Raw genomic sequence first — 72,089 nt, 5'->3', positions numbered from 1 at the left:
ATGCTAACACTAACGCTAACCCTAACACTATCCTTGAACTAATGCTAACCCTAACCCTAACCCTAACACTATCCTAGGCCTGACGCTAACCCTAACCCTAACACTATCCTAGGGATGATGCTAACCCTAACCCTAACCCTAACACTATCCTAGGCCTGATGCTAACCCTATCCCTAACACTAACACTCTCCTAGGGCTGAGGCTAACCCTAACCCTAACACTATCCTAGGGCTGATGCTAACCCTAACCCTAACCCTAACACTATCCTAGGGCTGATGCTAACCCTAACCCTAACACTATCCTAGGGCTGATGCTAACCCTAACCCTAACCCTAACACTATCCTAGGGCTGATGCTAACCCTAACCCTAACCCTAACACTATCCTAGGGCTGATGCTAACCCTAACCCTAACCCTAACACTATCCTAGAGCTGATGCTAACGCTAACCCTAACCCTAACCCTAACCCTAATACTATCCTAGGGCTGATGCTAACCCTAACCCTAACCCTAACACTATCCTAGGGCTCAGGCTAACCCTAACCCTAACTCTAACACTATCTTAAGGCTGAGGCTAACCCTAACCCAAACACTATCCTACGGCTGATGCTAACCCTAACACTAACCCTAACACTATCCAAGGTCTGATGCTAACCCTAAACCTAACACTATCCTAGGGCTGATGCTAACCCTAACCGTGACCCTAACACTATCTTAGGGCTGATATTAACCCTAACCCTAACACTATCCTAGGGCTGATGCTAACCCTAACCCTAACCCTAACACTCTCCTTGGGCTGATGCTAACCGTAACCCTAACACTATCCTAGGCCTGATGCTAACCCTAACCCTAACACTATCCTAGGGCTGATGCTAACCCTAAACCTAACCCTAACACTATCCTAGGCCTGATGCTAACCCTAACCCTAACCCTAACACTATCCTAGGGCTGATGCTAACCCTAACCCTAACCCTAACACTTTTCTAGGGCTGATGCTAACCCTAACCCTAACACTATCCTAGGGCTGATGCTAACACTAACGCTAACCCTAACACTATCCTAAGTCTGATGCTAACCCTAGCCCTCACACTATCCTAGGCCTGATGATAACCCTAACCCTAACCCTAACACTATCCTAGGGCTGATGCTAACCCTAACACTAACCCTAACACTATCCTAGGGCTGATGCTAACCCTAACCCTAACACTATCCTAGGGCTGATGCTAACCCTAACCCTAACCCTAACACTATCCTAGGGCTGATGCTAACCCTAACCCTAACACTATCCTAGGGCTGATGCTAACCCTAACCCTAACCCTAACACTATCCAAGGGATGATGCTATCCCTAACCCTAACACTATCCTAGGGCTGATGCTAACCCTAACCCTAACCCTAACACTATCCTAGGGCTGATGCTAACCCTAACCCTAACACTATCCTTGGCCTGATGCTAACCCTAACCCTAACCCTAACACTATCCTAGGCCTGATGCTAACCCTAACCCTAACCCTAACACTATCCTAGAGCTGATGCTAACGCTAAACCTAACCCTAACCCTAACCCTAATACTATCCTAGGGCTGATGCTAACCCTAACCCTAACGCTAACACTATCCTAGGGCTGATGCTAACCCTAACCCTAAGACTATCCTAGGGCTGATGCTAACACTAACCCTAACTCTAACACTATCCTAGGGCTGAGGCTAACCCTAACCCTAACACTATCCTACGGCTGATGCTAACCCAAACCCTAACCCTAACACTATCCTAACGCTGATGCTAACCCTAACACTAACCCTAACACTATCCTAGGGCTGATGCTAACCCTAACCCTAACACTATCCTAGGGCTGATGCTAACGCTAACCCTAACCCTAACCCTAACCCTAATACTATCCTAGGGCTGATGCTAACCCTAACCCTAACCCTAACACTATCCTAGGGCTGAGGCTAACCCTAACTCTAACACTATCCTAGGGCTGATGCTAACCCTAACCCTAACCCTAACACTATCCTAGGGCTGATGCTAACCCTAACCCTAACCCTAACACTATCCTAGGGCTGATGCTAACCCTAACCCTAACACTATCCTAGGGCTGATGCTAACCCTAACCCTAACCCTAACACTATCCTAGGGCTGATGCTAACCCTAACCCTAACCCTAACACTATCCTAGAGCTGATGCTAACGCTAACGCTAACACTATCCTAGGGCTGATGCTAACCCTAACCCTAACCCTAACACTATCATAGGGCTGATGTTAACCCTAACCCTAACACTATCCTAGGGCTGATGCTAACCCTAACACTAACACTATCCTAGGGCTGATGCTAACACTAACCCTAACCCTAACACTATCCTAGGGCTGATGCTAACCCTAACCCTAACCCTAACACTATCCTAGGCCTGATGCTAACCCTAACCCTAACTCTAACACTATCCTAGGGTTTATGTTAACCCAAACCCTAACACTATCCTAGGGCTGATGCTAACCCTAACCCTAACCCTAACACTATCCTAGGGCTGATGCTAACCCTAACCCTAACCCTAACACTATCCTAGAGCTGATGCTAACGCTAACCCTAACCCTAACCCTAACCCTAATACTATCCTAGGGCTGATGCTAACCCTAACCCTAACCCTAACACTATCCTAGGGCTGATGCTAACCCTAACCCTAACTCTAACACTATCTTAGGGCTGAGGCTAACCCTAACCCAAACACTATCCTACGGCTGATGCTAACCCTAACCCTAACCCTAACACTTTCCTAGGGCTGATGCTAACCCTAACCCTAACACTATCCTAGGGCTGATGCTAACCCTAACCCTAATACTATCCTAGGGCTGATGCTAACCCTAACCCTAACCCAAACACTATCCTGGGGCTGATCCTAACCCTAACCCTAACCCTAACACTACCCTAGGGCTGATGCTAACCCTAACCCTAACACTATCCTAGGCCTGATGCTAACCATAACCCTAACACTTACACTATCCTAGGGCTGATGCTAACCCTAACCCTAACCCTAACACTATCCTAGGTCTGATGCTAACCCTAAACCTAACACTATCCTAGGGCTGATGCTAACCCTAACCCTAACCCTAACACTATCATAGGGCTGATGTTAACCCTAACCCTAACACTATCCTAGGGCTGATGCTAACCCTAACCCTAACCCTAACACTATCCTAGGCCTGATGCTAACCCTAACCCTAACTCTAACACTATCCTAGGGTTTATGTTAACCCTAACCCTAACACTATCCTAGGGCTGATGCTAACCCTAAACCTAACCCTAACACTATCCTAGGGCTGATGCTAACCCTAACCCTAACCCTAACACTCTCCTAGGGCTGATGCTAACCCGAACCCTAACACTATCCTAGGCCTGATGCTAACCCTAACCCTAACACTATCCTAGGGCTCATGCTAACCCTAACCCTAACCCTAACACTATCCTAGGCCTGATGCTAACCCTATCCCTAACACTAACACTCTCCTAGGGCTGAGGCTAACCCAAACCCTAACACTATCCTAGGGCTGATGCTAACCCTAACCCTAACCCTAACACTATCCTAGGGTAGATGCTAACCCTAACCCTAACACTATCCTAGGGCTGATGCTAACCCTAACCCTAACCCTAACACTATCCTAGGGCTGATGCTAACCCTAACCCTAACACTATCCTAGGGCTGATGCTAACCATAACCCTAACCCTAACACTATCCTAGGGCTGATGCTAACCCTAACCCTAACCCTAACACTATCCTAGGGCTGATGCTAACCCTAACCCTAACACTATCCTAGGGCTGATGCTAACCCTAACCCTAACCCTAACACTATCCTAGGGCTGATGCTAACCCTAACCCTAACCCTAACACTATCCTAGAGCTGATGCTAACGCTAACGCTAACCCTAACCCTAACCCTAATACTATCCTAGGGCTGATGCTCACCCTAACCCTAACCCTAAAGCTATCCTAGGGCTGATGCTAACCCTAACACTAACCCTAACACTATCCTAGGGCTGATGCTAACCCTAACACTAACACTATCCTAGGCTTGGTTATAACCCTAACCCTAACCCTAACACTATCCTAGGTCTGATGCTAACCCTAAACCTAACACCATCCTAGGGCTGACGCTAACCCTAACCCTAACCCTAACACTATCCTAGGGCTGATGTTAACCCTAACCCTAACACTATCCTAGGCCTCATGCTAACCCTAACCCTAACACTTACTCTATCCTAGGGCTGATGCTAACCCTAACCCTAACCCTAACACTATCCTAGGTCTGATGCTAACCCTAAACCTAACACTATCCTAGGGCTGATGCTAACCCTAACACTAACACTATTCTAGGGCTGATGCTAACCCTAACCCTAACCCTAACACTATCCTAGGGCTGATGCTAACCCTAACTCTAATAATATCCTAGGGCTGATGCTAACCCTAACTCTAATAATATCCTAGGGCTGATGCTAACCCTAACCCTAACCCTAACACTATCCTAGGGCTGATGCTAACCCTAACCCTAACCCTAACCCTATCCTAGGGCTGATGCTAACCCTAACCCTAACTCTAACACTATCCTAGGGCTGATGCTAGCCCTAACCCTAACAATATCCTAGGCCTGATGATATCCCTAACCCTAAACCTAACACTATCCTAGGGCTGATGCTAACCCTAACCCTAACCCTAACACTATCCTAGGGCTGATTCTAACCTTAACCCTGACACTATCCTAGGCCTGATGCTAACCCTAACCCTAACACTAACACTATCCTAGGCCTGATGCTAACCCTATCCCTAACCCTAACACTCTCCTAGGGCTGAGTCTAACCCTAACCCTAACACTATCCTAGGGCTGATGCTAACCCTAACCCTAACCCAAACACTATCCTAGGGTTGATGCTAACCGTAACCCTGACACTATCCTAGGGCTGATGCTAACCCTAACCCTAACCCTAACACTATCCTAGGGCTGATGCTAACCCTAACCCTAACACTATCCTAGGCCTGTTGCTAACCCTAACCCTAACCCTAACACTATCGTAGGGCTGATGCTAACCCTAACCCTAACCCTAACACTATCCTAGAGCTGATGCTAACCCTAACCCTAACCGTAACCCTAACCCTAAACCTAACACTATCCTAGGGCTGATGCTAACCCTAACCCTAACGCTAACACTATCCTAGGGCTGATGCTAACCCTAACGCTAAGACTATCCTAGGGCTGATGCTAACACTAACCCTAACTCTAACACTATCCTAGGGCTGAGGCTAACCCTAACCCTAACACTATCCTACGGCTGATGCTAACCCAAACCCTAACCCTAACACTATCCTAACGCTGATGCTAACCCTAACACTAACCCTAACACTATCCTAGGGCTGATGCTAACCCTAACCCTAACACTATCCTAGGCCTGATGCTAACCCTAACCATAACCCTAACGCTATCCTAGGGCTGATGCTAACCCTAACCCTAACACTATCCTAGGGCTGATGCTAACCCTAACCCTAACCCTAACACTATCCTAGGGCTGATGCTAACCCGAACCCTAACACTATCCTAGGCCTGATGATAACCCTAACCCTAACCCTTACATTATCCTAGGGCTGATGCTAACCCTAACCCTAACACTATCCTAGGGCTGATGCTAACCTTAACCCTAACCCTAACACTATCCTAGGCCTGATGATAACCCTAACCCTAACATTAACACTATCCTAGTGTTTATGTTAACCCTATCCCTAACACTATCCTAGGGCTGATGCTAACCCTAACCCTAACACTATCCTAGGGCTGATGCTAACCCTAACCCTAACACTATCCTAGGGCTGATGCTAACCTTAACCCTAACCCTAACACTATTCTAGGGCTGATGCTAACACTAACGCTAACCCTAACACTATCCTTGAACTAATGCTAACCCTAACCCTAACCCTAACACTATCCTAGGCCTGACGCTAACCCTAACCCTAACACTATCCTAGGGATGATGCTAACCCTAACCCTAACCCTAACACTATCCTAGGCCTGATGCTAACCCTATCCGTAACACTAACACTCTCCTAGGGCTGAGGCTAACCCTAACCCTAACACTATCCTAGGGCTGATGCTAACCCTAACCCTAACCCTAACACTATCCTAGGGCTGATGCTAACCCTAACCCTAACACTATCCTAGGGCTGATGCTAACCCTAACCCTAACCCTAACACTATCCTAGGGCTGATGCTAACCCTAACCCTAACCCTAACACTATCCTAGGGCTGATGCTAACCCTAACCCTAACCCTAACACTATCCTAGAGCTGATGCTAACGCTAACCCTAACCCTAACCCTAACCCTAATACTATCCTAGGGCTGATGCTAACCCTAACCCTAACCCTAACACTATCCTAGGGCTCAGGCTAACCCTAACCCTAACTCTAACACTATCTTAAGGCTGAGGCTAACCCTAACCCAAACACTATCCTACGGCTGATGCTAACCCTAACACTAACCCTAACACTATCCTAGGTCTGATGCTAACCCTAAACCTAACACTATCCTAGGGCTGATGCTAACCCTAACCGTGACCCTAACACTATCTTAGGGCTGATATTAACCCTAACCCTAACACTATCCTAGGGCTGATGCTAACCCTAACCCTAACCCTAACACTCTCCTTGGGCTGATGCTAACCGTAACCCTAACACTATCCTAGGCCTGATGCTAACCCTAACCCTAACACTATCCTAGGGCTGATGCTAACCCTAAACCTAACCCTAACACTATCCTAGGCCTGATGCTAACCCTAACCCTAACCCTAACACTCTCCTAGGGCTGATGCTAACCCTAACCCTAACCCTAACACTTTCCTAGGGCTGATGCTAACCCTAACCCTAACACTATCCTAGGGCTGATGCTAACACTAACGCTAACCCTAACACTATCCTAAGTCTGATGCTAACCCTAGCCCTCACACTATCCTAGGCCTGATGATAACCCTAACCCTAACCCTAACACTATCCTAGGGCTGATGCTAACCCTAACCCTAACCCTAACACTATCCTAGGGCTGATGCTAACCCTAACCCTAACACTATCCTAGGGCTGATGCTAACCCTAACCCTAACCCTAACACTATCCAAGGGATGATGCTATCCCTAACCCTAACACTATCCTAGGGCTGATGCTAACCCTAACCCTAACCCTAACACTATCCTAGGGCTGATGCTAACCCTAACCCTAACACTATCCTTGGCCTGATGCTAACCCTAACCCTAACCCTAACACTATCCTAGGCCTGATGCTAACCCTAACCCTAACCCTAACACTATCCTAGAGCTGATGCTAACGCTAACCCTAACCCTAACCCTAACCCTAATACTATCCTAGGGCTGATGCTAACCCTAACCCTAACGCTAACACTATCCTAGGGCTGATGCTAACCCTAACCCTAAGACTATCCTAGGGCTGATGCTAACACTAACCCTAACTCTAACACTATCCTAGGGCTGAGGCTAACCCTAACCCTAACACTATCCTACGGCTGATGCTAACCCAAACCCTAACCCTAACAATATCCTAACGCTGATGCTAACCCTAACACTAACCCTAACACTATCCTAGGGCTGATGCTAACCCTAACCCTAACACTATCCTAGGGCTGATGCTGACCCTAACCCTAACCCTAACACTATCCTAGGGCTGATGCTAACGCTAACCCTAACCCTAACCCTAACCCTAATACTATCCTAGGGCTGATGCTAACCCTAACCCTAACCCTAACACTATCCTAGGGCTGAGGCTAACCCTAACCCTAACACTATCCTAGGGCTGATGCTAACCCTAACCCTAACCCTAACACTATCCTAGGGCTGATGCTAACCCTAACCCTAACCCTAACACTATCCTAGGGCTGATGCTAACCCTAACCCTAACACTATCCTAGGGCTGATGCTAACCCTAACCCTAACCCTAACACTATCCTAGGGCTGATGCTAACCCTAACCCTAACCCTAACACTATCCTAGAGCTGATGCTAACGCTAACGCTAACACTATCCTAGGGCTGATGCTAACCCTAACCCTAACCCTAACACTATCATAGGGCTGATGTTAACCCTAACCCTAACACTTTCCTAGGGCTGATGCTAACCCTAACACTAACACTATCCTAGGGCTGATGCTAACCCTAACCCTAACCCTAACACTATCCTAGGGCTGATGCTAACCCTAACCCTAACCCTAACACTATCCTAGGCCTGATGCTAACCCTAACCCTAACTCTAACACTATCCTAGGGTTTATGTTAACCCTAACCCTAACACTATCCTAGGGCTGATGCTAACCCTAAACCTAACCCTAACACTATCCTAGGGCTGATGCTAACCCTAACCCTAACCCTAACACTCTCCTAGGGCTGATGCTAACCCGAACCCTAACACTATCCTAGGCCTGATGCTAACCCTAACCCTAACACTATCCTAGGGCTCATGCTAACCCTAACCCTAACCCTAACACTATCCTAGGCCTGATGCTAACCCTATACCTAACACTAACACTCTCCTAGGGCTGAGGCTAACCCAAACCCTAACACTATCCTAGGGCTGATGCTAACCCTAACCCTAACCCTAACACTATCCTAGGGTAGATGCTAACCCTAACCCTAACACTATCCTAGGGCTGATGCTAACCCTAACCCTAACCCTAACACTATCCTAGGGCTGATGCTAACCCTAACCCTAACACTATCGTAGGGCTGATGCTAACCCTAACCCTAACCCTAACACTATCCTAGGGCTGATGCTAACCCTAACCCTAACCCTAACACTATCCTAGGGCTGATGCTAACCCTAACCCTAACACTATCCTAGGGCTGATGCTAACCCTAACCCTAACCCTAACACTATCCTAGGGCTGATGCTAACCCTAACCCTAACCCTAACACTATCCTAGAGCTGATGCTAACGCTAACGCTAACCCTAACCCTAACCCTAATACTATCCTAGGGCTGATGCTCACCCTAACCCTAACCCTAAAGATATCCTAGGGCTGATGCTAACCCTAACCCTAACCCTAACACTATCCTAGGGCTGATGCTAACCCTAACACTAACACTATCCTAGGCTTGGTTATAACCCTAACCCTAACCCTAACACTATCCTAGGTCTGATGCTAACCCTAAACCTAACACCATCCTAGGGCTGACGCTAACCCTAACCCTAACCCTAACACTATCCTAGGGCTGATGTTAACCCTAACCCTAACACTATCCTAGGCCTCATGCTAACCCTAACCCTAACACTTACTCTATCCTAGGGCTGATGCTAACCCTAACCCTAACCCTAACACTATCCTAGGTCTGATGCTAACCCTAAACCTAACACTATCCTAGGGCTGATGCTAACCCTAACCCTAACCCTAACACTATCATAGGGCTGATGTTAACCCTAACCCTAACACTATCCTAGGGCTGATGCTAACCCTAACACTAACACTATCCTAGGGCTGATGCTAACCCTAACCCTAACCCTAACACTATCCTAGGGCTGATGCTAACCCTAACCCTAACCCTAACACTATCCTAGGCCTGAGGATAACCCTAACCCTAACACTATCCTACGGCTGATGCTAACACTAACCCTAACCTAACACTATCCTAAGGCTGATGCTAACCCTAACACTAACACTATCCTAGGCCTGGTGCTAACCCTAACCCTAACCCTAACACTATCCTAGGGCTGATGCTAACCCTAACTCTAATAATATCCTAGTGCTGATGCTAACCCTAACCCTAACCCTAACACTATCCTAGGGCTGATGCTAACCCTAACCCTAACCCTAACACTATCCTAGGGCTGATGCTAACCCTAACCCTAACTCTAACACTATCCTAGGGCTGATGCTAGCCCTAACCCTAACAATATCCTAGGCCTGATGATATCCCTAACCCTAAACCTAACACTATCCTAGGGCTGATGCTAACCCTAACCCTAACCCTAACACTATCCAAGGGCTGATTCTAACCGTAACCCTGACACTATCCTAGGCCTGATGCTAACCCTAACCCTAACACTAACACTATCCTAGGCCTGATGCTAACCCTATCCCTAACCCTAACACTCTCCTAGGGCTGAGGCTAACCCTAACCCTAACACTATCCTAGGGCTGATGCTAACCCTAACCCTAACCCAAACACTATCCTAGGGTTGATGATAACCGTAACCCTGACACTATCCTAGGCCTGTTGCTAACCCTAACCCTAACCCTAACACTATCGTAGGGCTGATGCTAACCCTAACCCTAACCCTAACACTATCCTAGAGCTGATGCTAACCCTAACCCTAACCGTAACCCTAACCCTAAACCTAACACTATCCTAGGGCTGATGCTAACCCTAACCCTAACGCTAACACTATCCTAGGGCTGATGCTAACCCTAACCCTAAGACTATCCTAGGGCTGATGCTAACACTAACCCTAACTCTAACACTATCCTAGGGCTGAGGCTAACCCTAACCCTAACACTATCCTACGGCTGATGCTAACCCAAACATTAACCCTAACACTATCCTAACGCTGATGCTAACCCTAACACTAACCCTAACACTATCCTAGGGCTGATGCTAACCCTAACCCTAACACTATCCTAGGCCTGATGCTAACCCTAACCCTAACCCTAACACTATCCTAGGGCTGATGCTAACCCTAACCCTAACACTATCCTAGGGCTGATGCTAACCCTAACCCTAACCCTAACACTATCCTAGGGCTGATGCTAACCCGAACCCTAACACTATCCTAGGCCTGATGATAACCCTAACCCTAACCCTTACATTATCCTAGGGCTGATGCTAACCCTAACCCTAACACTATCCTAGGGCTGATGCTAACCCTAACCCTAACCCTAACACTCTCCTAGGGCTGATGCTAACCCTAACCCTAACACTATCCTAGGCCTGATGCTAACCCTAACCCTAACACTATCCTAGGGATGATGCTAACCCTAACCCTAACCCTAACACTATCCTAGGCCTGATGCTAACCCTATCCCTAACACTAACACTCTCCTAGGGCTGAGGCTAACCCTAACCCTTACACTATCCTAGGGCTGATGCTAACCCTAACCCTAACCCTAACACTATCCTAGGGCTGATGCTAACCCTAACCCTAACACTATCCTAGGGCTGATGCTAACCCTAACCCTAACCCTAACACTATCCTAGGGCTGATGCTAACCCTAACCCTAACCCTAACACTATCCTAGGGCTGATGCTAACCCTAACCCTAACCCTAACACTATCCTAGAGCTGATGCTAACGCTAACCCTAACCCTAACCCTAACCCTAATACTATCCTAGGGCTGATGCTAACCCTAACCCTAACCCTAACACTATCCTAGGGCTCAGGCTAACCCTAACCCTAACTCTAACACTATCTTAGGGCTGAGGCTAACCCTAACCCAAACACTATCCTACGGCTGATGCTAACCCTAACACTAACCCTAACACTATCCTAGGTCTGATGCTAACCCTAAACCTAACACTATCCTAGGGCTGATGCTAACCCTAACCGTGACCCTAACACTATCTTAGGGCTGATATTAACCCTAACCCTAACACTATCCTAGGGCTGATGCTAACCCTAACCCTAACCCTAACACTCTCCTTGGGCTGATGCTAACCGTAACCCTAACACTATCCTAGGCCTGATGCTAACCCTAACCCTAACACTATCCTAGGGCTGATGCTAACCCTAACCCTAACCCTAACACTATCCTAGGCCTGATGCTAACCCTAACCCTAACCCTAACACTATCCTAGGGCTGATGCTAACCCTAACCCTAACCCTAACACATTCCTAGGGCTGATGCTAACCCTAACCCTAACACTATCCTAGGGCTGATGCTAACACTAACCCTAACCGTAACACTGTCCTAAGTCTGATGCTAACCCTAGCCCTCACACTATCCTAGGCCTGATTATAACCCTAACCCTAACCCTAACACTATCCTAGGGCTGATGCTAACCCTAACCCTAACCCTAACACTATCCTAGGGCTGATGCTAACCCTAACCCTAACACTATCCTAGGGCTGATGCTAACCCTAACCCTAACCCTAACACTATCCTAGGGCTGATGCTAACCCTAACCCTAACACTATCCTAGGGCTGATGCTAACCCTAACCCTAACCATAACACTATCCAAGGGATGATGCTATCCCTAACACTAACACTATCCTAGGGCTGATGCTAACCCTAACCCTAACCCTAACACTATCCTAGGGCTGATGCTAACCCTAACCCTAACCCTAACACTATCCTAGGGCTGATGATAACCCTAACCCTAACACTATCCTAGGGCTGATGCTAACCCTAACCCTAACCCTAACACTATCCTAGGGCTGATGCTAACCCTAACCCTAACCCTAACACTATCCCAGAGCTGATGCTAACGCTAACGCTAACACTATCCTAGGGCTGATGCTAACCCTAACCCTAACCCTAATACTATCCTAGGGCTGATGCTAACCCTAACCCTAACCCTAACACTATCCTAGGGCTGATGCTAACCCTAACCCTAACTCTAACACTATCTTAGGGCTGAGGCTAACCCTAACCCAAACACTATCCTACGGCTGATGCTAACCCTAACCCTTACCCTAACACTATCCTAGGTCTGATGCTAACCCTAAACCTAACACCATCCTAGGGCTGACGCTAACCCTAACCCTAACCCTAACACTATCCTAGGGATGATGTTAACCCTAACCCTAACACTATCCTAGGCCTCATGCTAACCCTAACCCTAACACTTACTCTATCCTAGGGCTGATGCTAACCCTAACCCTAACCCTAACACTATCCTAGGTCTGATGCTAACCCTAAACCTAACACTATCCTAGGGCTGATGCTAACCCTAACCCTAACCCTAACACTATCATAGGGCTGATGTTAACCCGAACCCTAACACTATCCTAGGGTTGATGCTAACCCTAACACTAACACTATCCTAGGGCTGATGCTAACCCTAACCCTAACCCTAACACTATCCTAGGGCTGATGCTAACCCTAACCCTAACCCTAACACTATCCTAGGCCTGAGGATAACCCTAACCCTAACACTATCCTACGGCTGATGCTAACCCTAACCCTAACCCTAACACTATCCTAAGGCTGATGCTAACACTAACACTAACACTATCCTAGGCCTGGTGCTAACCCTAACCCTAACCCTAACACTATCCTAGGGCTGATGCTAACCCTAACTCTAATAATATCCTAGGGCTGATGCTAACCCTAACACTAACACTATCCTAGGCCTGGTGCTAACCCTAACCCTAACCCTAACACTATCCTAGGGCTGATGCTAACCCTAACTCTAATAATATCCTAGGGCTGATGCTAACCCTAACCCTAACCCTAACACTATCCTAGGGCTGATGCTAACCCTAACCCTAACCCTAACACTATCCTAGGGCTGATGCTAACCCTAACCCTAACTCTAACACTATCCTAGGGCTGATGCTAACCCTAACCCTAACAATATCCTAGGCCTGATGATATCCCTAACCCTAAACCTAACACTATCCTAGGGCTGATGCTAACCCTAACCCTAACCCTAACACTATCCTAGGGCTGATTCTAACCGTAACCCTGACACTATCCTAGGCCTGATGCTAACCCTAACCCTAACACTAACACTATCCTAGGCCTGATGCTAACCCTATCCCTAATCCTAACACTCTCCTAGGGCTGAGGCTAACCCTAACCCTAACACTATCCTAGGGCTGATGCTAACACTAACACTAACCCTAACACTATCCTAAGTCTGATGCTAACCCTAGCCCTCACACTATCCTAGGCCTGATGATAACCCTAACCCTAACCCTAACACTATCCTAGGGCTGATGCTAATGCTAACCCTAACCCTAACCCAAACACTATCCTAGGGTTGATGCTAACCGTAACCCTGACACTATCCTAGGGCTGATGCTAACCCTAACCCTAACCCTAACACTATCCTAGGGCTGATGCTAACCCTAACCCTAATACTATCCTAGGCCTGTTGCTAACCCTAACCCTAACCCTAACACTATCGTAGGGCTGATGCTAACCCTAACCCTAACCCTAACACTATCCTAGGGCTGATGCTAACCCTAACCCTAACCCTAACACATTCCTAGGGCTGATGCTAACCCTAACCCTAACACTATCCTAGGGCTGATGCTAACACTAACCCTAACCCTAACACTATCCTAAGTCTGATGCTAACCCTAGCCCTCACACTATCCTAGGCCTGATTATAACCCTAACCCTAACCCTAACACTATCCTAGGGCTGATGCTAACCCTAACCCTAACCCTAACACTATCCTATGGCTGATGCTAACCCTAACCCTAACACTATCCTAGGGCTGATGCTAACCCTAACCCTAACCCTAACACTATCCTAGGGCTGATGCTAACCCTAACCCTAACACTATCCTAGGGCTGATGCTAACCCTAACCCTAACCATAACACTATCCAAGGGATGATGCTATCCCTAACACTAACACTATCCTAGGGCTGATGCTAACCCTAACCCTAACCCTAACACTATCCTAGGGCTGATGCTAACCCTAACCCTAACCCTAACACTATCCTAGGGCTGATGCTAACCCTAACCCTAACACTATCCTAGGGCTGATGCTAACCCTAACCCTAACCCTAACACTATCCTAGGGCTGATGCTAACCCTAACCCTAACCCTAACACTATCCTAGAGCTGATGCTAACGCTAACGCTAACACTATCCTAGGGCTGATGCTAACCCTAACCCTAACCCTAATACTATCCTAGGGCTGATGCTAACCCTAACCCTAACCCTAACACTATCCTAGGGCTGATGCTAACCCTAACCCTAACTCTAACACTATCTTAGGGCTGAGGCTAACCCTAACCCAAACACTATCCTACGGCTGATGCTAACCCTAACCCTTACCCTAACACTATCCTAGGTCTGATGCTAACCCTAAACCTAACACCATCCTAGGGCTGACGCTAACCCTAACCCTAACCCTAACACTATCCTAGGGCTGATGTTAACCCTAACCCTAACACTATCCTAGGCCTCATGCTAACCCTAACCCTAACACTTACTCTATCCTAGGGCTGATGCTAACCCTAACCCTAACCCTAACACTATCCTAGGTCTGATGCTAACCCTAAACCTAACACTATCCTAGGGCTGATGCTAACCCTAACCCTAACCCTAACACTATCATAGGGCTGATGTTAACCCGAACCCTAACACTATCCTAGGGTTGATGCTAACCCTAACACTAACACTATCCTAGGGCTGATGCTAACCCTAACCCTAACCCTAACACTATCCTAGGGCTGATGCTAACCCTAACCCTAACCCTAACACTATCCTAGGCCTGAGGATAACCCTAACCCTAACACTATCCTACGGCTGATGCTAACCCTAACCCTAACCCTAACACTATCGTAAGGCTGATGCTAACACTAACACTAACACTATCCTAGGCCTGGTGCTAACCCTAACCCTAACCCTAACACTATCCTAGGGCTGATGCTAACCCTAACTCTAATAATATCCTAGGGCTGATGCTAACCCTAACACTAACACTATCCTAGGCCTGGTGCTAACCCTAACCCTAACCCTAACACTATCCTAGGGCTGATGCTAACCCTAACTCTAATAATATCCTAGGGCTGATGCTAACCCTAACCCTAACCCTAACACTATCCTAGGGCTGATGCTAACCCTAACCCTAACCCTAACACTATCCTAGGGCTGATGCTAACCCTAACCCTAACTCTAACACTATCCTAGGGCTGATGCTAACCCTAACCCTAACAATATCCTAGGCCTGATGATATCCCTAACCCTAAACCTAACACTATCCTAGGGCTGATGCTAACCCTAACCCTAACCCTAACACTATCCTAGGGCTGATTCTAACCGTAACCCTGACACTATCCTAGGCCTGATGCTAACCCTAACCCTAACACTAACACTATCCTAGGCCTGATGCTAACCCTATCCCTAATCCTAACACTCTCCTAGGGCTGAGGCTAACCCTAACCCTAACACTATCCTAGGGCTGATGCTAACACTAACACTAACCCTAACACTATCCTAAGTCTGATGCTAACCCTAGCCCTCACACTATCCTAGGCCTGATGATAACCCTAACCCTAACCCTAACACTATCCTAGGGCTGATGCTAATGCTAACCCTAACCCTAACCCAAACACTATCCTAGGGTTGATGCTAACCGTAACCCTGACACTATCCTAGGGCTGATGCTAACCCTAACCCTAACCCTAACACTATCCTAGGGCTGATGCTAACCCTAACCCTAATACTATCCTAGGCCTGTTGCTAACCCTAACCCTAACCCTAACACTATCGTAGGGCTGATGCTAACCCTAACCCTAACCCTAACACTATCCTAGGGCTGATGCTAACCCTAACCCTAACCCTAACACATTCCTAGGGCTGATGCTAACCCTAACCCTAACACTATCCTAGCGCTGATGCTAACACTAACCCTAACCCTAACACTATCCTAAGTCTGATGCTAACCCTAGCCCTCACACTATCCTAGGCCTGATTATAACCCTAACCCTAACCCTAACACTATCCTAGGGCTGATGCTAACCCTAACCCTAACCCTAACACTATCCTATGGCTGATGCTAACCCTAACCCTAACACTATCCTAGGGCTGATGCTAACCCTAACCCTAACCCTAACACTATCCTAGGGCTGATGCTAACCCTAACCCTAACACTATCCTAGGGCTGATGCTAACCCTAACCCTAACCATAACACTATCCAAGGGATGATGCTATCCCTAACACTAACACTATCCTAGGGCTGATGCTAACCCTAACCCTAACCCTAACACTATCCTAGGGCTGATGCTAACCCTAACCCTAACCCTAACACTATCCTAGGGCTGATGCTAACCCTAACCCTAACACTATCCTAGGGCTGATGCTAACCCTAACCCTAACCCTAACACTATCCTAGGGCTGATGCTAACCCTAACCCTAACCCTAACACTATCCTAGAGCTGATGCTAACGCTAACGCTAACACTATCCTAGGGCTGATGCTAACCCTAACCCTAACCCTAATACTATCCTAGGGCTGATGCTAACCCTAACCCTAACCCTAACACTATCCTAGGGCTGATGCTAACCCTAACCCTAACTCTAACACTATCTTAGGGCTGAGGCTAACCCTAACCCAAACACTATCCTACGGCTGATGCTAACCCTAACCCTTACCCTAACACTATCCTAGGTCTGATGCTAACCCTAAACCTAACACCATCCTAGGGCTGACGCTAACCCTAACCCTAACCCTAACACTATCCTAGGGCTGATGTTAACCCTAACCCTAACACTATCCTAGGCCTCATGCTAACCCTAACCCTAACACTTACTCTATCCTAGGGCTGATGCTAACCCTAACCCTAACCCTAACACTATCCTAGGTCTGATGCTAACCCTAAACCTAACACTATCCTAGGGCTGATGCTAACCCTAACCCTAACCCTAACACTATCATAGGGCTGATGTTAACCCGAACCCTAACACTATCCTAGGGTTGATGCTAACCCTAACACTAACACTATCCTAGGGCTGATGCTAACCCTAACCCTAACCCTAACACTATCCTAGGGCTGATGCTAACCCTAACCCTAACCCTAACACTATCCTAGGCCTGAGGATAACCCTAACCCTAACACTATCCTACGGCTGATGCTAACCCTAACCCTAACCCTAACACTATCGTAAGGCTGATGCTAACACTAACACTAACACTATCCTAGGCCTGGTGCTAACCCTAACCCTAACCCTAACACTATCCTAGGGCTGATGCTAACCCTAACTCTAATAATATCCTAGGGCTGATGCTAACCCTAACACTAACACTATCCTAGGCCTGGTGCTAACCCTAACCCTAACCCTAACACTATCCTAGGGCTGATGCTAACCCTAACTCTAATAATATCCTAGGGCTGATGCTAACCCTAACCCTAACCCTAACACTATCCTAGGGCTGATGCTAACCCTAACCCTAACCCTAACACTATCCTAGGGCTGATGCTAACCCTAACCCTAACTCTAACACTATCCTAGGGCTGATGCTAACCCTAACCCTAACAATATCCTAGGCCTGATGATATCCCTAACCCTAAACCTAACACTATCCTAGGGCTGATGCTAACCCTAACCCTAACCCTAACACTATCCTAGGGCTGATTCTAACCGTAACCCTGACACTATCCTAGGCCTGATGCTAACCCTAACCCTAACACTAACACTATCCTAGGCCTGATGCTAACCCTATCCCTAATCCTAACACTCTCCTAGGGCTGAGGCTAACCCCAACCCTAACACTATCCTAGGGCTGATGCTAACACTAACACTAACCCTAACACTATCCTAAGTCTGATGCTAACCCTAGCCCTCACACTATCCTAGGCCTGATGATAACCCTAACCCTAACCCTAACACTATCCTAGGGCTGATGCTAATGCTAACCCTAACCCTAACCCAAACACTATCCTAGGGTTGATGCTAACCGTAACCCTGACACTATCCTAGGGCTGATGCTAACCCTAACCCTAACCCTAACACTATCCTAGGGCTGATGCTAACCCTAACCCTAATACTATCCTAGGCCTGTTGCTAACCCTAACCCTAACCCTAACACTATCGTAGGGCTGATGCTAACCCTAACCCTAACCCTAACACTATCCTAGAGCTGATGCTAACCCTAACCCTAACCGTAACCCTAACCCTAAACCTAACACTATCCTAGGGCTGATGCTAACCCTAACCCTAACGCTAACACTATCCTAGGGCTGATGCTAACCCTAACCCTAAGACTATCCTAGGGCTGATGCTAACACTAACCCTAACTCTAACACTATCCTAGGGCTGAGGCTAACCCTAACCCTAACACTATCCTACGGCTGATGCTAACCCAAACCCTAACCCTAACACTATCCTAACGCTGATGCTAACCCTAACACTAAACCTAACACTATCCTAGGGCTGATGCTAACCCTAACCCTAACACTATCCTAGGCCTGATGCTAACCCTAACCCTAACACTATCACTATCCTAGGGCTGATGCTAACCCTAACCCTAACACTATCCTAGGGCTGATGCTAACCCGAACCCTAACACTATCCTAGGCCTGATGATAACCCTAACCCTAACCCTAACATTATCCTAGGGCTGATGCTAACCCTAACCCTAACACTATCCTAGGGCTGATGCTAACCCTAACCCTAACCCTAACACTATCCTAGGGCTGATGCTAACCCTAACGCTAACCCTAACACTATCCATGAACTGATGCTAACCTTAACCCTAACCCTAACACTATCCTAGGCCTGATGATAACCCTAACCCTAACATTAACACTATCCTAGTGTTTATGTTAACCCTAACCCTAACACTATCCTAGGGCTGATGCTAACCCTAACCCTAACACTATCCTAGGGCTGATGCTAACCCTAACCCTAACACTATCCAAGGGCTGATGCTAACCTTAACCCTAACCCTAACACTATTCTAGGGCTGATGCTAACACTAACGCTAACCCTAACACTATCCTTGAACTAATGCTAACCGTAACCCTAACCCTAACACTATCCTAGGCATGATGCTAACCCTAACCCTAACCCTAACACTATCCTAGGGTTTATGTTAACCCTAACCCTAACACTATCCTTGGGCTGATGCTAACCCTAACCCTAACCCTAACACTCTCCTAGGGCTGATGCTAACCCTAACCCTAACACTATCCTAGGCCTGATGCTAACCCTAACCCTAACACTATCCTAGGGATGATGCTAACCCTAACCCTAACCCTAACACTATCCTAGGCCTGATGCTAACCCTATCCCTAACAGTAACACTCTCCTAGGGCTGAGGCTAACCCTAACCCTAACACTATCCTAGGGCTGATGCTAAACCTAACCCTAACCCTAACACTATCCTAAGGTTGATGCTAACCCTAACCCTAACACTATCCTAGGGCTGATGCTAACCCTAACCCTAACTCTAACACTATCCTAGGGCTGATGCTAACCCTAACCCTAACAATATCCTAGGCCTGATGATATCCCTAACCCTAAACCTAACACTATCCTAGGGCTGATGCTAACCCTAACCCTAACCCTAACACTATCCTAGGGCTGATTCTAACCGTAACCCTGACACTATCCTAGGCCTGATGCTAACCCTAACCCTAACACTAACACTATCCTAGGCCTGATGCTAACCCTATCCCTAATCCTAACACTCTCCTAGGGCTGAGGCTAACCCTAACCCTAACACTATCCTAGGGCTGATGCTAACACTAACACTAACCCTAACACTATCCTAAGTCTGATGCTAACCCTAGCCCTCACACTATCCTAGGCCTGATGATAACCCTAACCCTAACCCTAACACTATCCTAGGGCTGATGCTAATGCTAACCCTAACCCTAACCCAAACACTATCCTAGGGTTGATGCTAACCGTAACCCTGACACTATCCTAGGGCTGATGCTAACCCTAACCCTAACCCTAACACTATCCTAGAGCTGATGCTAACCCTAACCCTAACACTATCCTAGGCCTGTTGCTAACCCTAACCCTAACCCTAACACTATCGTAGGGCTGATGCTAACCCTAACCCTAACCCTAACACTATCCTAGAGCTGATGCTAACCCTAACCCTAACCGTAACCCTAACCCTAAACCTAACACTATCCTAGGGCTGATGCTAACCCTAACCCTAACGCTAACACTATCCTAGGGCTGATGCTAACCCTAACCCTAAGACTATCCTAGGGCTGATGCTAACACTAACCCTAACTCTAACACTATCCTAGGGCTGAGGCTAACCCTAACCCTAACACTATCCTACGGCTGATGCTAACCCAAACCCTAACCCTAACACTATCCTAACGCTGATGCTAACCCTAACACTAAACCTAACACTATCCTAGGGCTGATGCTAACCCTAACCCTAACACTATCCTAGGCCTGATGCTAACCCTAACCCTAACACTAACACTATCCTAGGGCTGATGCTAACCCTAACCCTAACACTATCCTAGGGCTGATGCTAACCCGAACCCTAACACTATCCTAGGCCTGATGATAACCCTAACCCTAACCCTAACATTATCCTAGGGCTGATGCTAACCCTAACCCTAACACTATCCTAGGGCTGATGCTAACCCTAACCCTAACCCTAACACTATCCTAGGGCTGATGCTAACCCTAACGCTAACCCTAACACTATCCATGAACTGATGCTAACCTTAACCCTAACCCTAACACTATCCTAGGCCTGATGATAACCCTAACCCTAACATTAACACTATCCTAGTGTTTATGTTAACCCTAACCCTAACACTATCCTAGGGCTGATGCTAACCCTAACCCTAACACTATCCTAGGGCTGATGCTAACCCTAACCCTAACACTATCCAAGGGCTGATGCTAACCTTAACCCTAACCCTAACACTATTCTAGGGCTGATGCTAACACTAACGCTAACCCTAACACTATCCTTGAACTAATGCTAACCGTAACCCTAACCCTAACACTATCCTAGGCATGATGCTAACCCTAACCCTAACCCTAACACTATCCTAGGGTTTATGTTAACCCTAACCCTAACACTATCCTAGGGCTGATGCTAACCCTAACCCTAACCCTAACACTCTCCTAGGGCTGATGCTAACCCTAACCCTAACACTATCCTAGGCCTGATGCTAACCCTAACCCTAACACTATCCTAGGGATGATGCTAACCCTAACCCTAACCCTAACACTATCCTAGGCCTGATGCTAACCCTATCCCTAACAGTAACACTCTCCTAGGGCTGAGGCTAACCCTAACCCTAACACTATCCTAGGGCTGATGCTAAACCTAACCCTAACCCTAACACTATCCTAAGGTTGATGCTAACCCTAACCCTAACACTATCCTAGGGCTGATGCTAACCCTAACCCTAACCCTAACACTATCCTAGGGCTGATGCTAACCCTAACCCTAACACTATCCTAGGGCTGATGCTAACCCTAACCCTAACCCTAACACTATCCTAGGGCTGATGCTAACCCTAAATCTAACACTATCCTAGGGCTGATGCTAACCCTAACCCTAACCCTAACACTATCCTAGGGCTGATGCTAACCCTAACCCTAACCCTAACACTATCCTAGGGCTGATGCTAACCCTAACCCTAACCCTAACACTATCCTAGAGCTGATGCTAACGCTAACCCTAACCCTAACCCTAACCCTAACACTATCGTAGGGCTGAGGCTAACCCTAACCCTAACTCTAACACTATCTTAGGGCTGAGGCTAACCCTAACCCAAACACTATCCTACGGCTGATGCTAACCCTAACACTAACCCTAACACTATCCTAGGTCTGATGCTAACCCTAAACCTAACACTATCCTAGGGCTGATGCTAACCCTAACCGTGACCCTAACACTATCTTAGGGCTGATATTAACCCTAACCCTAACACTATCCTAGGGCTGATGCTAACCCTAACCCTAACCCTAACACTCCCCTTTTGCTGATGCTAACCGTAACCCTAACACTATCCTAGGCCTGATGCTAACCCTAACCCTAACACTACCCTAGGGCTGATGCTAAGCCTAACCCTAACCCTAACACTATCCTAGGCCTGATGCTAACCCTAACCCTAACCCTAACACTATCCTAGGGCTGATGCTAACCCTAACCCTAACCCTAACACTTTCCTAGGGCTGATGCTAACCCTAACCCTAACACTATCCTAGGGCTGATGCTAACACTAACCCTAACCCTAACACTATCCTAAGTCTGATGCTAACCCTAGCCCTCACACTATCCTAGGCCTGATGATAACCCTAACCCTAACCCTAACACTATCCTAGGGCTGATGCTAACCCTAACCCTAACCCTAACACTATCCTAGGGCTGATGCTAACCCTAACCCTAACACTATCCTAGGGCTGATGCTAACCCTAACCCTAACCCTAACACTATCCTAGGGCTGATGCTAACCCTAACCCTAACACTATCCTAGGGCTGATGCTAACCCTAACCCTAACCCTAACACTATCCAAGGGATGATGCTATCCCTAACCCTAACACTATCCTAGGCCTGATGCTAACCCTAAACCTAACCCTAACACTATCCTAGGGCTGATGCTAACCCTAACCCTAACACTATCCTAGGGCTGATGCTAACCCTAACCCTAACCCTAACACTATCCTAGGGCTGATGCTAACCCTAACCCTAACCCTAACACTATCCTAGAGCTGATGCTAACGCTAACGCTACCGCGAACCCTAACCCTAATACTATCCTAGGGCTGATGCTAACCCTAACCCTAACCCTAACACTATCCTAGGGCTGATGCTAACCCTAATCCTAACTCTAACACTATCTTAGGGCTGAGGCTAACCCTAACCCAAACACTATCCTACGGCTGATGCTAACCCTAACCCTAACCCTAACACTATCCTAGGTCTGATGCTAACCCTAAACCTAACACCATCCTACGGCTGACGCTAACCCTAACCCTAACCCTAACACTATCCTAGGGCTGATGTTAACCCTAACCCTAACACTATCCTAGGGCTGATGCTAACCCTAACCCTAACCCTAACACTCTCCTTGGGCTGATGCTAACCGTAACCCTAACACTATCCTAGGCCTGATGCTAACCCTAACCCTAACACTATCCTAGGGCTGATGCTAACCCTAACCCTAACCCTAACACTATCCTAGGCCTGATGCTAACCCTAACCCTAACCCTAACACTATCCTAGAGCTGATGCTAACGCTAACCCTAACCCTAACCCTAACCCTAATACTATCCTAGGGCTCATGCTAACCCTAACCCTAACGCTAACACTATCCTAGGGCTGATGCTAACCCTAACCCTAAGACTATCCTAGGGCTGATGCTAACACTAACCCTAACTCTAACACTATCCTAGGGCTGAGGCTAACCCTAACCCTAACACTATCCTACGGCTGATGCTAACCCAAACCCTAACCCTAACACTATCCTAACGCTGATGCTAACCCTAACACTAAACCTAACACTATCCTAGGGCTGATGCTAACCCTAACCCTAACACTATCCTAGGGCTGATTCTGACCCTAACCCTAACCCTAACACTATCCTAGGGCTGATGCTAACGCTAACCCTAACCCTAACCCTAACCCTAATACTATCCTAGGGCTGATGCTAACCCTAACCCTAACCCTAACACTATCCTAGGGCTGAGGCTAACCCTAACCCTAACTCTAACACTATCTTAGGGCTGAGGCTAACCCTAACCCAAACACTATCCTACGGCTGATGCTAACCCTACCACTATCCTAGGTCTGATGCTAACCCTAACCCTAACACTATCCTAGGGCTGATGCTAAACCTAACCCTAACCCTAACACTATCCTAGGCCTGATGCTAACCCTAACCCTAACCCTAACACTATCCTAGGGCTGATGCTAACCCTAACCCTAACCCTAACACTTTCCTAGGGCTGATGCTAACCCTAACCCTAACACTATCCTAGGGCTGATGCTAACACTAACCCTAACCCTAACACTATCCTAAGTCTGATGCAAACCCTAGCCCTCACACTATCCTAGGCCTGATGATAACCCTAACCCTAACCCTAACACTATCCTAGGGCTGATGCTAACCCTAACCCTAACCCTAACACTATCCTAGGGCTGATGCTAACCCTAACCCTAACACTATCCTAGGGCTGATGCTAACCCTAACCCTAACCCTAACACTATCCTAGGGCTGATGCTAACCCTAACCCTAACACTATCCTAGGGCTGATGCTAACCCTAACCCTAACCCTAACACTATCCAAGGGATGATGCTATCCCTAACCCTAACACTATCCTAGGGCTGATGCTAACCCTAACCCTAACCCTAACACTATCCTAGGGCTGATGCTAACCCTAACCCTAACACTATCCTAGGGCTGATGCTAACCCTAACCCTAACCCTAACACTATCCTAGGGCTGATGCTAACCCTAACCCTAACCATAACACTATCCTACAGCTGATGCTAACGCTAACGCTAACGCTAACCCTAACCCAATACTATCCTAGGGCTTATGCTAACCCTAACCCTAACCCCAACACTATCCTAGGGCTGATGCTAACCCTAACCCTAACTCTAACACTATCTTAGGGCTGAGGCTAACCCGAACCCAAACACTATCCTACGGCTGATGCTAACCATAACCCTAACCCTAACACTATCCTAGGTCTGATGCTAACCCTAAACCTAACACCATCCCAGGGCTGACGCTAACCCTAACCCTAACCCTAACACTATCCTAGGGCTGATGTTAACCCTAACCCTAACACTATCCTAGGGCTGATGCTAACCCTAACCCTAACCATAACACTCTTCTTGGGCTGATGCTAACCGTAACCCTAACACTATCCTAGGCCTGATGCTAACCCTAACCCTAACACTATCCTAGGGCTGATGCTAACCCTAACCCTAACCCTAACACTATCCTAGGCCTGATGCTAACCCTAACCCTAACCCTAACACTATCCTAGAGCTGATGCTAACGCTAACCCTAACCCTAACCCTAACCCTAATACTATCCTAGGGCTGATGCTAACCCTAACCCTAACGCTAACACTATCCTAGGGCTGATGCTAACCCTAACCCTAAGACTATCCTAGGGCTGATGCTAACACTAACCCTAACTCTAACACTATCCTAGGGCTGAGGCTAACCCTAACCCTAACACTATCCTACGGCTGATGCTAACCCAAACCCTAACCCTAACACTATCCTAGGGCTGATGCTAACCCTAACCCTAACACTATCCTAGGGCTGATGCTAACCCTAACCCTAACCCTAACACTATCCTAGGGCTGATGCTAACCCGAACCCTAACACTATCCTAGGCCTGATGATAACCCTAACCCTAACCCTAACATTATCCTAGGGCTGATGCTAACCCTAACCCTAACACTATCCTAGGGCTGATGCTAACCCTAACCCTAACCCTAACACTATCCTAGGGCTGATGCTAACCCTAACGCTAACCCTAACACTATACATGAACTGATGCTAACCTTAACCCTAACCCTAACACTATCCTAGGCCTGATGATAACCCTAACCCTAACATTAACACTATCCTAGTGTTTATGTTAACCCTATCCCTAACACTATCCTAGGGCTGATGCTAACCCTAACCCTAACACTATCCTAGGGCTGATGCTAACCCTAACCCTAACACTATCCTAGGGCTGATGCTAACCTTAACCCTAACCCTAACACTATTCTAGGGCTGATGCTAACACTAACGCTAACCCTAACACTATCCTTGAACTAATGCTAACCCTAACCCTAACCCTAACACTATCCTAGGCCTGATGCTAACCCTAACCCTAACCCTAACACTCTCCTAGGGTTTATGTTAACCCTAACCCTAACACTATCCTAGGGCTGATGCTAACCCTAACCCTAACCCTAACACTCTCCTAGGGCTGATGCTAACCCTAACCCTAACACTATCCTAGGCCTGATGCTAACCCTAACCCGAACACTATCCTAGGGATGATGCTAACCCTAACCCTAACCCTAACACTATCCTAGGCCTGATGCTAACCCAATCCCTAACACTAACACTCTCCTAGGGCTGAGGCTAACCCTAACCCTAACACTATCCTAGGGCTGATGCTAACCCTAACCCTAACCCTAACACTATCCTAGGGCTGATGCTAACCCTAACCCTAACACTATCCTAGGGCTGATGCTAACCCTAACCCTAACCCTAACACTATCCTAGGGCTGATGCTAACCCTAACCCTAACCCTAACACTATGCTAGGGCTGATGCTAACCCTAACCCTAACCCTAACACTATCCTAGAGCTGATGCTAACGCTAACCCTAACCCTAACCCTAACCCTAATACTATCCTAGGGCTGATGCTAACCCTAACCCTAACCCTAACACTATCCTAGGGCTCAGGCTAACCCTAACCCTAACTCTAACACTATCTTAGGGCTGAGGCTAACCCTAACCCAAACACTATGCTACGGCTGATGCTAACCCTAACACTAACCCTAACACTATCCTAGGTCTGATGCTAACCCTAAACCTAACACTATCCTAGGGCTGATGCTAACCCTAACCGTGACCCTAACACTATCTTAGGGCTGATATTAACCCTAACCCTAACACTATCCTAGGGCTGATGCTAACCCTAACCCTAACCCTAACACTCTCCTTGGGCTGATGCTAACCGTAACCCTAACACTATCCTAGGCCTGATGCTAACCCTAACCCTAACACTATCCTACTGCTGATGCTAACCCTAACCCTAACCCTAACACTATCCTAGGCCTGATGCTAACCCTAACCCTAACCCTAACACTATCCTAGGGCTGATGCTAACCCTAACCCTAACCCTAACACTTTCCTAGGGCTGATGCTAACCCTAACCCTAACACTATCCTAGGGCTGATGCTAACACTAACCCTAACCCTAACACTATCCTAAGTCTGATGCTAACCCTAGCCCTCACACTATCCTAGGCCTGATGATAACCCTAACCCTAACCCTAACACTATCCTAGGGCTGATGCTAACCCTAACCCTAACCCTAACACTATCCTAGGGCTGATGCTAACCCTAACCCTAACACTATCCTAGGGCTGATGCTAACCCTAACCCTAACCCTAACACTATCCTAGGGCTGATGCTAACCCTAACATTAACACTATCCTAGGGCTGATGCTAACCCTAACCCTAACCCTAACACTATCCAAGGGATGATGCTATCCCTAACCCTAACACTATCCTAGGGCTGATGCTAACCCTAACCCTAACCCTAACACTATCCTAGGGCTGATGCTAACCCTAACCCTAACACTATCCTTGGGCTGATGCTAACCCTAACCCTAACCCTAACACTATCCTAGGCCTGATGCTAACCCTAACCCTAACCCTAACACTATCCTAGAGCTGATGCTAACGCTAACACTAACCCTAACCCTAACCCTAATACTATCCTAGGGCTGATGCTAACCCTAACCCTAACGCTAACACTATCCTAGGGCTGATGCTAACCCTAACCCTAAGACTATCCTAGGGCTGATGCTAACACTAACCCTAACTCTAACACTATCCTAGGGCTGAGGCTAACCCTAACCCTAACACTATCCTACGGCTGATGCTAACCCAAACCCTAACCCTAACACTATCCTAACGCTGATGCTAACCCTAACACTAACCCTAACACTATCCTAGGGCTGATGCTAACCCTAACCCTAACACTATCCTAGGGCTGATGCTGACCCTAACCCTAACCCTAACACTATACTAGGGCTGATGCTAACGCTAACCCTAACCCTAACCCTAACCCTAACACTTTCCTAGGGCTGATGCTAACCCTAACCCTAACACTATCCTAGGGCTGAGGCTAACCCTAACCCTAACACTATCCTACGGCTGATGCTAACCCTAACCCTAACCCTAACACTATCCTAGGGCTGATGCTAACCCTAACCCTAACCCAGCACTATCCTAGGGCTGATGCTAACCCTAACCCTAACACTATCCTAGGGCTGATGCTAACCCTAACTCTAATAATATCCTAGGGCTGATGCTAACCCTAACACTAACACTATCCTAGGCCTGGTGCTAACCCTAACCCTAACCCTAACACTATCCTAGGGCTGATGCTAACCCTAACTCTAATAATATCCTAGGGCTGATGCTAACCCTAACACTAACACTATCCTAGGCCTGGTGCTAACCCTAACCCTAACCCTAACACTATCCTAGGGCTGATGCTAACCCTAACTCTAATAATATCCTAGGGCTGGTGCTAACCCTAACCCTAACCCTAACACTATCCTAGGGCTGATGCTAACCCTATCCCTAACCCTAACACTATCGTAGGGCTGATGCTAACCCTAACCCTAACTCTAACACTATCCTAGGGCTGATGCTAACCCTAACCCTAACAATATCCTAGGCCTGATGATATCCCTAACCCTAAACCTAACACTATCCTAGGGCTGATGCTAACACTAACCCTAACCCTAACACTATCCTAAGTCTGATGCTAACCCTAGCCCTCACACTATCCTAGGCCTGATGCTAACCCTAACCCTAACCCTAACACTATCGTAGGGCTGATGCTAACCCTAACCCTAACCCTAACACTATCCTAGAGCTGATGCTAACCCTAACTTTAACCGTAACCCTAACCCTAACCCTAACACTATCCTAGGGCTGATGCTAACCCTAACCCTAATGCTAACACTATCCTAGGGCTGATGCTAACCCTAACCCTAAGACTATCCTAGGGCTGATGCTAACACTAACCCTAACTCTAACACTATCCCAGGGCTGAGGCTAACCCTAACCCTAACACTATCCTAGGGCTGATGCTAACCCTAACCCTAACCCTAACACTATCCTAACGCTGATGCTAACCCTAACACTAACACTAGCACTATCCTAGGGCTGATGCTAACCTTAACCCTAACACTATCCTAGGCCTGATGCTAACCCTAACCCTAACCCTAACACTATCCTAGGGCTGATGCTAACCCTAACCCTAACACTATCCTAGGGCTGATGCTAACCCTAACCCTAACCCTAACACTATCCTAGGGCTGATGCTAACCCGAACCCTAACACTATCCTAGGCCTGATGATAACCCTAACCCTAACAATAACATTATCCTAGGGCTGATGCTAACCCTAACCCTAACACTATCCTAGGGCTGATGCTAACCCTAACCCTAACCCTAACACTATCCTAGGGCTGATGCTAACCCTAACGCTAACCCTAACACTATCCTTGAACTGATGCTAACCTTAACCCTAACCCTAACACTATCCTAGGCCTGATGATAACCCTAACCCTAACATTAACACTATCCTATTGTTTATGTTAACCCTAACCCTAACACTATCCTAGGGCTGATGCTACCCCTAACCCTAACACTATCCTAGGGCTGATGCTAACCTTAACCCTAACCCTAACACTATTCTAGGGCTGAGGCTAACCCTAACGCTAACCCTAACACTATCCTTGAACTAATGCTAACCCTAACCCTAACCCTAACACTATCCTAGGCCTGATGGTAACCCTAACCCTAACCCTAACACTATCCTAGGGTTTATGTTAACCCTAACCCTAACACTATCCTAGGGCTGATGCTAACCCTAACCCTAACCCTAACACTATCCTAGGCCTGATGCTAACCCAAACCCTAACACTATCCTAGGGCTGATGCTAACCCTAACCCTAACCCTAACACTATCCTAGGGCTGATGCTAACCTTAACGCTAACCCTAACACTATCCATGAACTGATGCTAACCTTAACCCTAACCCTAACACTATCCTAGGGCTGATGCTAACCCTAACCCTAACACTATCCTTGAACTAATGCTAACCCTAACCCTAACGCTAACACTATCCTAGGCCTGATGCTAACCCTAACCCTAACCCTAACACTATCCTAGGGTTTATGTTAACCCTAACCCTAACACTATCCTAGGGCTGATGCTAACCCTAACCCTAACCCTAACACTCTCCTAGGGCTGATGCTAACCCTAACCCTAACACTATCCTAGGCCTGATGCTAACCCTAACCCTAACACTATCCTAGGGATGATGCTAACCCTAACCCTAACCCTAACACTATCCTAGGCCTGATGCTAACCCTATCCCTAACACTAACACTCTCCTAGGGCTGAGGCTAACCCTAACCCTAACACTATCCTAGGGCTGATGCTAACCCTAACCCTAACCATAACACTATCCTAGGGTTGATGCTAACCCTAACCCTAACACTATCCTAGGGCTGATGCTAACCCTAACCCTAACCCTAACACTATCCTAGGGCTGAGGCTAACCCTAACCCTAACTCTAACACTATCTTAGGGCTGAGGCTAACCCTAACCCAAACACTATCCTACGGCTGATGCTAAGCCTAACACTAACCCTAACACTATCCTAGGTCTGATGCTAACCCTAAACCTAACACTATCCTAGGGCTGATGCTAACCCTAACCGTGAACCTTACACTATCTTAGGGCTGATGTTAACCCTAACCCTAACACTATCCTAGGGCTGATGCTAACCCTAACCCTAACCCTAACACTCTCCTTGGGTTGATGCTAACCGTAACCCTAACACTATCCTAGGCCTGATGCTAACCCTAACCCTAACACTATCCTAGGGCTGATGCTAACCCTAACCCTAACCCTAACACTATCCTAGGCCTGATGCTAACCCTAACCCTAACCTTAACACTATCCTAGGGCTGATGCTAACCCTAACACTAACCCTAACACTCTCCTTGGGCTGATGCTAACCGTAACCCTAACACTATCCTAGGCCTGATGCTAACCCTAACCCTAACACTATCCTAGGGCTGATGCTAACCCTAACCCTAACCCTAACACTATCCTAGGCCTGAGGCTAACCCTAACCCTAACCCTAACACTATCCTAGGGCTGATGCTAACCCTAACCCTAACCCTAACTCTTTCCTAGGGCTGATGCTAACCCTAACCCTAACACTATCCTAGGGCTGATGCGAACACTAACCCTAACCCTAACACTATCCTAAGTCTGATGCTAACCCTAGCCCTCACACTATCCTAGGCCTGATGATAACCCTAACCCTAACCCTAACACTATCCTAGGGCTGATGCTAACCCTAACCCTAACCCTAACACTATCCTAGGGCTGATGCTAACCCTAACCCTAACACTATCCTAGGGCTGATGCTAACCCTAACCCTAACCCTAACACTATCCTAGGGCTGATGCTAACCCTAACCCTAACACTATCCTAGGGCTGATGCTAACCCTAACCCTAACCCTAACACTATCCAAGGGATGATGCTATCCCTAACCCTAACACTATCCTAGGGCTGATGCTAACCCTAACCCTAACCCTAACACTATCCTAGGGCTGATGCTAACCCTAACCCTAACACTATCCTTGGGCTGATGCTAACCCTAACCCTAACCCTAACACTATCCTAGGCCTGATGCTAACCCTAACCCTAACCCTAACACTATCCTAGAGCTGATGCTAACGCTAACCCTAACCCTAACCCTAACCCTAATACTATCCTAGGGCTGATGCTAACCCTAACCCTAACGCTAACACTATCCTAGGGCTGATGCTAACCCTAACCCTAAGACTATCCTAGGGCTGATGCTAACACTAACCCTAACTCTAACACTATCCTAGGGCTGAGGCTAACCCTAACCCTAACACTATCCTACGGCTGATGCTAACCCAAACCCTAACCCTAACACTATCCTAACGCTGATGCTAACCCTAACACTAACCCTAACACTATCCTAGGGCTGATGCTAACCCTAACCCTAACACTATCCTAGGGCTGATGCTGACCCTAACCCTAACCCTAACACTATCCTAGGGCTGATGCTAACGCTAACCCTAACCCTAACCCTAACCCTAATACTATCCTAGGGCTGATGCTAACCCTAACCCTAACCCTAACACTATCCTAGGGCTGAGGCTAACCCTAACCCTAACACTATCCTAGGGCTGATGCTAACCCTAACCCTAACCCTAACACTATCCTAGGGCTGATGCTAACCCTAACCCTAACCCTAACACTATCCTAGGGCTGATGCTAACCCTAACCCTAACACTATCCTAGGGCTGATGCTAACCCTAACCCTAACCCTAACACTATCCTAGGGCTGATGCTAACCCTAACCCTAACCCTAACACTATCATAGAGCTGATGATAACGCTAACGCTAACACTATCCTAGGGCTGATGCTAACCCTAACCCTAACCCTAATACTATCCTAGGGCTGATGCTAACCCTAACCCTAACCCTAACACTGTCCTAGGTCTGATGCTAACCCTAACCCTAACTCTAACACTATCTTAGGGCTGAGGCTAACCCTAACCCAAACACTATCCTACGGCTGATGCTAACCCTAACCCTTACCCTAACACTATCCTAGGTCTGATGCTAACCCTAAACCTAACACCATCCTAGGGCTGACGCTAACCCTAACCCTAACCCTAACACTATCCTAGGGCTGATGTTAACCCTAACCCTAACACTATCCTAGGCCTCATGCTAACCCTAACCCTAACACTTACTCTATCCTAGGGCTGATGCTAACCCTAACCCTAACCCTAACACTATCCTAGGTCTGATGCTAACCCTAAACTTAACACTATCCTAGGGCTGATGCTAACCCTAACCCTAACCCTAACACTATCATAGGGCTGATGTTAACCCTAACCCTAACACTATCCTAGGGTTGATGCTAACCCTAACACTAACACTATCCTAGGGCTGATGCTAACCCTAACCCTAACCCTAACACTATCCTAGGGCTGATGCTAACCCTAACCCTAACCCTAACACTATCCTAGGCCTGAGGATAACCCTAACCCTAACACTATCCTACGGCTGATGCTAACCCTAACCCTAACCCTAACACTATCCTAAGGCTGATGCTAACCCTAACACTAACACTATCCTAGGCCTGGTGCTAACCCTAACCCTAACCCTAACACTATCCTAGGGCTGATGCTAACCCTAACTCTAATAATATCCTAGGGCTGATGCTAACCCTAACACTAACACTATCCTAGGGCTGATGCTAACCCTAACCCTAACAATATCCTAGGCCTGATGATATCCCTAACCCTAAACCTAACACTATCCTAGGGCTGATGCTAACACTAACCCTAACCCTAACACTATCCTAAGTCTGATGCTAACCCTAGCCCTCACACTATCCTAGGCCTGATGCTAACCCTAACCCTAACCCTAACACTATCGTAGGGCTGATGCTAACCCTAACCCTAACCCTAACACTATCCTAGAGCTGATGCTAACCCTAACTTTAACCGTAACCCTAACCCTAACCCTAACACTATCCTAGGGCTGATGCTAACCCTAACCCTAATGCTAACACTATCCTAGGGCTGATGCTAACCCTAACCCTAAGACTATCCTAGGGCTGATGCTAACACTAACCCTAACTCTAACACTATCCTAGGGCTGAGGCTAACCCTAACCCTAACACTATCCTAGGGCTGATGCTAACCCTAACCCTAACCCTAACACTATCCTAACGCTGATGCTAACCCTAACACTAACCCTAACACTATCCTAGGGCTGATGCTAACCTTAACCCTAACACTATCCTAGGCCTGATGCTAACCCTAACCCTAACCCTAACACTATCCTAGGGCTGATGCTAACCCTAACCCTAACACTATCCTAGGGCTGATGCTAACCCTAACCCTAACCCTAACACTATCCTAGGGCTGATGCTAACACGAACCCTAACACTATCCTAGGCCTGATGATAACCCTAACCCTAACAATAATATTATCCTAGGGCTGATGCTAACCCTAACCCTAACACTATCCTAGGGCTGATGCTAACCCTAACCCTAACCCTAACACTATCCTAGGGCTGATGCTAACCCTAACGCTAACCCTAACACTATCCTTGAACTGATGCTAACCTTAACCCTAACCCTAACACTATCCTAGGCCTGATGATAACCCTAACCCTAACATTAACACTATCCTATTGTTTATGTTAACCCTAACCCTAACACTATCCTAGGGCTGATGCTACCCCTAACCCTAACACTATCCTAGGGCTGATGCTAACCTTAACCCTAACCCTAACACTATTCTAGGGCTGAGGCTAACCCTAACGCTAACCCTAACACTATCCTTGAACTAATGCTAACCCTAACCCTAACCCTAACACTATCCTAGGCCTGATGGTAACCCTAACCCTAACCCTAACACTATCCTAGGGTTTATGTTAACCCTAACCCTAACACTATCCTAGGGCTGATGCTAACCCTAACCCTAACCCTAACACTCTCCTAGGGCTGATGCTAACCCTAACCCTAACACTATCCTAGGCCTGATGCTAACCCTAACCCTAACACTATCCTAGGGCTGATGCTAACCCTAACCCTAACCCTAACACTATCCTAGGGCTGATGCTAACCTTAACGCTAACCCTAACACTATCCATGAACTGATGCTAACCTTAACCCTAACCCTAACACTATCCTAGGGCTGATGCTAACCCTAACCCTAACACTATCCTTGAACTAATGCTAACCCTAACCCTAACCCTAACACTATCCTAGGCCTGATGCTAACCCTAACCCTAACCCTAACACTATCCTAGGGTTTATGTTAACCCTAACCCTAACACTATCCTAGGGCTGATGCTAACCCTAACCCTAACCCTAACACTCTCCTAGGGCTGATGCTAACCCTAACCCTAACACTATCCTAGGCCTGATGCTAACCATAACCCTAACACTATCCTAGGGATGATGCTAACCCTAACCCTAACCCTAACACTATCCTAGGCCTGATGCTAACCCTATCCCTAACACTAACACTCTCCTAGGGCTGAGGCTAACCCTAACCCTAACACTATCCTAGGGCTGATGCTAACCCTAACCCTAACCATAACACTATCCTAGGGTTGATGCTAACCCTAACCCTAACACTATCCTAGGGCTGAGGCTAACCCTAACCCTAACCCTAACACTATCCTAGGGCTGATGCTAACCCTAACCCTAACACTATCCTAGGGCTGATGCTAACCCTAACCCTAACCCAAACACTATCCTAGGGCTGATGCTAACCCTAACCCTAACACTATCCTAGGGCTGATGCTAACCCTAACCCTAACCCTAACACTATCCTAGGGCTGATGCTAACCCTAACCCTAACCCTAACACCATCCTAGGGCTGATGCTAACCCTAACCCTAACCCTAACACTATCCTAGAGCTGATGCTAACGCTAACCCTAACCCTAACCCTAACCCTAATACTATCCTAGGGCTGATGCTAACCCTAACCCTAACCGTAACACTATCCTAGGGCTGAGGCTAACCCTAACCCTAACTCTAACACTATCTTAGGGCTGAGGCTAACCCTAACCCAAACACTATCCTACGGCTGATGCTAAGCCTAACACTAACCCTAACACTATCCTAGGTCTGATGCTAACCCTAAACCTAACACTATCCTAGGGCTGATGCTAACCCTAACCGTGAACCTAACACTATCTTAGGGCTGATGTTAACCCTAACCCTAACACTATCCTAGGGCTGATGCTAACCCTAACCCTAACCCTAACACTCTCCTTGGGCTGATGCTAACCGTAACCCTAACACTATCCTAGGCCTGATGCTAACCCTAACCCTAACACTATCCTAGGGCTGATGCTAACCCTAACCCTAACCCTAACACTATCCTAGGCCTGATGCTAACCCTAACCCTAACCTTAACACTATCCTAGGGCTGATGCTAACCCTAACCCTAACCCTAACACTCTCCTTGGGCTGATGCTAACCGTAACCCTAACACTATCCTAGGCCTGATGCTAACCCTAACCCTAACACTATCCTAGGGCTGATGCTAACCCTAACCCTATCCCTAACACTATCCTAGGCCTGATGCTAACCCTAACCCTAACCCTAACTCTTTCCTAGGGCTGATGCTAACCCTAACCCTAACACTATCCTAGGGCTGATGCTAACACTAACCCTAACCCTAACACTATCCTAAGTCTGATGCTAACCCTAGCCCTCACACTATCCTAGGCCTGATGATAACCCTAACCCTAACCCTAACACTATCCTAGGGCTGATGCTAACCCTAACCCTAACCCTAACACTATCCTAGGGCTGATGCTAACCCTAACCCTAACACTATCCTAGGGCTGATGCTAACCCTAACCCTAACCCTAACACTATCCTAGGGCTGATGCTAACCCTAACCCTAACACTATCCTAGGGCTGATGCTAACCCTAACCCTAACCCTAACACTATCCAAGGGATGATGCTATCCCTAACCCTAACACTATCCTAGGGCTGATGCTAACCCTAACCCTAACCCTAACACTATCCTAGGGCTGATGCTAACCCTAACCCTAACACTATCCTTGGGCTGATGCTAACCCTAACCCTAACCCTAACACTATCCTAGGCCTGATGCTAACCCTAACCCTAACCCTAACACTATCCTAGAGCTGATGCTAACGCTAACCCTAACCCTAACCCTAACCCTAATACTATCCTAGGGCTGATGCTAACCCTAACCCTAACGCTAACACTATCCTAGGGCTGAGGCTAACCCTAACCCTAACACTATCCTACGGCTGATGCTAACCCAAACCCTAACCCTAACACTATCCTAACGCTGATGCTAACCCTAACACTAACCCTAACACTATCCTAGGGCTGATGCTAACCCTAACCCTAACACTATCCTAGGGCTGATGCTGACCCTAACCCTAACCCTAACACTATCCTAGTGCTGATGCTAACGCTAACCCTAACCCTAACCCTAACCCTAATACTATCCTAGGGCTGATGCTAACCCTAACCCTAACCCTAACACTATCCTAGGGCTGAGGCTAACCCTAACCCTAACACTATCCTAGGGCTGATGCTAACCCTAACCCTAACCCTAACACTATCCTAGGGCTGATGCTAACCCTAACCCTAACCCTAACACTATCCTAGGGCTGATGCTAACCCTAACCCTAACCCTAACACTATCCTAGGGCTGATGCTAACCCTAACCCTAACCCTAACACTATCATAGAGCTGATGCTAACGCTAACGCTAACACTATCCTAGGGCTGATGCTAACCCTAACCCTAACCCTAATACTATCCTAGGGCTGATGCTAACCCTAACCCTAACCCTAACACTGTCCTAGGTCTGATGCTAACCCTAACCCTAACTCTAACACTATCTTAGGGCTGAGGCTAACCCTAACCCAAACACTATCCTACGGCTGATGCTAACCCTAACCCTTACCCTTACACTATCCTAGGTCTGATGCTAACCCTAAACCTAACACCATCCTAGGGCTGACGCTAACCCTAACACTAACCCTAACACTATCCTAGGGCTGATGTTAACCCTAACCCTAACACTATCCTAGGCCTCATGCTAACCCTAACCCTAACACTTACTCTATCCTAGGGCTGATGCTAACCCTAACCCTAACCCTAACACTATCCTAGGTCTGATGCTAACCCTAAACCTAACACTATCCTAGGGCTGATGCTAACCCTAACCCTAACCCTAACACTATCATAGGGCTGATGTTAACCCTAACCCTAACACTATCCTAGGGTTGATGCTAACCCTAACACTAACACTATCCTAGGGCTGATGCTAACCCTAACCCTAACCCTAACACTATCCTAGGGCTGATGCTAACCCTAACCCTAACCCTAACACTATCCTAGGCCTGAGGATAACCCTAACCCTAACACTATCCTACGGCTGATGCTAACCCTAACCCTAACCCTAACACTATCCTAAGGCTGATGCTAACCCTAACACTAACACTATCCTAGGCCTGGTGCTAACCCTAACCCTAACCCTAACACTATCCTAGGGCTGATGCTAACCCTAACTCTAATAATATCCTAGGGCTGATGCTAACCCTAACACTAACACTATCCTAGGCCTGGTGCTAACCCTAACCCTAACCCTAACACTATCCTAGGGCTGATGCTAACCCTAACTCTAATAATATCCTAGGGCTGATGCTAACCCTAACCCTAACCCTAACACTATCCTAGGGCTGATGCTAACCCTAACCCTAACCCTAACACTATCGTAGGGCTGATGCTAACCCTAACCCTAACTCTAACACTATCCTAGGGCTGATGCTAACCCTAACCCTAACAATATCCTAGGCCTGATGATATCCCTAACCCTAAACCTAACACTATCCTAGGGCTGATGCTAACCCTAACCCTAACCCTAACAGTATCCTAGGGCTGATTCTAACCGTAACCCTGACACTATCCTAGGCCTGATGCTAACCCTAACCCTAACACTAACACTATCCTAGGCCTGATGCTAACCCTATCCCTAACCCTAACACTCTCCTAGGGCTGAGGCTAACCCTAACCCTAACACTATCCTAGGGCTGATGCTAACACTAACCCTAACCCTAACACTATCCTAAGTCTGATGCTAACCCTAGCCCTCACACTATCCTAGGCCTGATGCTAACCCTAACCCTAACCCTAACACTATCGTAGGGCTGATGCTAACCCTAACCCTAACCCTAACACTATCCTAGAGCTGATGCTAACCCTAACTTTAACCGTAACCCTAACCCTAACCCTAACACTATCCTAGGGCTGATGCTAACCCTAACCCTAATGCTAACACTATCCTAGGGCTGATGCTAACCCTAACCCTAAGACTATCCTAGGGCTGATGCTAACACTAACCCTAACTCTAACACTATCCTAGGGCTGAGGCTAACCCTAACCCTAACACTATCCTAGGGCTGATGCTAACCCTAACCCTAACCCTAACACTATCCTAACGCTGATGCTAACCCTAACACTAACCCTAACACTATCCTAGGGCTGATGCTAACCTTAACCCTAACACTATCCTACGGCTGATGCTAAGCCTAACACTAACCCTAACACTATCCTAGGTCTGATGCTAACCCTAAACCTAACACTATCCTAGGGCTGATGCTAACCCTAACCGTGAACCTAACACTATCTTAGGGCTGATGTTAACCCTAACCCTAACACTATCCTAGGGCTGATGCTAACCCTAACCCTAACCCTAACACTCTCCTTGGGCTGATGCTAACCGTAACCCTAACACTATCCTAGGCCTGATGCTAACCCTAACCCTAACACTATCCTAGGGCTGATGCTAACCCTAACCCTAACCCTAACACTATCCTAGGCCTGATGCTAACCCTAACCCTAACCTTAACACTATCCTAGGGCTGATGCTAACCCTAACCCTAACCCTAACACTCTCCTTGGGCTGATGCTAACCGTAACCCTAACAGTATCCTAGGCCTGATGCTAACCCTAACCCTAACACTATCCTAGGGCTGATGCTAACCCTAACCCTAACCCTAACACTATCCTAGGCCTGATGCTAACCCTAACCCTAACCCTAACACTATCCTAGGGCTGATGCTAACCCTAACCCTAACCCTAACTCTTTCCTAGGGCTGATGCTAACCCTAACCCTAACACTATCCTAGGGCTGATGCTAACACTAACCCTAACCCTAACACTATCCTAAGTCTGATGCTAACCCTAGCCCTCACACTATCCTAGGCCTGATGATAACCCTAACCCTAACCCTAACACTATCCTAGGGCTGATGCTAACCCTAACCCTAACCCTAACACTATCCTAGGGCTGATGCTAACCCTAACCCTAACACTATCCTAGGGCTGATGCTAACCCTAACCCTAACCCTAACACTATCCTAGGGCTGATGCTAACCCTAACCCTAACACTATCCTAGGGCTGATGCTAACCCTAACCCTAACCCTAACACTATCCAAGGGATGATGCTATCCCTAACCCTAACACTATCCTAGGGCTGATGCTAACCCTAACCCTAACCCTAACACTATCCTAGGGCTGATGCTAACCCTAACCCTAACACTATCCTTGGGCTGATGCTAACCCTAACCCTAACCCTAACACTATCCTAGGCCTGATGCTAACCCTAACCCTAACACTATCCTAGGGCTGATGCTGACCCTAACCCTAACCCTAACACTATCCTAGGGCTGATGCTAACGCTAACCCTAACCCTAACCCTAACCCTAATACTATCCTAGGGCTGATGCTAACCCTAACCCTAACCCTAACACTATCCTAGGGCTGAGGCTAACCCTAACCCTAACACTATCCTAGGGCTGATGCTAACCCTAACCCTAACCCTAACACTATCCTAGGGCTGATGCTAACCCTAACCCTAACCCTAACACTATCCTAGGGCTGATGCTAACCCTAACCCTAACACTATCCTAGGGCTGATGCTAACCCTAACCCTAACCCTAACACTGTCCTAGGTCTGATGCTAACCCTAACCCTAACTCTAACACTATCTTAGGGCTGAGGCTAACCCTAACCCAAACACTATCCTACGGCTGATGCTAACCCTAACCCTTACCCTAACACTATCCTAGGTCTGATGCTAACCCTAAACCTAACACCATCCTAGGGCTGACGCTAACCCTAACCCTAACCCTAACACTATCCTAGGGCTGATGTTAACCCTAACCCTAACACTATCCTAGGCCTCATGCTAACCCTAACCCTAACACTTACTCTATCCTAGGGCTGATGCTAACCCTAACCCTAACCCTAACACTATCCTAGGTCTGATGCTAACCCTAAACCTAACACTATCCTAGGGCTGATGCTAACCCTAACCCTAACCCTAACACTATCATACGGCTGATGTTAACCCTAACCCTAACACTATCCTAGGGTTGATGCTAACCCTAACACTAACACTATCCTAGGGCTGATGCTAACCCTAACCCTAACCCTAACACTATCCTAGGGCTGATGCTAACCCTAACCCTAACCCTAACACTATCCTAGGCCTGAGGATAACCCTAACCCTAACACTATCCTACGGCTGATGCTAACCCTAACCCTAACCCTAACACTATCCTAAGGCTGATGCTAACCCTAACACTAACACTATCCTAGGCCTGGTGCTAACCCTAACCCTAACCCTAACACTATCCTAGGGCTGATGCTAACCCTAACTCTAATAATATCCTAGGGCTGATGCTAACCCTAACACTAACACTATCCTAGGCCTGGTGCTAACCCTAACCCTAACCCTAACACTATCCTAGGGCTGATGCTAACCCTAACTCTAATAATATCCTAGGGCTGATGCTAACCCTAACCCTAACCCTAACACTATCCTAGGGCTGATGCTAACCCTAACCCTAACCCTAACACTATCGTAGGGCTGATGCTAACCCTAACCCTAACTCTAACACTATCCTAGGGCTGATGCTAACCCTAACCCTAACAATATCCTAGGCCTGATGATATCCCTAACCCTAAACCTAACACTATCCTAGGGCTGATGCTAACCCTAACCCTAACCCTAACACTATCCTAGGGCTGATTCTAACCGTAACCCTGACACTATCCTAGGCCTGATGTAACCCTAACCCTAACACTAACACTACCCTAGGCCTGATGCTAACCCTATCCCTAACCCTAACACTCTCCTAGGGCTGAGGCTAACCCTAACCCTAACACTATCCTAGGGCTGATGCTAACACTAACCCTAACCCTAACACTATCCTAAGTCTGATGCTAACCCTAGCCCTCACACTATCCTAGGCCTGATGCTAACCCTAACCCTAACCCTAACACTATCGTAGGGCTGATGCTAACCCTAACCCTAACCCTAACACTATCCTAGAGCTGATGCTAACCCTAACTTTAACCGTAACCCTAACCCTAACCCTAACACTATCCTAGGGCTGATGCTAACCCTAACCCTAATGCTAACACTATCCTAGGGCTGATGCTAACCCTAACCCTAAGACTATCCTAGGGCTGATGCTAACACTAACCCTAACTCTAACACTATCCTAGGGCTGAGGCTAACCCTAACCCTAACACTATCCTAGGGCTGATGCTAACCCTAACCCTAACACTAACACTATCCTAACGCTGATGCTAACCCTAACACTAACCCTAACACTATCCTAGGGCTGATGCTAACCTTAACCCTAACACTATCCTAGGCCTGATGCTAACCCTAACCCTAACCCTAACACTATCCTAGGGCTGATGCTAACCCTAACCCTAACACTATCCTAGGGCTGATGCTAACCCTAACCCTAACCCTAACACTATCCTAGGGCTGATGCTAACCCGAACCCTAACACTATCCTAGGCCTGATGATAACCCTAACCCTAACAATAACATTATCCTAGGGCTGATGCTAACCCTAACCCTAACACTATCCTAGGGCTGATGCTAACCCTAACCCTAACCCTAACACTATCCTAGGGCTGATGCTAACCCTAACGCTAACCCTAACACTATCCTTGAACTGATGCTAACCTTAACCCTAACCCTAACACTATCCTAGGCCTGATGATAACCCTAACCCTAACATTAACACTATCCTATTGTTTATGTTAACCCTAACCCTAACACTATCCTAGGGCTGATGCTACCCCTAACCCTAACACTATCCTAGGGCTGATGCTAACCTTAACCCTAACCCTAACACTATTCTAGGGCTGAGGCTAACCCTAACGCTAACCCTAACACTATCCTTGAACTAATGCTAACCCTAACCCTAACCCTAACACTATCCTAGGCCTGATGGTAACCCTAACCCTAACCCTAACACTATCGTACGGTTTATGTTAACCCTAACCCTAACACTATCCTAGGGCTGATGCTAACCCTAACCCTAACCCTAACACTCTCCTAGGGCTGATGCTAACCCTAACCGTAACACTATCCTAGGCCTGATGCTAACCCTAACCCTAACACTATCCTAGGGCTGATGCTAACCCTAACCCTAACCCTAACACTATCCTAGGGCTGATGCTAACCTTAACGCTGACCCTAACACTATCCATGAACTGATGCTAACCTTAACCCTAACCCTAACACTATCCTAGGGCTGATGCTAACCCTAACCCTAACACTATCCTTGAACTAATGCTAACCCTAACCCTAACCCTAACACTATCCTAGGCCTGATGCTAACCCTAACCCTAACCCTAACACTATCCTAGGGTTTATGTTAACCTTAACCCTAACACTATCCTAGGGCTGATGCTAACCCTAACCCTAACCCTAACACTCTCCTAGGGCTGATGCTAACCCTAACCCTAACACTATCCTAGGCCTGATGCTAACCCTAACCCTAACACTATCCTACGGATGATGCTAACCCTAACCCGAACCCTAACACTATCCTAGGGCTGATGCTAACCCTAACCCTAACCATAACACTATCCTAGAGCTGATGCTAACGCTAACGCTAACGCTAACCCTAACCCAATACTATCCTAGGGCTGATGCTAACCCTAACCCTAACCCTAACACTATCCTAGGGCTGATGCTAACCCTAACCCTAACTCTAACACTATCTTAGGGCTGAGGCTAACCCTAACCCAAACACTATCCTACGGCTGATGCTAACCATAACCCTAACCCTAACACTATCCTAGGTCTGATGCTAACCCTAAACCTAACACCATCCCAGGGCTGACGCTAACCCTAACCCTAACCCTAACACTATCCTAGGGCTGATGTTAACCCTAACCCTAACACTATCCTAGGGCTGATGCTAACCCTAACCCTAACCCTAACACTCTCCTTGGGCTGATGCTAACCGTAACCCTAACACTATCCTAGGCCTGATGCTAACCCTAACCCTAACACTATCCTAGGGCTGATGCTAACCCTAACCCTAACCCTAACACTATCCTAGGCCTGATGCTAACCCTAACCCTAACCCTAACACTATCCTAGAGCTGATGCTAACGCTAACCCTAACCCTAACCCTAACCCTAATACTATCCTAGGGCTGATGCTAACCCTAACCCTAACGCTAACACTATCCTAGGGCTGATGCTAACCCTAACCCTAAGACTATCCTAGGGCTGATGCTAACACTAACCCTAACTCTAACACTATCCTAGGGCTGAGGCTAACCCTAACCCTAACACTATCCTACGGCTGATGCTAACCCAAACCCTAACCCTAACACTATCCTAACGCTGATGCTACCCCTAACACTAACCCTAACACTATCCTAGGGCTGATGCTAACCCTAACCCTAACACTATCCTAGGCCTGATGCTAACCCTAACCCTAACCCTAACACTATCCTAGGGCTGATGCTAACCCTAACCCTAACACTATCCTAGGGCTGATGCTAACCCTAACCCTAACCCTAACACTATCCTAGGGCTGATGCTAACCCGAACCCTAACACTATCCTAGGCCTGATGATAACCCTAACCCTAACCCTAACATTATCCTAGGGCTGATGCTAACCCTAACCCTAACACTATCCTAGGGCTGATGCTAACCCTAACCCTAACCCTAACACTATCCTAGGGCTGATGCTAACCCTAACGCTAACCCTAACACTATCCATGAACTGATGCTAACCTTAACCCTAACCCTAACACTATCCTAGGCCTGATGATAACCCTAACCCTAACATTAACACTATCCTAGTGTTTATGTTAACCCTATCCCTAACACTATCCTAGGGCTGATGCTAACCCTAACCCTAACACTATCCTAGGGCTGATGCTAACCCTAACCCTAACACTATCCTAGGGCTGATGCTAACCATAACCCTAACTCTAACACTATTCTAGGGCTGATGCTAACACTAACGCTAACCCTAACACTATCCTTGAACTAATGCTAACCCTAACCCTAACCCTAACACTATCCTAGGCCTGATGCTAACCCTAACCCTAACCCTAACACTATCCTAGGGTTTATGTTAACCCTAACCCTAACACTATCCTAGGGCTGATGCTAACCCTAACCCTAACCCTAACACTCTCCTAGGGCTGATGCTAACCCTAACCCTAACACTATCCTAGGCCTGATGCTAACCCTAACCCTAACACTATCCTAGGGATGATGCTAACCCTAACCCTAACCCTAACACTATCCTAGGCCTGATGCTAACCCTATCCCTAACACTAACACTCTCCTAGGGCTGAGGCTAACCCTAACCCTAACACTATCCTAGGGCTGATGCTAACCCTAACCCTAACCCTAACACTATCCTAGGGCTGATGCTAACCCTAACCCTAACACTATCCTAGGGCTGATGCTAACCCTAACCCTAACCCTAACACTATCCTAGGGCTGATGCTAACCCTAACCCTAACCCTAACACTATCCTAGGGCTGATGCTAACCCTAACCCTAACCCTAACACTATCCTAGAGCTGATGCTAACGCTAACCCTAACCCTAACCCTAACCCTAATACTATCCTAGGGCTGATGCTAACCCTAACCCTAACCCTAACACTATCCTAGGGCTCAGGCTAACCCTAACCCTAACTCTAACACTATCTTAGGGCTGAGGCTAACCCTAACCCAAACACTATCCTACGGCTGATGCTAACCCTAACACTAACCCTAACACTATCCTAGGTCTGATGCTAACCCTAAACCTAACACTATCCTAGGGCTGATGCTAACCCTAACCGTGACCCTAACACTATCTTAGGGCTGATATTAACCCTAACCCTAACACTATCCTAGGGCTGATGCTAACCCTAACCCTAACCCTAACACTCTCCTTGGGCTGATGCTAACCGTAACCCTAACACTATCCTAGGCCTGATGCTAACCCTAACCCTAACACTATCCTAGGGCTGATGCTAACCCTAACCCTAACCCTAACACTATCCTAGGCCTGATGCTAACCCTAACCCTAACCCTAACACTATCCTAGGGCTGATGCTAACCCTAACCCTAACCCTAACACTTTCCTAGGGCTGATGCTAACCCTAACCCTAACACTATCCTAGGGCTGATGCTAACACTAACCCTAACCCTAACACTATCCTAAGTCTGATGCTAACCCTAGCCCTCACACTATCCTAGGCCTGATGATAACCCTAACCCTAACCCTAACACTATCCTAGGGCTGATGCTAACCCTAACCCTAACCCTAACACTATCCTAGGGCTGATGCTAACCCTAACCCTAACACTATCCTAGGGCTGATGCTAACCCTAACCCTAACCCTAACACTATCCTAGGGCTGATGCTAACCCTAACCCTAACACTATCCTAGGGCTGATGCTAACCCTAACCGTAACCCTAACACTATCCAAGGGATGATGCTATCCCTAACCCTAACACTATCCTAGGGCTGATGCTAACCCTAACCCTAACCCTAACACTATCCTAGGGCTGATGCTAACCCTAACCCTAACACTATCCTTGGGCTGATGCTAATCCTAACCCTAACCCTAACACTATCCTAGGCCTGATGCTAACCCTAACCCTAACCCTAACACTATCCTAGAGCTGATGCTAACGCTAACCCTAACCCTAACCCTAACCCTAATACTATCCTAGGGCTGATGCTAACCCTAACCCTAACGCTAACACTATCCTAGGGCTGATGCTAACCCTAACCCTAAGACTATCCTAGGGCTGATGCTAACACTAACCCTAACTCTAACACTATCCTAGGGCTGAGGCTAACCCTAACCCTAACACTATCCTACGGCTGATGCTAACCCAAACCCTAACCCTAACACTATCCTAACGCTGATGCTAACCCTAACACTAACCCTAACACTATCCTAGGGCTGATGCTAACCCTAACCCTAACACTATCCTAGGGCTGATGCTGACCCTAACCCTAACCCTAACACTATCCTAGGGCTGATGCTAACGCTAACCCTAACCCTAACCCTAACCCTAATACTATCCTAGGGCTGATGCTAACCCTAACCCTAACCCTAACACTATCCTAGGGCTGAGGCTAACCCTAACCCTAACATTATCCTAGGGCTGATGCTAACCCTAACCCTAACCCTAACACTATCCTAGGGCTGATGCTAACCCTAACCCTAACCCAGCACTATCCTAGGGCTGATGCTAACCCTAACCCTAACACTATCCTAGGGCTGATGCTAACCCTAACCCTAACCCTAACACTGTCCTAGGTCTGATGCTAACCCTAACCCTAACTCTAACACTATCTTAGGGCTGAGGCTAACCCTAACCCAAACACTATCCTACGGCTGATGCTAACCCTAACCCTTACCCTAACACTATCCTAGGTCTGATGCTAACCCTAAACCTAACACCATCCTAGGGCTGACGCTAACCCTAACCCTAACCCTAACACTATCCTAGGGCTGATGTTAACCCTAACCCTAACACTATCCTAGGCCTCATGCTAACCCTAACCCTAACACTTACTCTATCCTAGGGCTGATGCTAACCCTAACCCTAACCCTAACACTATCCTAGGTCTGATGCTAACCCTAAACCTAACACTATCCTAGGGCTGATGCTAACCCTAACCCTAACCCTAAGACTATCCTAGGGCTGATGCTAACACTAACCCTAACTCTAACACTATCCTAGGGCTGAGGCTAACCCTAACCCTAACACTATCCTAGGGCTGATGCTAACCCTAACCCTAACCCTAACACTATCCTAACGCTGATGCTAACCCTAACACTAACCCTAACACTATCCTAGGGCTGATGCTAACCTTAACCCTAACACTATCCTACGGCTGATGCTAAGCCTAACACTAACCCTAACACTATCCTAGGTCTGATGCTAACCCTAAACCTAACACTATCCTAGGGCTGATGCTAACCCTAACCGTGAACCTAACACTATCTTAGGGCTGATGTTAACCCTAACCCTAACACTATCCTAGGGCTGATGCTAACCCTAACCCTAACCCTAACACTCTCCTTGGGCTGATGCTAACCGTAACCCTAACACTATCCTAGGCCTGATGCTAACCCTAACCCTAACACTATCCTAGGGCTGATGCTAACCCTAACCCTAACCCTAACACTATCCTAGGCCTGATGCTAACCCTAACCCTAACCTTAACACTATCCTAGGGCTGATGCTAACCCTAACCCTAACCCTAACACTCTCCTTGGGCTGATGCTAACCGTAACCCTAACAGTATCCTAGGCCTGATGCTAACCCTAACCCTAACACTATCCTAGGGCTGATGCTAACCCTAACCCTAACCCTAACACTATCCTAGGCCTGATGCTAACCCTAACCCTAACCCTAACACTATCCTAGGGCTGATGCTAACCCTAACCCTAACCCTAACTCTTTCCTAGGGATGATGCTAACCCTAACCCTAACACTATCCTAGGGCTGATGCTAACACTAACCCTAACCCTAACACTATCCTAAGTCTGATGCTAACCCTAGCCCTCACACTATCCTAGGCCTGATGATAACCCTAACCCTAACCCTAACACTATCCTAGGGCTGATGCTAACCCTAACCCTAACCCTAACACTATCCTAGGGCTGATGCTAACCCTAACCCTAACACTATCCTAGGGCTGATGCTAACCCTAACCCTAACCCTAACACTATCCTAGGGCTGATGCTAACCCTAACCCTAACACTATCCTAGGGCTGATGCTAACCCTAACCCTAACCCTAACACTATCCAAGGGATGATGCTATCCCTAACCCTAACACTATCCTAGGGCTGATGCTAACCCTAACCCTAACCCTAACACTATCCTAGGGCTGATGCTAACCCTAACCCTAACACTATCATTGGGCTGATGCTAACCCTAACCCTAACCCTAACACTATCCTAGGCCTGATGCTAACCCTAACCCTAACACTATCCTAGGGCTGATGCTGACCCTAACCCTAACCCTAACACTATCCTAGGGCTGATGCTAACGCTAACCCTAACCCTAACCCTAACCCTAATACTATCCTAGGGCTGATGCTAACCCTAACCCTAACCCTAACACTATCCTAGGGCTGAGGCTAACCCTAACCCTAACACTATCCTAGGGCTGATGCTAACCCTAACCCTAACCCTAACACTATCCTAGGGCTGATGCTAACCCTAACCCTAACCCTAACACTATCCTAGGGCTGATGCTAACCCTAACCCTAACACTATCCTAGGGCTGATGCTAACCCTAACCCTAACCCTAACACTGTCCTAGGTCTGATGCTAACCCTAACCCTAACTCTAACACTATCTTAGGGCTGAGGCTAACCCTAACCCAAACACTATCCTACGGCTGATGCTAACCCTAACCCTTACCCTAACACTATCCTAGGTCTGATGCTAACCCTAAACCTAACACCATCCTAGGGCTGACGCTAACCCTAACCCTAACCCTAACACTATCCTAGGGCTGATGTTAACCCTAACCCTAACACTATCCTAGGCCTCATGCTAACCCTAACCCTAACACTTACTCTATCCTAGGGCTGATGCTAACCCTAACCCTAACCCTAACACTATCCTAGGTCTGATGCTAACCCTAAACCTAACACTATCCTAGGGCTGATGCTAACCCTAACCCTAACCCTAACACTATCATAGGGCTGATGTTAACCCTAACCCTAACACTATCCTAGGGTTGATGCTAACCCTAACACTAACACTATCCTAGGGCTGATGCTAACCCTAACCCTAACCCTAACACTATCCTAGGGCTGATGCTAACCCTAACCCTAACCCTAACACTATCCTAGGCCTGAGGATAACCCTAACCCTAACACTATCCTACGGCTGATGCTAACCCTAACCCTAACCCTAACACTATCCTAAGGCTGATGCTAACCCTAACACTAACACTATCCTAGGCCTGGTGCTAACCCTAACCCTAACCCTAACACTATCCTAGGGCTGATGCTAACCCTAACTCTAATAATATCCTAGGGCTGATGCTAACCCTAACACTAACACTATCCTAGGCCTGGTGCTAACCCTAACCCTAACCCTAACACTATCCTAGGGCTGATGCTAACCCTAACTCTAATAATATCCTAGGGCTGATGCTAACCCTAACCCTAACCCTAACACTATCCTAGGGCTGATGCTAACCCTAACCCTAACCCTAACACTATCGTAGGGCTGATGCTAACCCTAACCCTAACTCTAACACTATCCTAGGGCTGATGCTAACCCTAACCCTAACAATATCCTAGGCCTGATGATATCCCTAACCCTAAACCTAACACTATCCTAGGGCTGATGCTAACCCTAACCCTAACCCTAACACTATCCTAGGGCTGATTCTAACCGTAACCCTGACACTATCCTAGGCCTGATGTAACCCTAACCCTAACACTAACACTACCCTAGGCCTGATGCTAACCCTATCCCTAACCCTAACACTCTCCTAGGGCTGAGGCTAACCCTAACCCTAACACTATCCTAGGGCTGATGCTAACACTAACCCTAACCCTAACACTATCCTAAGTCTGATGCTAACCCTAGCCCTCACACTATCCTAGGCCTGATGCTAACCCTAACCCTAACCCTAACACTATCGTAGGGCTGATGCTAACCCTAACCCTAACCCTAACACTATCCTAGAGCTGATGCTAACCCTAACTTTAACCGTAACCCTAACCCTAACCCTAACACTATCCTAGGGCTGATGCTAACCCTAACCCTAATGCTAACACTATCCTAGGGCTGATGCTAACCCTAACCCTAAGACTATCCTAGGGCTGATGCTAACACTAACCCTAACTCTAACACTATCCTAGGGCTGAGGCTAACCCTAACCCTAACACTATCCTAGGGCTGATGCTAACCCTAACCCTAACCCTAACACTATCCTAACGCTGATGCTAACCCTAACACTAACCCTAACACTATCCTAGGGCTGATGCTAACCTTAACCCTAACACTATCCTAGGCCTGATGCTAACCCTAACCCTAACCCTAACACTATCCTAGGGCTGATGCTAACCCTAACCCTAACACTATCCTAGGGCTGATGCTAACCCTAACCCTAACCCTAACACTATCCTAGGGCTGATGCTAACCCGAACCCTAACACTATCCTAGGCCTGATGATAACCCTAACCCTAACAATAACATTATCCTAGGGCTGATGCTAACCCTAACCCTAACACTATCCTAGGGCTGATGCTAACCCTAACCCTAACCCTAACACTATCCTAGGGCTGATGCTAACCCTAACGCTAACCCTAACACTATCCTTGAACTGATGCTAACCTTAACCCTAACCCTAACACTATCCTAGGCCTGATGATAACCCTAACCCTAACATTAACACTATCCTATTGTTTATGTTAACCCTAACCCTAACACTATCCTAGGGCTGATGCTACCCCTAACCCTAACACTATCCTAGGGCTGATGCTAACCTTAACCCTAACCCTAACACTATTCTAGGGCTGAGGCTAACCCTAACGCTAACCCTAACACTATCCTTGAACTAATGCTAACCCTAACCCTAACCCTAACACTATCCTAGGCCTGATGGTAACCCTAACCCTAACCCTAACACTATCGTACGGTTTATGTTAACCCTAACCCTAACACTATCCTAGGGCTGATGCTAACCCTAACCCTAACCCTAACACTCTCCTAGGGCTGATGCTAACCCTAACCGTAACACAATCCTAGGCCTGATGCTAACCCTAACCCTAACACTATCCTAGGGCTGATGCTAACCCTAACCCTAACCCTAACACTATCCTAGGGCTGATGCTAACCTTAACGCTGACCCTAACACTATCCATGAACTGATGCTAACCTTAACCCTAACCCTAACACTATCCTAGGGCTGATGCTAACCCTAACCCTAACACTATCCTTGAACTAATGCTAACCCTAACCCTAACCCTAACACTATCCTAGGCCTGATGCTAACCCTAACCCTAACCCTAACACTATCCTAGGGTTTATGTTAACCTTAACCCTAACACTATCCTAGGGCTGATGCTAACCCTAACCCTAACCCTAACACTCTCCTAGGGCTGATGCTAACCCTAACCCTAACACTATCCTAGGCCTGATGCTAACCCTAACCCTAACACTATCCTACGGATGATGCTAACCCTAACCCGAACCCTAACACTATCCTAGGGCTGATGCTAACCCTAACCCTAACCATAACACTATCCTAGAGCTGATGCTAACGCTAACGCTAACGCTAACCCTAACCCAATACTATCCTAGGGCTGATGCTAACCCTAACCCTAACCCTAACACTATCCTAGGGCTGATGCTAACCCTAACCCTAACTCTAACACTATCTTAGGGCTGAGGCTAACCCTAACCCAAACACTATCCTACGGCTGATGCTAACCATAACCCTAACCCTAACACTATCCTAGGTCTGATGCTAACCCTAAACCTAACACCATCCCAGGGCTGACGCTAACCCTAACCCTAACCCTAACACTATCCTAGGGCTGATGTTAACCCTAACCCTAACACTATCCTAGGGCTGATGCTAACCCTAACCCTAACCCTAACACTCTCCTTGGGCTGATGCTAACCGTAACCCTAACACTATCCTAGGCCTGATGCTAACCCTAACCCTAACACTATCCTAGGGCTGATGCTAACCCTAACCCTAACCCTAACACTATCCTAGGCCTGATGCTAACCCTAACCCTAACCCTAACACTATCCTAGAGCTGATGCTAACGCTAACCCTAACCCTAACCCTAACCCTAATACTATCCTAGGGCTGATGCTAACCCTAACCCTAACGCTAACACTATCCTAGGGCTGATGCTAACCCTAACCCTAAGACTATCCTAGGGCTGATGCTAACACTAACCCTAACTCTAACACTATCCTAGGGCTGAGGCTAACCCTAACCCTAACACTATCCTACGGCTGATGCTAACCCAAACCCTAACCCTAACACTATCCTAACGCTGATGCTACCCCTAACACTAACCCTAACACTATCCTAGGGCTGATGCTAACCCTAACCCTAACACTATCCTAGGCCTGATGCTAACCCTAACCCTAACCCTAACACTATCCTAGGGCTGATGCTAACCCTAACCCTAACACTATCCTAGGGCTGATGCTAACCCTAACCCTAACCCTAACACTATCCTAGGGCTGATGCTAACCCGAACCCTAACACTATCCTAGGCCTGATGATAACCCTAACCCTAACCCTAACATTATCCTAGGGCTGATGCTAACCCTAACCCTAACACTATCCTAGGGCTGATGCTAACCCTAACCCTAACCCTAACACTATCCTAGGGCTGATGCTAACCCTAACGCTAACCCTAACACTATCCATGAACTGATGCTAACCTTAACCCTAACCCTAACACTATCCTAGGCCTGATGATAACCCTAACCCTAACATTAACACTATCCTAGTGTTTATGTTAACCCTATCCCTAACACTATCCTAGGGCTGATGCTAACCCTAACCCTAACACTATCCTAGGGCTGATGCTAACCCTAACCCTAACACTATCCTAGGGCTGATGCTAACCTTAACCCTAACTCTAACACTATTCTAGGGCTGATGCTAACACTAACGCTAACCCTAACACTATCCTTGAACTAATGCTAACCCTAACCCTAACCCTAACACTATCCTAGGCCTGATGCTAACCCTAACCCTAACCCTAACACTATCCTAGGGTTTATGTTAACCCTAACCCTAACACTATCCTAGGGCTGATGCTAACCCTAACCCTAACCCTAACAGTCTCCTAGGGCTGATGCTAACCCTAACCCTAACACTATCCTAGGCCTGATGCTAACCCTAACCCTAACACTATCCTAGGGATGATGCTAACCCTAACCCTAACCCTAACACTATCCTAGGCCTGATGCTAACCCTATCCCTAACACTAACACTCTCCTAGGGCTGAGGCTAACCCTAACCCTAACACTATCCTAGGGCTGATGCTAACCCTAACCCTAACCCTAACACTATCCTAGGGCTGATGCTAACCCTAACCCTAACACTATCCTAGGGCTGATGCTAACCCTAACCCTAACCCTAACACTATCCTAGGGCTGATGCTAACCCTAACCCTAACCCTAACACTATCCTAGGGCTGATGCTAACCCTAACCCTAACCCTAACACTATCCTAGAGCTGATGCTAACGCTAACCCTAACCCTAACCCTAACCCTAATACTATCCTAGGGCTGATGCTAACCCTAACCCTAACCCTAACACTATCCTAGGGCTCAGGCTAACCCTAACCCTAACTCTAACACTATCTTAGGGCTGAGGCTAACCCTAACCCAAACACTATCCTACGGCTGATGCTAACCCTAACACTAACCCTAACACTATCCTAGGTCTGATGCTAACCCTAAACCTAACGCTATCCTAGGGCTGATGCTAACCCTAACCGTGACCCTAACACTATCTTAGGGCTGATATTAACCCTAACCCTAACACTATCCTAGGGCTGATGCTAACCCTAACCCTAACCCTAACACTCTCCTTGGGCTGATGCTAACCGTAACCCTAACACTATCCTAGGCCTGATGCTAACCCTAACCCTAACACTATCCTAGGGCTGATGCTAACCCTAACCCTAACCCTAACACTATCCTAGGCCTGATGCTAACCCTAACCCTAACCCTAACACTATCCTAGGGCTGATGCTAACCCTAACCCTAACCCTAACACTTTCCTAGGGCTGATGCTAACCCTAACCCTAACACTATCCTAGGGCTGATGCTAACACTAACCCTAACCCTAACACTATCCTAAGTCTGATGCTAACCCTAGCCCTCACACTATCCTAGGCCTGATGATAACCCTAACCCTAACCCTAACACTATCCTAGGGCTGATGCTAACCCTAACCCTAACCCTAACACTATCCTAGGGCTGATGCTAACCCTAACCCTAACACTATCCTAGGGCTGATGCTAACCCTAACCCTAACCCTAACACTATCCTAGGGCTGATGCTAACCCTAACCCTAACACTATCCTAGGGCTGATGCTAACCCTAACCGTAACCCTAACACTATCCAAGGGATGATGCTATCCCTAACCCTAACACTATCCTAGGGCTGATGCTAACCCTAACCCTAACCCTAACACTATCCTAGGGCTGATGCTAACCCTAACCCTAACACTATCCTTGGGCTGATGCTAATCCTAACCCTAACCCTAACACTATCCTAGGCCTGATGCTAACCCTAACCCTAACCCTAACACTATCCTAGAGCTGATGCTAACGCTAACCCTAACCCTAACCCTAACCCTAATACTATCCTAGGGCTGATGCTAACCCTAACCCTAACGCTAACACTATCCTAGGGCTGATGCTAACCCTAACCCTAAGACTATCCTAGGGCTGATGCTAACACTAACCCTAACTCTAACACTATCCTAGGGCTGAGGCTAACCCTAACCCTAACACTATCCTACGGCTGATGCTAACCCAAACCCTAACCCTAACACTATCCTAACGCTGATGCTAACCCTAACACTAACCCTAACACTATCCTAGGGCTGATGCTAACCCTAACCCTAACACTATCCTAGGGCTGATGCTGACCCTAACCCTAACCCTAACACTATCCTAGGGCTGATGCTAACGCTAACCCTAACCCTAACCCTAACCCTAATACTATCCTAGGGCTGATGCTAACCCTAACCCTAACCCTAACACTATCCTAGGGCTGAGGCTAACCCTAACCCTAACATTATCCTAGGGCTGATGCTAACCCTAACCCTAACCCTAACACTATCCTAGGGCTGATGCTAACCCTAACCCTAACCCAGCACTATCCTAGGGCTGATGCTAACCCTAACCCTAACACTATCCTAGGGCTGATGCTAACCCTAACCCTAACCCTAACACTATCCTAGGGCTGATGCTAACCCTAACCCTAACCCTAACACTATCATAGAGCTGATGCTAACGCTAACGCTAACACTATCCTAGGGCTGATGCTAACCCTAACCCTAACCCTAATACTATCCTAGGGCTGATGCTAACCCTAACCCTAACCCTAACACTGTCCTAGGTCTGATGCTAACCCTAACCCTAACTCTAACACTATCTTAGGGCTGAGGCTAACCCTAACCCAAACACTATCCTACGGCTGATGCTAACCCTAACCCTTACCCTAACACTATCCTAGGTCTGATGCTAACCCTAAACCTAACACCATCCTAGGGCTGACGCTAACCCTAACCCTAACCCTAACACTATCCTAGGGCTGATGTTAACCCTAACCCTAACACTATCCTAGGCCTCATGCTAACCCTAACCCTAACACTTACTCTATCCTAGGGCTGATGCTAACCCTAACCCTAACCCTAACACTATCCTAGGTCTGATGCTAACCCTAAACCTAACACTATCCTAGGGCTGATGCTAACCCTAACCCTAACCCTAACACTATCATAGGGCTGATGTTAACCCTAACCCTAACACTATCCTAGGGTTGATGCTAACCCTAACACTAACACTATCCTAGGGCTGATGCTAACCCTAACCCTAACCCTAACACTATCCTAGGGCTGATGCTAACCCTAACCCTAACCCTAACACTATCCTAGGCCTGAGGATAACCCTAACCCTAACACTATCCTACGGCTGATGCTAACCCTAACCCTAACCCTAACACTATCCTAAGGCTGATGCTAACCCTAACACTAACACTATCCTAGGCCTGGTGCTAACCCTAACCCTAACCCTAACACTATCCTAGGGCTGATGCTAACCCTAACTCTAATAATATCCTAGGGCTGATGCTAACCCTAACCCTAACCCTAACACTATCCTAGGGCTGATGCTAACCCTAACCCTAACCCTAACACTATCGTAGGGCTGATGCTAACCCTAACCCTAACTCTAACACTATCCTAGGGCTGATGCTAACCCTAACCCTAACAATATCCTAGGCCTGATGATATCCCTAACCCTAAACCTAACACTATCCTAGGGCTGATGCTAACACTAACCCTAACCCTAACACTATCCTAAGTCTGATGCTAACCCTAGCCCTCACACTATCCTAGGCCTGATGCTAACCCTAACCCTAACCCTAACACTATCGTAGGGCTGATGCTAACCCTAACCCTAACCCTAACACTATCCTAGAGCTGATGCTAACCCTAACTTTAACCGTAACCCTAACCCTAACCCTAACACTATCCTAGGGCTGATGCTAACCCTAACCCTAATGCTAACACTATCCTAGGGCTGATGCTAACCCTAACCCTAAGACTATCCTAGGGCTGATGCTAACACTAACCCTAACTCTAACACTATCCTAGGGCTGAGGCTAACCCTAACCCTAACACTATCCTAGGGCTGATGCTAACCCTAACCCTAACCCTAACACTATCCTAACGCTGATGCTAACCCTAACACTAACCCTAACACTATCCTAGGGCTGATGCTAACCTTAACCCTAACACTATCCTAGGCCTGATGCTAACCCTAACCCTAACCCTAACACTATCCTAGGGCTGATGCTAACCCTAACCCTAACACTATCCTAGGGCTGATGCTAACCCTAACCCTAACCCTAACACTATCCTAGGGCTGATGCTAACCCGAACCCTAACACTATCCTAGGCCTGATGATAACCCTAACCCTAACAATAACATTATCCTAGGGCTGATGCTAACCCTAACCCTAACACTATCCTAGGGCTGATGCTAACCCTAACCCTAACCCTAACACTATCCTAGGGCTGATGCTAACCCTAACGCTAACCCTAACACTATCCTTGAACTGATGCTAACCTTAACCCTAACCCTAACACTATCCTAGGCCTGATGATAACCCTAACCCTAACATTAACACTATCCTATTGTTTATGTTAACCCTAACCCTAACACTATCCTAGGGCTGATGCTACCCCTAACCCTAACACTATCCTAGGGCTGATGCTAACCTTAACCCTAACCCTAACACTATTCTAGGGCTGAGGCTAACCCTAACGCTAACCCTAACACTATCCTTGAACTAATGCTAACCCTAACCCTAACCCTAACACTCTCCTAGGCCTGATGGTAACCCTAACCCTAACCCTAACACTATCCTAGGGTTTATGTTAACCCTAACCCTAACACTATCCTAGGGCTGATGCTAACCCTAACCCTAACCCTAACACTATCCTAGGGCTGAGGCTAACCCTAACCCTAACACTATCCTAGGGCTGATGCTAACCCTAACCCTAACCCTAACACTATCCTAGGGCTGATGCTAACCCTAACCCTAACCCAGCACTATCCTAGGGCTGATGCTAACCCTAACCCTAACACTATCCTAGGGCTGATGCTAACCCTAACCCTAACCCTAACACTATCCTAGGGCTGATGCTAACCCTAACCCTAACCCTAACACTATCATAGAGCTGATGCTAACGCTAACGCTAACACTATCCTAGGGCTGATGCTAACCCTAACCCTAACCCTAATACTATCCTAGGGCTGATGCTAACCCTAACCCTAACCCTAACACTGTCCTAGGTCTGATGCTAACCCTAACCCTAACTCTAACACTATCTTAGAGCTGAGGCTAACCCTAACCCAAACACTATCCTACGGCTGATGCTAACCCTAACCCTTACCCTAACACTATCCTAGGTCTGATGCTAACCCTAAACCTAACACCATCCTAGGGCTGACGCTAACCCTAACCCTAACCCTAACACTATCCTAGGGCTGATGTTAACCCTAACCCTAACACTATCCTAGGCCTCATGCTAACCCTAACCCTAACACTTACTCTATCCTAGGGCTGATGCTAACCCTAACCCTAACCCTAACACTATCCTAGGTCTGATGCTAACCCTAAACCTAACACTATCCTAGGGCTGATGCTAACCCTAACCCTAACCCTAACACTATCATAGGGCTGATGTTAACCCTAACCCTAACACTATCCTAGGGTTGATGCTAACCCTAACACTAACACTATCCTAGGGCTGATGCTAACCCTAACCCTAACCCTAACACTATCCTAGGGCTGATGCTAACCCTAACCCTAACCCTAACACTATCCTAGGCCTGAGGATAACCCTAACCCTAACACTATCCTACGGCTGATGCTAACCCTAACCCTAACCCTAACACTATCCTAAGGCTGATGCTAACCCTAACACTAACACTATCCTAGGCCTGGTGCTAACCCTAACCCTAACCCTAACACTATCCTAGGGCTGATGCTAACCCTAACTCTAATAATATCCTAGGGCTGATGCTAACCCTAACACTAACACTATCCTAGGCCTGGTGCTAACCCTAACCCTAACCCTAACACTATCCTAGGGCTGATGCTAACCCTAACTCTAATAATATCCTAGGGCTGATGCTAACCCTAACCCTAACCCTAACACTATCCTAGGGCTGATGCTAACCCTAACCCTAACCCTAACACTATCGTAGGGCTGATGCTAACCCTAACCCTAACTCTAACACTATCCTAGGGCTGATGCTAACCCTAACCCTAACAATATCCTAGGCCTGATGATATCCCTAACCCTAAACCTAACACTATCCTAGGGCTGATGCTAACACTAACCCTAACCCTAACACTATCCTAAGTCTGATGCTAACCCTAGCCCTCACACTATCCTAGGCCTGATGCTAACCCTAACCCTAACCCTAACACTATCGTAGGGCTGATGCTAACCCTAACCCTAACCCTAACACTATCCTAGAGCTGATGCTAACCCTAACTTTAACCGTAACCCTAACCCTAACCCTAACACTATCCTAGGGCTGATGCTAACCCTAACCCTAATGCTAACACTATCCTAGGGCTGATGCTAACCCTAACCCTAAGACTATCCTAGGGCTGATGCTAACACTAACCCTAACTCTAACACTATCCTAGGGCTGAGGCTAACCCTAACCCTAACACTATCCTAGGGCTGATGCTAACCCTAACCCTAACCCTAACACTATCCTAACGCTGATGCTAACCCTAACACTAACCCTAACACTATCCTAGGGCTGATGCTAACCTTAACCCTAACACTATCCTAGGCCTGATGCTAACCCTAACCCTAACCCTAACACTATCCTAGGGCTGATGCTAACCCTAACCCTAACACTATCCTAGGGCTGATGCTAACCCTAACCCTAACCCTAACACTATCCTAGGGCTGATGCTAACCCGAACCCTAACACTATCCTAGGCCTGATGATAACCCTAACCCTAACAATAACATTATCCTAGGGCTGATGCTAACCCTAACCCTAACACTATCCTAGGGCTGATGCTAACCCTAACCCTAACCCTAACACTATCCTAGGGCTGATGCTAACCCTAACGCTAACCCTAACACTATCCTTGAACTGATGCTAACCTTAACCCTAACCCTAACACTGTCCTAGGCCTGATGATAACCCTAACCCTAACATTAACACTATCCTATTGTTTATGTTAACCCTAACCCTAACACTATCCTAGGGCTGATGCTACCCCTAACCCTAACACTATCCTAGGGCTGATGCTAACCTTAACCCTAACCCTAACACTATTCTAGGGCTGAGGCTAACCCTAACGCTAACCCTAACACTATCCTTGAACTAATGCTAACCCTAACCCTAACCCTAACACTATCCTAGGCCTGATGGTAACCCTAACCCTAACCCTAACACTATCCCAGGGTTTATGTTAACCCTAACCCTAACACTATCCTAGGGCTGATGCTAACCCTAACCCTAACCCTAACACTCTCCTAGGGCTGATGCTAACCCTAACCCTAACACTATCCTAGGCCTGATGCTAACCCTAACCCTAACACTATCCTAGGGCTGATGCTAACCCTAACCCTAACCCTAACACTATCCTAGGGCTGATGCTAACCTTAACGCTAACCCTAACACTATCCATGAACTGATGCTAACCTTAACCCTAACCCTAACACTATCCTAGGGCTGATGCTAACCCTAACCCTAACACTATCCTTGAACTAATGCTAACCCTAACCCTAACGCTAACACTATCCTAGGCCTGATGCTAACCCTAACCCTAACCCTAACACTATCCTAGGGTTTATGTTAACCCTAACCCTAACACTATCCTAGGGCTGATGCTAACCCTAACCCTAACCCTAACACTCTCCTAGGGCTGATGCTAACCCTAACCCTAACACTATCCTAGGCCTGATGCTAACCCTAACCCTAACACTATCCTAGGGATGATGCTAACCCTAACCCTAACCCTAACACTATCCTAGGCCTGATGCTAACCCTATCCCTAACACTAACACTCTCCTAGGGCTGAGGCTAACCCTAACCCTAACACTATCCTAGGGCTGATGCTAACCCTAACCCTAACCATAACACTATCCTAGGGTTGATGCTAACCCTAACCCTAACACTATCCTAGGGCTGATGCTAACCCTAACCCTAACCCTAACACTATCCTAGGGCTGAGGCTAACCCTAACCCTAACTCTAACACTATCTTAGGGCTGAGGCTAACCCTAACCCAAACACTATCCTACGGCTGATGCTAAGCCTAACACTAACCCTAACACTATCCTAGGTCTGATGCTAACCCTAAACCTAACACTATCCTAGGGCTGATGCTAACCCTAACCGTGAACCTAACACTATCTTAGGGCTGATGTTAACCCTAACCCTAACACTATCCTAGGGCTGATGCTAACCCTAACCCTAACCCTAACACTCTCCTTGGGCTGATGCTAACCGTAACCCTAACACTATCCTAGGCCTGATGCTAACCCTAACCCTAACACTATCCTAGGGCTGATGCTAACCCTAACCCTAACCCTAACACTATCCTAGGCCTGATGCTAACCCTAACCCTAACCTTAACACTATCCTAGGGCTGATGCTAACCCTAACCCTAACCCTAACACTCTCCTTGGGCTGATGCTAACCGTAACCCTAACACTATCCTAGGCCTGATGCTAACCCTAACCCTAACACTATCCTAGGGCTGATGCTAACCCTAACCCTAACCCTAACACTATCCTAGGCCTGATGCTAACCCTAACCCTAACCCTAACACTATCCTAGGGCTGATGCTAACCCTAACCCTAACCCTAACTCTTTCCTAGGGCTGATGCTAACCCTAACCCTAACACTATCCTAGGGCTGATGCGAACACTAACCCTAACCCTAACACTATCCTAAGTCTGATGCTAACCCTAGCCCTCACACTATCCTAGGCCTGATGATAACCCTAACCCTAACCCTAACACTATCCTAGGGCTGATGCTAACCCTAACCCTAACCCTAACACTATCCTAGGGCTGATGCTAACCCTAACCCTAACACTATCATAGGGCTGATGCTAACCCTAACACTAACCCTAACACTATCCTAGGGCTGATGCTAACCCTAACCCTAACACTATCCTAGGGCTGATGCTAACCCTAACCCTAACCCTAACACTATCCAAGGGATGATGCTATCCCTAACCCTAACACTATCCTAGGGCTGATGCTAACCCTAACCATAACCCTAACACTATCCTAGGGCTGATGCTAACCCTAACCCTAACACTATCCTTGGGCTGATGCTAACCCTAACCCTAACCCTAACACTATCCTAGGCCTGATGCTAACCCTAACCCTAACCCTAACACTATCCTAGAGCTGATGCTAACGCTAACCCTAACCCTAACCCTAACCCTAATACTATCCTAGGGCTGATGCTAACCCTAACCCTAACGCTAACACTATCCTAGGGCTGATGCTAACCCTAACCCTAAGACTATCCTAGGGCTGATGCTAACCCAAACCCTAACCCTAACACTATCCTAACGCTGATGCTAACCCTAACACTAACCCTAACACTATCCTAGGGCTGATGCTAACCCTAACCCTAACACTATCCTAGGGCTGATGCTGACCCTAACCCTAACCCTAACACTATCCTAGGGCTGATGCTAACGCTAACCCTAACCCTAACCCTAACCCTAATACTATCCTAGGGCTGATGCTAACCCTAACCCTAACCCTAACACTATCCTAGGGCTGAGGCTAACCCTAACCCTAACACTATCCTAGGGCTGATGCTAACCCTAACCCTAACCCTAACACTATCCTAGGGCTGATGCTAACCCTAACCCTAACCCTAACTCTATCCTAGGGCTGATGCTAACCCTAACCCTAACACTATCCTAGGGCTGATGCTAACCCTAACCCTAACCCTAACACTATCCTAGGGCTGATGCTAACCCTAACCCTAACCCTAACACTATCATAGAGCTGATGCTAACGCTAACGCTAACACTATCCTAGGGCTGATGCTAACCCTAACCCTAACCCTAATACTATCCTAGGGCTGATGCTAACCCTAACTCTAACCCTAACACTGTCCTAGGTCTGATGCTAACCCTAACCCTAACTCTAACACTATCTTAGGGCTGAGGCTAACCCTAACCCAAACACTATCCTACGGCTGATGCTAACCCTAACGCTTACCCTAACACTATCCTAGGTCTGATGCTAACCCTAAACCTAACACCATCCTAGGGCTGACGCTAACCCTAACCCTAACCCTAACACTATCCTAGGGCTGATGTTAACCCTAACCCTAACACTATCCTAGGCCTCATGCTAACCCTAACCCTAACACTTACTCTATCCTAGGGCTGATGCTAACCCTAACCCTAACCCTAACACTATCCTAGGTCTGATGCTAACCCTAAACCTAACACTATCCTAGGGCTGATGCTAACCCTAACCCTAACCCTAACACTATCATAGGGCTGATGTTAACCCTAACCCTAACACTATCCTAGGGTTGATGCTAACCCTAACACTAACACTATCCTAGGGCTGATGCTAACCCTAACCCTAACCCTAACACTATCCTAGGGCTGATGCTAACCCTAACCCTAACCCTAACACTATCCTAGGCCTGAGGATAACCCTAAGCCTAACACTATCCTACGGCTGATGCTAACCCTAACCCTAACTCTAACACTATCCTAAGGCTGATGCTAACCCTAACACTAACACTATCCTAGGCCTGGTGCTAACCCTAACCCTAACCCTAACACTATCCTAGGGCTGATGCTAACCCTAACTCTAATAATATCCTAGGGCTGATGCTAACCCTAACACTAACACTGTCCTAGGCCTGGTGCTAACCCTAACCCTAACCCTAACACTATCCTAGGGCTGATGCTAACCCTAACTCTAATAATATCCTAGGGCTGATGCTAACCCTAACCCTAACCCTAACACTATCCTAGGGCTGATGCTAACCCTAACCCTAACCCTAACACTATCGTAGGGCTGATGCTAACCCTAACCCTAACTCTAACACTATCCTAGGGCTGATGCTAACCCTAACCCTAACAATATCCTAGGCCTGATGATATCCCTAACCCTAAACCTAACACTATCCTAGGGCTGATGCTAACCCTAACCCTAACCCTAACACTATCCTAGGGCTGATTCTAACCTTAACCCTGACACTATCCTAGGCCTGATGCTAACCCTAACCCTAACACTAACACTATCCTAGGCCTGATGCTAACCCTATCCCTAACCCTAACACTCTCCTAGGGCTGAGGCTAACCCTAACCCTAACACTATCCTAGGGCTGATGCTAACACTAACCCTAACCCTAACACTATCCTAAGTCTGATGATAACCCTAGCCCTCACACTATCCTAGGCCTGATGCTAACCCTAACCCTAACACTATCCTTGGGCTGATGCTAACCCTAACCCTAACCCTAACACTATCCTAGGCCTGATGCTAACCCTAACCCTAACCCTAACACTATCCTAGAGCTGATGCTAACGCTAACCCTAACCCTAACCCTAACCCTAATACTATCCTAGGGCTGATGCTAACCCTAACCCTAACGCTAACACTATCCTAGGGCTGATGCTAACCCTAACCCTAAGACTATCCTAGGGCTGATGCTAACACTAACCCTAACTCTAACACTATCCTAGGGCTGAGGCTAACCCTAACCCTAACACTATCCTACGGCTGATGCTAACCCAAACCCTAACCCTAACACTATCCTAACGCTGATGCTAACCCTAACACTAACCCTAACACTATCCTAGGGCTGATGCTAACCCTAACCCTAACACTATCCTAGGGCTGATGCTGACCCTAACCCTAACCCTAACACTATCCTAGGGCTGATGCTAACGCTAACCCTAACCCTAACCCTAACCCTAATACTATCCTAGGGCTGATGCTAACCCTAACCCTAACCCTAACACTATCCTAGGGCTGAGGCTAACCCTAACCCTAACACTATCCTAGGGCTGATGCTAACCCTAACCCTAACCCTAACACTATCCTAGGGCTGATGCTAACCCTAACCCTAACCCTAACACTATCCTAGGGCTGATGCTAACCCTAACCCTAACACTATCCTAGGGCTGATGCTAACCCTAACCCTAACCCTAACACTATCCTAGGGCTGATGCTAACCCTAACCCTAACACTATCCTAGGGCTGATGCTGACCCTAACCCTAACCCTAACACTATCCTAGGCCTGATGATAACCCTAACCCTAACATTAACACTATCCTATTGTTTATGTTAACCCTAACCCTAACACTATCCTAGGGCTGATGCTACCCCTAACCCTAACACTATCCTAGGGCTGATGCTAACCTTAACCCTAACCCTAACACTATTCTAGGGCTGAGGCTAACCCTAACGCTAACCCTAACACTATCCTTGAACTAATGCTAACCCTAACCCTAACCCTAACACTATCCTAGGCCTGATGGTAACCCTAACCCTAACCCTAACACTATCTTAGGGTTTATGTTAACCCTAACCCTAACACTATCCTAGGGCTGATGCTAACCCTAACCCTAACCCTAACACTCTCCTAGGGCTGATGCTAACCCTAACCCTAACACTATCCTAGGCCTGATGCTAACCCTAACCCTAACACTATCCTAGGGCTGATGCTAACCCTAACCCTAACCCTAACACTATCCTAGGGCTGATGCTAACCTTAACGCTAACCCTAACACTATCCATGAACTGATGCTAACCTTAACCCTAACCCTAACACTATCCTAGGGCTGATGCTAACCCTAACCCTAACACTATCCTTGAACTAATGCTAACCCTAACCCTAACCCTAACACTATCCTAGGCCTGATGCTAACCCTAACCCTAACCCTAACACTATCCTAGGGTTTATGTTAACCCTAACCCTAACACTATCCTAGGGCTGATGCTAACCCTAACCCTAACCCTAACACTCTCCTAGGGCTGATGCTAACCCTAACCCTAACACTATCCTAGGCCTGATGCTAACCATAACCCTAACACTATCCTAGGGATGATGCTAACCCTAACCCTAACCCTAACACTATCCTAGGCCTGATGCTAACCCTATCCCTAACACTAACACTCTCCTAGGGCTGAGGCTAACCCTAACCCTAACACTATCCTAGGGCTGATGCTAACCCTAACCCTAACCATAACACTATCCTAAGTCTGATGCTAACCCTAGCCCTCACACTATCCTAGGCCTGATGCTAACCCTAACCCTAACACTATCCTTGGGCTGATGCTAACCCTAACCCTAACCCTAACACTATCCTAGGCCTGATGCTAACCCTAACCCTAACCCTAACACTATCCTAGAGCTGATGCTAACGCTAACCCTAACCCTAACCCTAACCCTAATACTATCCTAGGGCTGATGCTAACCCTAACCCTAACGCTAACACTATCCTAGGGCTGATGCTAACCCTAACCCTAAGACTATCCTAGGGCTGATGCTAACACTAACCCTAACTCTAACACTATCCTAGGGCTGAGGCTAACCCTAACCCTAACACTATCCTACGGCTGATGCTAACCCAAACCCTAACCCTAACACTATCCTAACGCTGATGCTAACCCTAACACTAACCCTAACACTATCCTAGGGCTGATGCTAACCCTAACCCTAACACTATCCTAGGGCTGATGCTGACCCTAACCCTAACCCTAACACTATCCTAGGGCTGATGCTAACGCTAACCCTAACCCTAACCCTAACCCTAATACTATCCTAGGGCTGATGCTAACCCTAACCCTAACCCTAACACTATCCTAGGGCTGAGGCTAACCCTAACCCTAACACTATCCTAGGGCTGATGCTAACCCTAACCCTAACCCTAACACTATCCTAGGGCTGATGCTAACCCTAACCCTAACCCTAACACTATCCTAGGGCTGATGCTAACCCTAACCCTAACACTATCCTAGGGCTGATGCTAACCCTAACCCTAACCCTAACACTATCCTAGGGCTGATGCTAACCCTAACCCTAACCCTAACACTATCATAGAGCTGATGCTAACGCTAACGCTAACACTATCCTAGGGCTGATGCTAACCCTAACCCTAACCCTAATACTATCCTAGGGCTGATGCTAACCCTAACCCTAACCCTAACACTGTCCTAGGTCTGATGCTAACCCTAACCCTAACTCTAACACTATCTTAGGGCTGAGGCTAACCCTAACCCAAACACTATCCTACGGCTGATGCTAACCCTAACCCTTACCCTAACGCTATCCTAGGTCTGATGCTAACCCTAAACCTAACACCATCCTAGGGCTGACGCTAACCCTAACCCTAACCCTAACACTATCCTAGGGCTGATGTTAACCCTAACCCTAACACTATCCTAGGCCTCATGCTAACCCTAACCCTAACACTTACTCTATCCTAGGGCTGATGCTAACCCTAACCCTAACCCTAACACTATCCTAGGTCTGATGCTAACCCTAAACCTAACACTATCATAGGGCTGATGCTAACCCTAACCCTAACCCTAACACTATCATAGGGCTGATGTTAACCCTAACCCTAACACTATCCTAGGGTTGATGCTAACCCTAACACTAACACTATCCTAGGGCTGATGCTAACCCTAACCCTAACCCTAACACTATCCTAGGGCTGATGCTAACCCTAACCCTAACCCTAACACTATCCTAGGCCTGAGGATAACCCTAACCCTAACACTATACTACGGCTGATGCTAACCCTAACCCTAACCCTAACACTATCCTAAGGCTGATGCTAACCCTAACACTAACACTATCCTAGGCCTGGTGCTAACCCTAACCCTAACCCTAACACTATCCTAGGGCTGATGCTAACCCTAACTCTAATAATATCCTAGGGCTGATGCTAACCATAACACTAACACTATCCTAGGCCTGGTGCTAACCCTAACCCTAACCCTAACACTATCCTAGGGCTGATGCTAACCCTAACTCTAATAATATGCTAGGGCTGATGCTAACCCTAACCCTAACCCTAACACTATCCTAGGGCCGATGCTAACCCTAACCCTAACCCTAACACTATCGTAGGGCTGATGCTAACCCTAACCCTAACTCTAACACTATCCTAGGGCTGATGCTAACCCTAACCCTAACAATATCCTAGGCCTGATGATATCCCTAACCCTAAACCTAACACTATCCTAGGGCTGATGCTAACACTAACCCTAACCCTAACACTATCCTAAGTCTGATGTTAACCCTAGCCCTCACACTATCCTAGGCCTGATGCTAACCCTAACCCTAACCCTAACACTATCGTAGGGCTGATGCTAACCCTAACCCTAACCCTAACACTATCCTAGAGCTGATGCTAACCCTAACTTTAACCGTAACCCTAACCCTAACCCTAACACTATCCTAGGGCTGATGCTAACCCTAACCCTAATGCTAACACTATCCTAGGGCTGATGCTAACCCTAACCCTAAGACTATCCTAGGGCTGATGCTAACACTAACCCTAACTCTAACACTATCCTAGGGCTGAGGCTAACCCTAACCCTAACACTATCCTAGGGCTGATGCTAACCCTAACCCTAACCCTAACACTATCCTAACGCTGATGCTAACCCTAACACTAACCCTAACACTATCCTAGGGCTGATGCTAACCTTAACCCTAACACTATCCTAGGCCTGATGCTAACCCTAACCCTAACCCTAACACTATCCTAGGGCTGATGCTAACCCTAACCCTAACACTATCCTAGGGCTGATGCTAACCCTAACCCTAACCCTAACACTATCCTAGGGCTGATGCTAACCCGAACCCTAACACTATCCTAGGCCTGATGATAACCCTAACCCTAACAATAACATTATCCTAGGGCTGATGCTAACCCTAACCCTAACACTATCCTAGGGCTGATGCTAACCCTAACCCTAACCCTAACACTATCCTAGGGCTGATGCTAACCCTAACGCTAACCCTAACACTATCCTTGAACTGATGCTAACCTTAACCCTAACCCTAACACTATCCTAGGCCTGATGATAACCCTAACCCTAACATTAACACTATCCTATTGTTTATGTTAACCCTAACCCTAACACTATCCTAGGGCTGATGCTACCCCTAACCCTAACACTATCCTAGGGCTGATGCTAACCTTAACCCTAACCCTAACACTATTCTAGGGCTGAGGCTAACCCTAACGCTAACCCTAACACTATCCTTGAACTAATGCTAACCCTAACCCTAACCCTAACACTATCCTAGGCCTGATGGTAACCCTAACCCTAACCCTAACACTATCCTAGGGTTTATGTTAACCCTAACCCTAACACTATCCTAGGGCTGATGCTAACCCTAACCCTAACCCTAACACTCTCCTAGGGCTGATGCTAACCCTAACCCTAACACTATCCTAGGCCTGATGCTAACCCTAACCCTAACACTATCCTAGGGCTGATGCTAACCCTAACCCTAACCCTAACACTATCCTAGGGCTGATGCTAACCTTAACGCTAACCCTAACACTATCCATGAACTGATGCTAACCTTAACCCTAACCCTAACACTATCCTAGGGCTGATGCTAACCCTAACCCTAACACTATCCTTGAACTAATGCTAACCCTAACCCTAACCCTAACACTATCCTAGGCCTGATGCTAACCCTAACCCTAACCCTAACACTATCCTAGGGTTTATGTTAACCCTAACCCTAACACTATCCTAGGGCTGATGCTAACCCTAACCCTAACCCTAACACTCTCCTAGGGCTGATGCTAACCCTAACCCTAACACTATCCTAGGCCTGATGCTAACCATAACCCTAACACTATCCTAGGGATGATGCTAACCCTAACCCTAACCCTAACACTATCCTAGGCCTGATGCTAACCCTATCCCTAACACTAACACTCTCCTAGGGCTGAGGCTAACCCTAACCCTAACACTATCCTAGGGCTGATGCTAACCCTAACCCTAACCATAACACTATCCTAGGGTTGATGCTAACCCTAACCCTAACACTATCCTAGGGCTGATGCTAACCCTAACCCTAACCCTAACACTATCCTAGGGCTGATGCTAACCCTAACCCTAACACTATCCTAGGGCTGATGCTAACCCTAACCCTAACCCAAACACTATCCTAGGGCTGATGCTAACCCTAACCCTAACACTATCCTAGGGCTGATGCTAACCCTAACCCTAACCCTAACACTATCCTAGGGCTGATGCTAACCCTAACCCTAACCCTAACACCATCCTAGGGCTGATGCTAACCCTAACCCTAACCCTAACACTATCCTAGAGCTGATGCTAACGCTAACCCTAACCCTAACCCTAACCCTAATACTATCCTAGGGCTGATGCTAACCCTAACCCTAACCGTAACACTATCCTAGGGCTGAGGCTAACCCTAACCCTAACTCTAACACTATCTTAGGGCTGAGGCTAACCCTAACCCAAACACTATCCTACGGCTGATGCTAAGCCTAACACTAACCCTAACACTATCCTAGGTCTGATGCTAACCCTAAACCTAACACTATCCTAGGGCTGATGCTAACCCTAACCGTGAACCTAACACTATCTTAGGGCTGATGTTAACCCTAACCCTAACACTATCCTAGGGCTGATGCTAACCCTAACCCTAACCCTAACACTCTCCTTGGGCTGATGCTAACCGTAACCCTAACACTATCCTAGGCCTGATGCTAACCCTAACCCTAACACTATCCTAGGGCTGATGCTAACCCTAACCCTAACCCTAACACTATCCTAGGCCTGATGCTAACCCTAACCCTAAACTTAACACTATCCTAGGGCTGATGCTAACCCTAACCCTAACCCTAACACTCTCCTTGGGATGATGCTAACCGTAACCCTAACACTATCCTAGGCCTGATGCTAACCCTAACCCTAACACTATCCTAGGGCTGATGCTAACGCTAACCCTAACCCTAACACTATCCTAGGCCTGATGCTAACCCTAACCCTAACCCTAACTCTTTCCTAGGGCTGATGCTAACCCTAACCCTAACACTATCCTAGGGCTGATGCTAACCCTAACCCTAACCCTAACACTATCCTAGGGCTGATGCTATCCCTAACCCTAACACTATCCTAGGGCTGATGCTAACCCTAACCCTAACCCTAACACTATCCAAGGGATGATGCTATCCCTAACCCTAACACTATCCTAGGGCTGATGCTAACCCTAACCCTAACCCTAACACTATCCTAGGGCTGATGCTAACCCTAACCCTAACACTATCCTTGGGCTGATGCTAACCCTAACCCTAACCCTAACACTATCCTAGGCCTGATGCTAACCCTAACCCTAACCCTAACACTATCCTAGAGCTGATGCTAACGCTAACCCTAACCCT

The sequence above is a fragment of the Lemur catta genome, chromosome 12 (genome assembly GCF_020740605.2).
Source record: "Lemur catta isolate mLemCat1 chromosome 12, mLemCat1.pri, whole genome shotgun sequence".
Classification (NCBI taxonomy): Eukaryota; Metazoa; Chordata; class Mammalia; order Primates; family Lemuridae; genus Lemur; species Lemur catta.
The sequence above is the reverse complement of the archived record's forward strand: the minus strand, read 5'-3'. Positions refer to the sequence as shown.